Raw genomic sequence first — 72,089 nt, 5'->3', positions numbered from 1 at the left:
GGTGCCTAATACCTTCCAACCCCGTAACGTGATCCTCAGACTCTTTTTCTCTTTCGTAGATTAGTTTGCCTTTTTTAGAGTCAGTTTGGTTCCTAGACCTTAACAACTAGTTGGCGACTCCCAAACCTTAAGAGTCAAAAGCGGATCCGCGCACCCCTGCGGATCGAGGGCGTTTTCAGTGGCGACTCCACTGGGGACTATTGAGGATCAAACTTGAAAAACCCCAAGTATAGGAGCATTGCCAAGATGACCTAGTTTTTTTTTAGTTGGATTTATTTTTTCTGTTTATTTATTTTTTTATCTTGATTGTAGATGATGTTGGGTATTGTATTTTTTTTTTCAATTAAGGATCACTTTTTGATGACCCCTAAATAATGAAAGATTCAAATTGACATATGAAAATGATGGAATGATGAAGGTTGGGACAGTAATGTTCAAACGTTTTTACAAAATATTTTAGTGAGAATTAAGTCTGGGAACCTGTTAATAAAACGTAGATCTCATCGAGTAGATTAATTTAGAACTTGAGTTCACTTAATTTCGTTATCGGAAGCCTTAGATATCATCGATGCAAGTTCAATCTGTAAATCTGGAATTGTTGTTGAATGAAAGTTGGGACAGCAATGTTAAAACTTTTTTACAGAATATTCTAGTGAGAATTAAGTCTGGGAACCTGTTAATAAAACGTAGATCTCATCGAGTAGATTAATTTAGAACCTGAGTTCACTCAATTTCATAATCGGAAGCCTTAGATATCATCGATGCAAGTTCAATCTGTAAATCTGGAATTGTTGCTGAATGAAGGTTGGGACAGCAATGTTAAAACGTTTTCACAGAATATTCTAGTGAGAATTAAGTCTGGGAACCTCTTAATAAAATGTAGATCTCATCGAGTAGATTAATTTAGAACCTGATTTCACTCAATTTCATAATCGGAAGCCTTAGATATCATCGATGCAAGTTCAATCTGTAAATCTGGAATTGTTGCTGAATGAAGGTTGGGACAACAACATTAAAACGTTTTTACAGAACATTCTGGTGAGAATTAAGTCTAGGCACCTCTAATAAAATGTAGATCTCATCGGGTAGATTAATTTAGAACTTGAGTTCACTCGATTTCGTTATCGGGAGCCTTAGATATCATCGATGTAAGTTCGGATTGTATTTTCCAAATTCACAAAAAATCCAAATTTATCTAATGTTAGCACAATTAATGTTCCTGAGAGTGAGCTCATCTCAACCATTGTCATTCTATCATCAATGTAACATCTATTGGAATTTTAATTTATTTTGGATCATCCAAAAGTAACCCTTGATTGGACCATAGACAACAAATTTGTGGGCCTTTTTAATGTTGGATCAGATTAATTATTATTTGTGGTCCTTCAGCCCAAGTACGTTCAGCCTCAAGAACGTTCAGCCTAAGGACGTTGAGGAAGAAAATCAAGCCCCCAAGAGAGAAAACGTTCTCTCTTTTAAATAGAAAGCAACTTTCTATTTTTGATTTTTGATTTTTTTCTAAATTTTTTTCTTCTTTCTTTTTTTCGCTTTACGCGTCCTTTCCTTTGGGAAAATGGTGGTGGGGTGATCCCTCGCTACTCGTAGCACGATAACCTCGAGTTGTGATTGGTCAATTCTAGCCTTGATTACAAATTTTGTTTAAATTTTATTGATTTGAATTTAATTTTAATTTTATTGGTTTAATTGTTTAACTTTTGATTGGATTTTAATTGTTTAATTTTGAATTGGATTTAAATTTTTTTAATTTTAAGTTTTAATTTCAAATTGGATGTTAATTGTTTAATTTTAAGTTTTAATTGTTTGATTTTGAATTAGATGTTAAATTTTAATTGTTTAGCTTTGAATTGGATTTTAATTGTTTAATTGTAAATTAGATTTTAAAATTTTTTATTTTGAATTAAATTTTATTTGTTTAATTTTAAGTTTTAATTGTTTAATTTTGAATTAGATGTTAATTGTTTTTACTTTTAAGTTTTAATTGTTTAATTTTGAATTAGATGTTAATTGTTTAATTTTTTATTTGATTTTAATTTTTAATTTTAAGTTTTAATTGTTTAATTTTTTATTTGATTTTAATTTTTATTATATTTTCCTAAGGATCGAGATCTCTAAGTTGAGTTTGGAGATCGAGGGGTATTTCGGTCATTTTTATGATTTTTCTTAAATTTTTCTGTTTTCATCGGTTTGGGTCCCGTTAGACTTGAAATCATGTTATGAGTGCAATGAAAGTACTTTTGAGGTCTTTCAGAGGTCCAAAATTTATGAGGGGTATTTTTATCATTTTATCGATTTTTGTGGATTTTTACGAATTCTGGCGTGAGGTTTCTTTTAGTCCCAACGTGATTATTTCTATGTTTCAAAGTCATATTTTCTTAGCGTGGCAAGGTCTCTAGGTTATCGAACTGTGTGGCGAGCCTAAGCGTACGTACTTGCTAAATCGGGTGTGACGTATGGCGATCCTAAGCGTGCGTAAATTTCTATGTCGAGTCGTAACGAGTAGGGGAGATGAAATGAGTGAAAACGAAGGGAATCAAAGATAGTACTCACAAGCCTTCGAGTTCTTTGTGATCATCATTAGAAATTTACGATAACCGGGTGACAATTGTCGAATCGGGCAGATGCAAAAATGGGGTGTCTACAATCAGTCACCAAAAATAGAGGAGGATGTGTGTTTGATGAATTCAAGGATGTGTAAAAGTGGTGTTTTGTGTTTGAATCCAAGAGATGTGCTTACCTAAGTGTAGACACCCCATTTTTGCATCCGCCTGATTAATCAACTCGTCAACCCGATCGCAATGATTCTCAATGATGGATGTGTATTCCATTGCTTTATTTTGTTACCCGATATGTTTCAGAAATCCGGATGAGGTATCTCGAATTGACAAAACCTTAGAAACCACGCTACGTTAGGAAAATACGACCCCAGAAATATAGAAATCATCATCTTGCAGACCAAAAAGAAGTTTCACGATAAAAATCACTAAAAATTGACCAAATTATCAAAATACCCCTAACCTCAAAACAACCCTAGAGCCTACGTTACGCTTAGGAAAACTCTCTCGAACACATAAAATAATAAATCGGAACCAAATAAATCATTTCGCCAATTTTAACAGAATTCGACAAAATTACGAAAATGCCCCTCATAAAGTTCATGACCATTTCACACAAAAAATTTCATAAATGACACAAACTAATACTTCCATTAAATTCCTTATGAAAAATCGATTCTAAAACATCCTAGAACATTAAAAACCGACTTAAAACGTGAAAAGTCCTCTCCGGGGGCAAAACGGTAATTTCACAATTTTCATAATTAAAAAATTCGAAATTAATAAATAAAACATTAAATAATTAAAGTGAAACATTAATGAAATTAATTTAAAATTTTGAACCGAAGAAATCGATCAATCGGGTTTTCAAGTAAAATTGTTGAGGGTTCGTGAGATATTTCTTTAAGGACCCCTCCATTTGGGGGTCCAAAGAATTAAAGATATTTTAAAGGGGGGTTCTCCAAAAATTAAAAGTCAATCAAGCAAGACTAAGGTCAAGGTCAATCAAGTGAGACTAAAGTCAAAATTAAAGTCAATTAAGCAAGACTGAAGTCAAGATATTAAAAGTCAATCAATTAAGACTAAAGTCAAAACATTAAAAGTTAATCAAATAAGACCAAAAGTCATAATAGAGTTCTAATTAAATAATAACTCAATCTAATAGAGTTCTAACTTAAAAACAATTCTACCTAAAACAATTATAATTAAAACACAATTCTACCTAAAATAAGTCTAACTAAAACACAACTCTAATTAAATACTAACTCTATCCAAATCAACCCCTAAAAACATCTATAAATAGAGGTGCTCACACCCTATTTTCGTATCAAATCAAAAACCCTAAGAGAAGTAGGTCTAAAAGCCACCCTAGCCTCCCATAAACCCCAATTTTGGAGCCCCAACTCCTTACCTAACATCCCTCCTTCGATTTTAGCCTAAAGAACACCCAAAAGCCTTCCAAAAACATCCCAAAATCCGCAATAAACTTGAAGAGTTTAGATCCAAAAATAAGGAGATACCTTGCCTCGGAGATCCGAAATCAAATCCGGAGACAGAACGAAGCAAGGGAGTACGGTACAATGAGCTATTTTTTGTCAGATCTGAGGAAACAAAATACTTACTATCGGAAAGGTATGAAATTTTTTATTTTTATTTTTATCTAGGTGTTTAGCAATGTGATTTATTTGGAAAGTTAGTAGAGACCGGCTTTGGCCGGGCGGGGTTGGTGCCTAATACCTTCCAACCCCGTAACGTGATCCTCAGACTCTTTTTCTCTTTCGTAGATTAGTTTGCCTTTTTTAGAGTCAGTTTGGTTCCTAGACCTTAACAACTAGTTGGCGACTCCCAAACCTTAAGAGTCAAAAGCGGATCCGCGCACCCCTGCGGATCGAGGGCGTTTTCAGTGGCGACTCCACTGGGGACTATTGAGGATCAAACTTGAAAAACCCCAAGTATAGGAGCATTGCCAAGATGACCTAGTTTTTTTTTAGTTGGATTTATTTTTTCTGTTTATTTATTTTTTTATCTTGATTGTAGATGATGTTGGGTATTGTATTTTTTTTTTCAATTAAGGATCACTTTTTGATGACCCCTAAATAATGAAAGATTCAAATTGACATATGAAAATGATGGAATGATGAAGGTTGGGACAGTAATGTTCAAACGTTTTTACAAAATATTTTAGTGAGAATTAAGTCTGGGAACCTGTTAATAAAACGTAGATCTCATCGAGTAGATTAATTTAGAACTTGAGTTCACTTAATTTCGTTATCGGAAGCCTTAGATATCATCGATGCAAGTTCAATCTGTAAATCTGGAATTGTTGTTGAATGAAAGTTGGGACAGCAATGTTAAAACTTTTTTACAGAATATTCTAGTGAGAATTAAGTCTGGGAACCTGTTAATAAAACGTAGATCTCATCGAGTAGATTAATTTAGAACCTGAGTTCACTCAATTTCATAATCGGAAGCCTTAGATATCATCGATGCAAGTTCAATCTGTAAATCTGGAATTGTTGCTGAATGAAGGTTGGGACAGCAATGTTAAAACGTTTTCACAGAATATTCTAGTGAGAATTAAGTCTGGGAACCTCTTAATAAAATGTAGATCTCATCGAGTAGATTAATTTAGAACCTGATTTCACTCAATTTCATAATCGGAAGCCTTAGATATCATCGATGCAAGTTCAATCTGTAAATCTGGAATTGTTGCTGAATGAAGGTTGGGACAACAACATTAAAACGTTTTTACAGAACATTCTGGTGAGAATTAAGTCTAGGCACCTCTAATAAAATGTAGATCTCATCGGGTAGATTAATTTAGAACTTGAGTTCACTCGATTTCGTTATCGGGAGCCTTAGATATCATCGATGTAAGTTCGGATTGTATTTTCCAAATTCACAAAAAATCCAAATTTATCTAATGTTAGCACAATTAATGTTCCTGAGAGTGAGCTCATCTCAACCATTGTCATTCTATCATCAATGTAACATCTATTGGAATTTTAATTTATTTTGGATCATCCAAAAGTAACCCTTGATTGGACCATAGACAACAAATTTGTGGGCCTTTTTAATGTTGGATCAGATTAATTATTATTTGTGGTCCTTCAGCCCAAGTACGTTCAGCCTCAAGAACGTTCAGCCTAAGGACGTTGAGGAAGAAAATCAAGCCCCCAAGAGAGAAAACGTTCTCTCTTTTAAATAGAAAGCAACTTTCTATTTTTGATTTTTGATTTTTTTCTAAATTTTTTTCTTCTTTCTTTTTTTCGCTTTACGCGTCCTTTCCTTTGGGAAAATGGTGGTGGGGTGATCCCTCGCTACTCGTAGCACGATAACCTCGAGTTGTGATTGGTCAATTCTAGCCTTGATTACAAATTTTGTTTAAATTTTATTGATTTGAATTTAATTTTAATTTTATTGGTTTAATTGTTTAACTTTTGATTGGATTTTAATTGTTTAATTTTGAATTGGATTTAAATTTTTTTAATTTTAAGTTTTAATTTCAAATTGGATGTTAATTGTTTAATTTTAAGTTTTAATTGTTTGATTTTGAATTAGATGTTAAATTTTAATTGTTTAGCTTTGAATTGGATTTTAATTGTTTAATTGTAAATTAGATTTTAAAATTTTTTATTTTGAATTAAATTTTATTTGTTTAATTTTAAGTTTTAATTGTTTAATTTTGAATTAGATGTTAATTGTTTTTACTTTTAAGTTTTAATTGTTTAATTTTGAATTAGATGTTAATTGTTTAATTTTTTATTTGATTTTAATTTTTAATTTTAAGTTTTAATTGTTTAATTTTTTATTTGATTTTAATTTTTATTATATTTTCCTAAGGATCGAGATCTCTAAGTTGAGTTTGGAGATCGAGGGGTATTTCGGTCATTTTTATGATTTTTCTTAAATTTTTCTGTTTTCATCGGTTTGGGTCCCGTTAGACTTGAAATCATGTTATGAGTGCAATGAAAGTACTTTTGAGGTCTTTCAGAGGTCCAAAATTTATGAGGGGTATTTTTATCATTTTATCGATTTTTGTGGATTTTTACGAATTCTGGCGTGAGGTTTCTTTTAGTCCCAACGTGATTATTTCTATGTTTCAAAGTCATATTTTCTTAGCGTGGCAAGGTCTCTAGGTTATCGAACTGTGTGGCGAGCCTAAGCGTACGTACTTGCTAAATCGGGTGTGACGTATGGCGATCCTAAGCGTGCGTAAATTTCTATGTCGAGTCGTAACGAGTAGGGGAGATGAAATGAGTGAAAACGAAGGGAATCAAAGATAGTACTCACAAGCCTTCGAGTTCTTTGTGATCATCATTAGAAATTTACGATAACCGGGTGACAATTGTCGAATCGGGCAGATGCAAAAATGGGGTGTCTACAATCAGTCACCAAAAATAGAGGAGGATGTGTGTTTGATGAATTCAAGGATGTGTAAAAGTGGTGTTTTGTGTTTGAATCCAAGAGATGTGCTTACCTAAGTGTAGACACCCCATTTTTGCATCCGCCTGATTAATCAACTCGTCAACCCGATCGCAATGATTCTCAATGATGGATGTGTATTCCATTGCTTTATTTTGTTACCCGATATGTTTCAGAAATCCGGATGAGGTATCTCGAATTGACAAAACCTTAGAAACCACGCTACGTTAGGAAAATACGACCCCAGAAATATAGAAATCATCATCTTGCAGACCAAAAAGAAGTTTCACGATAAAAATCACTAAAAATTGACCAAATTATCAAAATACCCCTAACCTCAAAACAACCCTAGAGCCTACGTTACGCTTAGGAAAACTCTCTCGAACACATAAAATAATAAATCGGAACCAAATAAATCATTTCGCCAATTTTAACAGAATTCGACAAAATTACGAAAATGCCCCTCATAAAGTTCATGACCATTTCACACAAAAAATTTCATAAATGACACAAACTAATACTTCCATTAAATTCCTTATGAAAAATCGATTCTAAAACATCCTAGAACATTAAAAACCGACTTAAAACGTGAAAAGTCCTCTCCGGGGGCAAAACGGTAATTTCACAATTTTCATAATTAAAAAATTCGAAATTAATAAATAAAACATTAAATAATTAAAGTGAAACATTAATGAAATTAATTTAAAATTTTGAACCGAAGAAATCGATCAATCGGGTTTTCAAGTAAAATTGTTGAGGGTTCGTGAGATATTTCTTTAAGGACCCCTCCATTTGGGGGTCCAAAGAATTAAAGATATTTTAAAGGGGGGTTCTCCAAAAATTAAAAGTCAATCAAGCAAGACTAAGGTCAAGGTCAATCAAGTGAGACTAAAGTCAAAATTAAAGTCAATTAAGCAAGACTGAAGTCAAGATATTAAAAGTCAATCAATTAAGACTAAAGTCAAAACATTAAAAGTTAATCAAATAAGACCAAAAGTCATAATAGAGTTCTAATTAAATAATAACTCAATCTAATAGAGTTCTAACTTAAAAACAATTCTACCTAAAACAATTATAATTAAAACACAATTCTACCTAAAATAAGTCTAACTAAAACACAACTCTAATTAAATACTAACTCTATCCAAATCAACCCCTAAAAACATCTATAAATAGAGGTGCTCACACCCTATTTTCGTATCAAATCAAAAACCCTAAGAGAAGTAGGTCTAAAAGCCACCCTAGCCTCCCATAAACCCCAATTTTGGAGCCCCAACTCCTTACCTAACATCCCTCCTTCGATTTTAGCCTAAAGAACACCCAAAAGCCTTCCAAAAACATCCCAAAATCCGCAATAAACTTGAAGAGTTTAGATCCAAAAATAAGGAGATACCTTGCCTCGGAGATCCGAAATCAAATCCGGAGACAGAACGAAGCAAGGGAGTACGGTACAATGAGCTATTTTTTGTCAGATCTGAGGAAACAAAATACTTACTATCGGAAAGGTATGAAATTTTTTATTTTTATTTTTATCTAGGTGTTTAGCAATGTGATTTATTTGGAAAGTTAGTAGAGACCGGCTTTGGCCGGGCGGGGTTGGTGCCTAATACCTTCCAACCCCGTAACGTGATCCTCAGACTCTTTTTCTCTTTCGTAGATTAGTTTGCCTTTTTTAGAGTCAGTTTGGTTCCTAGACCTTAACAACTAGTTGGCGACTCCCAAACCTTAAGAGTCAAAAGCGGATCCGCGCACCCCTGCGGATCGAGGGCGTTTTCAGTGGCGACTCCACTGGGGACTATTGAGGATCAAACTTGAAAAACCCCAAGTATAGGAGCATTGCCAAGATGACCTAGTTTTTTTTTAGTTGGATTTATTTTTTCTGTTTATTTATTTTTTTATCTTGATTGTAGATGATGTTGGGTATTGTATTTTTTTTTTCAATTAAGGATCACTTTTTGATGACCCCTAAATAATGAAAGATTCAAATTGACATATGAAAATGATGGAATGATGAAGGTTGGGACAGTAATGTTCAAACGTTTTTACAAAATATTTTAGTGAGAATTAAGTCTGGGAACCTGTTAATAAAACGTAGATCTCATCGAGTAGATTAATTTAGAACTTGAGTTCACTTAATTTCGTTATCGGAAGCCTTAGATATCATCGATGCAAGTTCAATCTGTAAATCTGGAATTGTTGTTGAATGAAAGTTGGGACAGCAATGTTAAAACTTTTTTACAGAATATTCTAGTGAGAATTAAGTCTGGGAACCTGTTAATAAAACGTAGATCTCATCGAGTAGATTAATTTAGAACCTGAGTTCACTCAATTTCATAATCGGAAGCCTTAGATATCATCGATGCAAGTTCAATCTGTAAATCTGGAATTGTTGCTGAATGAAGGTTGGGACAGCAATGTTAAAACGTTTTCACAGAATATTCTAGTGAGAATTAAGTCTGGGAACCTCTTAATAAAATGTAGATCTCATCGAGTAGATTAATTTAGAACCTGATTTCACTCAATTTCATAATCGGAAGCCTTAGATATCATCGATGCAAGTTCAATCTGTAAATCTGGAATTGTTGCTGAATGAAGGTTGGGACAACAACATTAAAACGTTTTTACAGAACATTCTGGTGAGAATTAAGTCTAGGCACCTCTAATAAAATGTAGATCTCATCGGGTAGATTAATTTAGAACTTGAGTTCACTCGATTTCGTTATCGGGAGCCTTAGATATCATCGATGTAAGTTCGGATTGTATTTTCCAAATTCACAAAAAATCCAAATTTATCTAATGTTAGCACAATTAATGTTCCTGAGAGTGAGCTCATCTCAACCATTGTCATTCTATCATCAATGTAACATCTATTGGAATTTTAATTTATTTTGGATCATCCAAAAGTAACCCTTGATTGGACCATAGACAACAAATTTGTGGGCCTTTTTAATGTTGGATCAGATTAATTATTATTTGTGGTCCTTCAGCCCAAGTACGTTCAGCCTCAAGAACGTTCAGCCTAAGGACGTTGAGGAAGAAAATCAAGCCCCCAAGAGAGAAAACGTTCTCTCTTTTAAATAGAAAGCAACTTTCTATTTTTGATTTTTGATTTTTTTCTAAATTTTTTTCTTCTTTCTTTTTTTCGCTTTACGCGTCCTTTCCTTTGGGAAAATGGTGGTGGGGTGATCCCTCGCTACTCGTAGCACGATAACCTCGAGTTGTGATTGGTCAATTCTAGCCTTGATTACAAATTTTGTTTAAATTTTATTGATTTGAATTTAATTTTAATTTTATTGGTTTAATTGTTTAACTTTTGATTGGATTTTAATTGTTTAATTTTGAATTGGATTTAAATTTTTTTAATTTTAAGTTTTAATTTCAAATTGGATGTTAATTGTTTAATTTTAAGTTTTAATTGTTTGATTTTGAATTAGATGTTAAATTTTAATTGTTTAGCTTTGAATTGGATTTTAATTGTTTAATTGTAAATTAGATTTTAAAATTTTTTATTTTGAATTAAATTTTATTTGTTTAATTTTAAGTTTTAATTGTTTAATTTTGAATTAGATGTTAATTGTTTTTACTTTTAAGTTTTAATTGTTTAATTTTGAATTAGATGTTAATTGTTTAATTTTTTATTTGATTTTAATTTTTAATTTTAAGTTTTAATTGTTTAATTTTTTATTTGATTTTAATTTTTATTATATTTTCCTAAGGATCGAGATCTCTAAGTTGAGTTTGGAGATCGAGGGGTATTTCGGTCATTTTTATGATTTTTCTTAAATTTTTCTGTTTTCATCGGTTTGGGTCCCGTTAGACTTGAAATCATGTTATGAGTGCAATGAAAGTACTTTTGAGGTCTTTCAGAGGTCCAAAATTTATGAGGGGTATTTTTATCATTTTATCGATTTTTGTGGATTTTTACGAATTCTGGCGTGAGGTTTCTTTTAGTCCCAACGTGATTATTTCTATGTTTCAAAGTCATATTTTCTTAGCGTGGCAAGGTCTCTAGGTTATCGAACTGTGTGGCGAGCCTAAGCGTACGTACTTGCTAAATCGGGTGTGACGTATGGCGATCCTAAGCGTGCGTAAATTTCTATGTCGAGTCGTAACGAGTAGGGGAGATGAAATGAGTGAAAACGAAGGGAATCAAAGATAGTACTCACAAGCCTTCGAGTTCTTTGTGATCATCATTAGAAATTTACGATAACCGGGTGACAATTGTCGAATCGGGCAGATGCAAAAATGGGGTGTCTACAATCAGTCACCAAAAATAGAGGAGGATGTGTGTTTGATGAATTCAAGGATGTGTAAAAGTGGTGTTTTGTGTTTGAATCCAAGAGATGTGCTTACCTAAGTGTAGACACCCCATTTTTGCATCCGCCTGATTAATCAACTCGTCAACCCGATCGCAATGATTCTCAATGATGGATGTGTATTCCATTGCTTTATTTTGTTACCCGATATGTTTCAGAAATCCGGATGAGGTATCTCGAATTGACAAAACCTTAGAAACCACGCTACGTTAGGAAAATACGACCCCAGAAATATAGAAATCATCATCTTGCAGACCAAAAAGAAGTTTCACGATAAAAATCACTAAAAATTGACCAAATTATCAAAATACCCCTAACCTCAAAACAACCCTAGAGCCTACGTTACGCTTAGGAAAACTCTCTCGAACACATAAAATAATAAATCGGAACCAAATAAATCATTTCGCCAATTTTAACAGAATTCGACAAAATTACGAAAATGCCCCTCATAAAGTTCATGACCATTTCACACAAAAAATTTCATAAATGACACAAACTAATACTTCCATTAAATTCCTTATGAAAAATCGATTCTAAAACATCCTAGAACATTAAAAACCGACTTAAAACGTGAAAAGTCCTCTCCGGGGGCAAAACGGTAATTTCACAATTTTCATAATTAAAAAATTCGAAATTAATAAATAAAACATTAAATAATTAAAGTGAAACATTAATGAAATTAATTTAAAATTTTGAACCGAAGAAATCGATCAATCGGGTTTTCAAGTAAAATTGTTGAGGGTTCGTGAGATATTTCTTTAAGGACCCCTCCATTTGGGGGTCCAAAGAATTAAAGATATTTTAAAGGGGGGTTCTCCAAAAATTAAAAGTCAATCAAGCAAGACTAAGGTCAAGGTCAATCAAGTGAGACTAAAGTCAAAATTAAAGTCAATTAAGCAAGACTGAAGTCAAGATATTAAAAGTCAATCAATTAAGACTAAAGTCAAAACATTAAAAGTTAATCAAATAAGACCAAAAGTCATAATAGAGTTCTAATTAAATAATAACTCAATCTAATAGAGTTCTAACTTAAAAACAATTCTACCTAAAACAATTATAATTAAAACACAATTCTACCTAAAATAAGTCTAACTAAAACACAACTCTAATTAAATACTAACTCTATCCAAATCAACCCCTAAAAACATCTATAAATAGAGGTGCTCACACCCTATTTTCGTATCAAATCAAAAACCCTAAGAGAAGTAGGTCTAAAAGCCACCCTAGCCTCCCATAAACCCCAATTTTGGAGCCCCAACTCCTTACCTAACATCCCTCCTTCGATTTTAGCCTAAAGAACACCCAAAAGCCTTCCAAAAACATCCCAAAATCCGCAATAAACTTGAAGAGTTTAGATCCAAAAATAAGGAGATACCTTGCCTCGGAGATCCGAAATCAAATCCGGAGACAGAACGAAGCAAGGGAGTACGGTACAATGAGCTATTTTTTGTCAGATCTGAGGAAACAAAATACTTACTATCGGAAAGGTATGAAATTTTTTATTTTTATTTTTATCTAGGTGTTTAGCAATGTGATTTATTTGGAAAGTTAGTAGAGACCGGCTTTGGCCGGGCGGGGTTGGTGCCTAATACCTTCCAACCCCGTAACGTGATCCTCAGACTCTTTTTCTCTTTCGTAGATTAGTTTGCCTTTTTTAGAGTCAGTTTGGTTCCTAGACCTTAACAACTAGTTGGCGACTCCCAAACCTTAAGAGTCAAAAGCGGATCCGCGCACCCCTGCGGATCGAGGGCGTTTTCAGTGGCGACTCCACTGGGGACTATTGAGGATCAAACTTGAAAAACCCCAAGTATAGGAGCATTGCCAAGATGACCTAGTTTTTTTTTAGTTGGATTTATTTTTTCTGTTTATTTATTTTTTTATCTTGATTGTAGATGATGTTGGGTATTGTATTTTTTTTTTCAATTAAGGATCACTTTTTGATGACCCCTAAATAATGAAAGATTCAAATTGACATATGAAAATGATGGAATGATGAAGGTTGGGACAGTAATGTTCAAACGTTTTTACAAAATATTTTAGTGAGAATTAAGTCTGGGAACCTGTTAATAAAACGTAGATCTCATCGAGTAGATTAATTTAGAACTTGAGTTCACTTAATTTCGTTATCGGAAGCCTTAGATATCATCGATGCAAGTTCAATCTGTAAATCTGGAATTGTTGTTGAATGAAAGTTGGGACAGCAATGTTAAAACTTTTTTACAGAATATTCTAGTGAGAATTAAGTCTGGGAACCTGTTAATAAAACGTAGATCTCATCGAGTAGATTAATTTAGAACCTGAGTTCACTCAATTTCATAATCGGAAGCCTTAGATATCATCGATGCAAGTTCAATCTGTAAATCTGGAATTGTTGCTGAATGAAGGTTGGGACAGCAATGTTAAAACGTTTTCACAGAATATTCTAGTGAGAATTAAGTCTGGGAACCTCTTAATAAAATGTAGATCTCATCGAGTAGATTAATTTAGAACCTGATTTCACTCAATTTCATAATCGGAAGCCTTAGATATCATCGATGCAAGTTCAATCTGTAAATCTGGAATTGTTGCTGAATGAAGGTTGGGACAACAACATTAAAACGTTTTTACAGAACATTCTGGTGAGAATTAAGTCTAGGCACCTCTAATAAAATGTAGATCTCATCGGGTAGATTAATTTAGAACTTGAGTTCACTCGATTTCGTTATCGGGAGCCTTAGATATCATCGATGTAAGTTCGGATTGTATTTTCCAAATTCACAAAAAATCCAAATTTATCTAATGTTAGCACAATTAATGTTCCTGAGAGTGAGCTCATCTCAACCATTGTCATTCTATCATCAATGTAACATCTATTGGAATTTTAATTTATTTTGGATCATCCAAAAGTAACCCTTGATTGGACCATAGACAACAAATTTGTGGGCCTTTTTAATGTTGGATCAGATTAATTATTATTTGTGGTCCTTCAGCCCAAGTACGTTCAGCCTCAAGAACGTTCAGCCTAAGGACGTTGAGGAAGAAAATCAAGCCCCCAAGAGAGAAAACGTTCTCTCTTTTAAATAGAAAGCAACTTTCTATTTTTGATTTTTGATTTTTTTCTAAATTTTTTTCTTCTTTCTTTTTTTCGCTTTACGCGTCCTTTCCTTTGGGAAAATGGTGGTGGGGTGATCCCTCGCTACTCGTAGCACGATAACCTCGAGTTGTGATTGGTCAATTCTAGCCTTGATTACAAATTTTGTTTAAATTTTATTGATTTGAATTTAATTTTAATTTTATTGGTTTAATTGTTTAACTTTTGATTGGATTTTAATTGTTTAATTTTGAATTGGATTTAAATTTTTTTAATTTTAAGTTTTAATTTCAAATTGGATGTTAATTGTTTAATTTTAAGTTTTAATTGTTTGATTTTGAATTAGATGTTAAATTTTAATTGTTTAGCTTTGAATTGGATTTTAATTGTTTAATTGTAAATTAGATTTTAAAATTTTTTATTTTGAATTAAATTTTATTTGTTTAATTTTAAGTTTTAATTGTTTAATTTTGAATTAGATGTTAATTGTTTTTACTTTTAAGTTTTAATTGTTTAATTTTGAATTAGATGTTAATTGTTTAATTTTTTATTTGATTTTAATTTTTAATTTTAAGTTTTAATTGTTTAATTTTTTATTTGATTTTAATTTTTATTATATTTTCCTAAGGATCGAGATCTCTAAGTTGAGTTTGGAGATCGAGGGGTATTTCGGTCATTTTTATGATTTTTCTTAAATTTTTCTGTTTTCATCGGTTTGGGTCCCGTTAGACTTGAAATCATGTTATGAGTGCAATGAAAGTACTTTTGAGGTCTTTCAGAGGTCCAAAATTTATGAGGGGTATTTTTATCATTTTATCGATTTTTGTGGATTTTTACGAATTCTGGCGTGAGGTTTCTTTTAGTCCCAACGTGATTATTTCTATGTTTCAAAGTCATATTTTCTTAGCGTGGCAAGGTCTCTAGGTTATCGAACTGTGTGGCGAGCCTAAGCGTACGTACTTGCTAAATCGGGTGTGACGTATGGCGATCCTAAGCGTGCGTAAATTTCTATGTCGAGTCGTAACGAGTAGGGGAGATGAAATGAGTGAAAACGAAGGGAATCAAAGATAGTACTCACAAGCCTTCGAGTTCTTTGTGATCATCATTAGAAATTTACGATAACCGGGTGACAATTGTCGAATCGGGCAGATGCAAAAATGGGGTGTCTACAATCAGTCACCAAAAATAGAGGAGGATGTGTGTTTGATGAATTCAAGGATGTGTAAAAGTGGTGTTTTGTGTTTGAATCCAAGAGATGTGCTTACCTAAGTGTAGACACCCCATTTTTGCATCCGCCTGATTAATCAACTCGTCAACCCGATCGCAATGATTCTCAATGATGGATGTGTATTCCATTGCTTTATTTTGTTACCCGATATGTTTCAGAAATCCGGATGAGGTATCTCGAATTGACAAAACCTTAGAAACCACGCTACGTTAGGAAAATACGACCCCAGAAATATAGAAATCATCATCTTGCAGACCAAAAAGAAGTTTCACGATAAAAATCACTAAAAATTGACCAAATTATCAAAATACCCCTAACCTCAAAACAACCCTAGAGCCTACGTTACGCTTAGGAAAACTCTCTCGAACACATAAAATAATAAATCGGAACCAAATAAATCATTTCGCCAATTTTAACAGAATTCGACAAAATTACGAAAATGCCCCTCATAAAGTTCATGACCATTTCACACAAAAAATTTCATAAATGACACAAACTAATACTTCCATTAAATTCCTTATGAAAAATCGATTCTAAAACATCCTAGAACATTAAAAACCGACTTAAAACGTGAAAAGTCCTCTCCGGGGGCAAAACGGTAATTTCACAATTTTCATAATTAAAAAATTCGAAATTAATAAATAAAACATTAAATAATTAAAGTGAAACATTAATGAAATTAATTTAAAATTTTGAACCGAAGAAATCGATCAATCGGGTTTTCAAGTAAAATTGTTGAGGGTTCGTGAGATATTTCTTTAAGGACCCCTCCATTTGGGGGTCCAAAGAATTAAAGATATTTTAAAGGGGGGTTCTCCAAAAATTAAAAGTCAATCAAGCAAGACTAAGGTCAAGGTCAATCAAGTGAGACTAAAGTCAAAATTAAAGTCAATTAAGCAAGACTGAAGTCAAGATATTAAAAGTCAATCAATTAAGACTAAAGTCAAAACATTAAAAGTTAATCAAATAAGACCAAAAGTCATAATAGAGTTCTAATTAAATAATAACTCAATCTAATAGAGTTCTAACTTAAAAACAATTCTACCTAAAACAATTATAATTAAAACACAATTCTACCTAAAATAAGTCTAACTAAAACACAACTCTAATTAAATACTAACTCTATCCAAATCAACCCCTAAAAACATCTATAAATAGAGGTGCTCACACCCTATTTTCGTATCAAATCAAAAACCCTAAGAGAAGTAGGTCTAAAAGCCACCCTAGCCTCCCATAAACCCCAATTTTGGAGCCCCAACTCCTTACCTAACATCCCTCCTTCGATTTTAGCCTAAAGAACACCCAAAAGCCTTCCAAAAACATCCCAAAATCCGCAATAAACTTGAAGAGTTTAGATCCAAAAATAAGGAGATACCTTGCCTCGGAGATCCGAAATCAAATCCGGAGACAGAACGAAGCAAGGGAGTACGGTACAATGAGCTATTTTTTGTCAGATCTGAGGAAACAAAATACTTACTATCGGAAAGGTATGAAATTTTTTATTTTTATTTTTATCTAGGTGTTTAGCAATGTGATTTATTTGGAAAGTTAGTAGAGACCGGCTTTGGCCGGGCGGGGTTGGTGCCTAATACCTTCCAACCCCGTAACGTGATCCTCAGACTCTTTTTCTCTTTCGTAGATTAGTTTGCCTTTTTTAGAGTCAGTTTGGTTCCTAGACCTTAACAACTAGTTGGCGACTCCCAAACCTTAAGAGTCAAAAGCGGATCCGCGCACCCCTGCGGATCGAGGGCGTTTTCAGTGGCGACTCCACTGGGGACTATTGAGGATCAAACTTGAAAAACCCCAAGTATAGGAGCATTGCCAAGATGACCTAGTTTTTTTTTAGTTGGATTTATTTTTTCTGTTTATTTATTTTTTTATCTTGATTGTAGATGATGTTGGGTATTGTATTTTTTTTTTCAATTAAGGATCACTTTTTGATGACCCCTAAATAATGAAAGATTCAAATTGACATATGAAAATGATGGAATGATGAAGGTTGGGACAGTAATGTTCAAACGTTTTTACAAAATATTTTAGTGAGAATTAAGTCTGGGAACCTGTTAATAAAACGTAGATCTCATCGAGTAGATTAATTTAGAACTTGAGTTCACTTAATTTCGTTATCGGAAGCCTTAGATATCATCGATGCAAGTTCAATCTGTAAATCTGGAATTGTTGTTGAATGAAAGTTGGGACAGCAATGTTAAAACTTTTTTACAGAATATTCTAGTGAGAATTAAGTCTGGGAACCTGTTAATAAAACGTAGATCTCATCGAGTAGATTAATTTAGAACCTGAGTTCACTCAATTTCATAATCGGAAGCCTTAGATATCATCGATGCAAGTTCAATCTGTAAATCTGGAATTGTTGCTGAATGAAGGTTGGGACAGCAATGTTAAAACGTTTTCACAGAATATTCTAGTGAGAATTAAGTCTGGGAACCTCTTAATAAAATGTAGATCTCATCGAGTAGATTAATTTAGAACCTGATTTCACTCAATTTCATAATCGGAAGCCTTAGATATCATCGATGCAAGTTCAATCTGTAAATCTGGAATTGTTGCTGAATGAAGGTTGGGACAACAACATTAAAACGTTTTTACAGAACATTCTGGTGAGAATTAAGTCTAGGCACCTCTAATAAAATGTAGATCTCATCGGGTAGATTAATTTAGAACTTGAGTTCACTCGATTTCGTTATCGGGAGCCTTAGATATCATCGATGTAAGTTCGGATTGTATTTTCCAAATTCACAAAAAATCCAAATTTATCTAATGTTAGCACAATTAATGTTCCTGAGAGTGAGCTCATCTCAACCATTGTCATTCTATCATCAATGTAACATCTATTGGAATTTTAATTTATTTTGGATCATCCAAAAGTAACCCTTGATTGGACCATAGACAACAAATTTGTGGGCCTTTTTAATGTTGGATCAGATTAATTATTATTTGTGTTATATGCCCATATAATGTGCCATGATCTCTATAAATATATTTGTGATGTGTTTGCTTTCATCTTAATTTCGATGTGATGGGTTTTGTATTATTTTCTTGATCAATATTCATTTGATATCCATATATGATGACATAATCTGACCCATGAGCCCATGTGTTTGAAAAAGGCCCCGGGCACACCCCACCCTGTTTTGCACACACCACATGCACGTTTACTATTTTGCACACTTACACGTCCTATATAGCCAACGTGGCACTAGTGCGTGGTCCGGTCTCTTCGGAGATGCGACGTCATTCATGAAAACCACAACTCCAGTCACGTACCTTAGGGTATATCAAACTGGGGCATCAATACTGTATGATCAGGTGATTCTGAGAAATATATTGGTGCACCTAGGTTGGAGCGACCTGAGCTTTTGACCTATTGTGAGCCACACAATCACATGTCCCGATTGCCAACGTAGTACTAATACGTGGTCGGTCCCCTTGTGGGATGCCAAACCATTTATGAAAGCTACAACTCTTGACTCGTACCCATAGATATGTAAAAGATAATCTAAGTATATCAATTGCACTTCTTGGTCAAAACCGGTGCCTAAGCAAGATCTTGCCCCGCTGTACCCTACTGCACGAGGGGGATAGACTACGTCTATTCTAGACGAGAGGTATTTAAGTGGGCCCTTGCTCAGCATCGTGCGCCACCTCTCAACTGGAGATCAAACTGGCTGTTTTTGACTTCAGAGAAGTGAGTTGAGGTTTTAGATTATCACCTATACGGTATATCAAACCAAGTCACCACGTACCGAGAGGTATATAGGTGTATTTGAGCAAGAGTGGCCAGATAAAATGCATTGCAAATAGTAAGCTTAGAGTCTAGAAACCTTCCTTGTAGGTCACGACCCGAACTGACTATGAGTGTTCCCAGGTTGCTTTATTCAATTCAACCAACAGGTAAGTGGGCAGACCGATCCAGAATAATCAAACACACCCGCAATATCGGTCCGACCCAATCGGTGAAATGTACCGATTAATTTGAACTGCTTAAACTAGTTGGCCCAATTAACAAATGGATCAAACTGATCAATACCAAATCAGTTGGACTAATTGGTTTCACTTTTAAAGATCCAGACCACTTTGTATAGAAAGATTCGATCTTAGGATCAAATTAGTTTGTCTGATAAAAGGTTCAATCCCAATTAGGGGTAGACCCACGTTTAATCTTTCTCACTTTCTTGGTCACTATAAACTTATAGTGTATTTGGATTCAATATTTTCCACCGGACTTGGGCTATTCTATATCAAAACTTTAATCATGTGGTTAAGAGTCAAACTTTTAGAGTCAATGGTTAACCTTGATTTACTTCCAATCAGGTGATAATTGGTCCCTAAACGTTCTAAACCCTCATTTGTGTCATTTTGGGTCCTTTAAAAGAGTCATTTAGTCAAAGTACCAATGTTAAGTTCAAGTAGTCCATCCACCCAGAAGAACCTTCTCTCTTTGTAGATAATTGTTCCTGAGTTTTCTTTGAGTTTCAATCCAGTTTTTGTCAATCTTTAAATCCAGTTAGTTGTTTCAATTACGTTAGTTTTTATTCAACTTTCAAGTTTTAGTTGAGTTTGTCAGTCTATGTTTTTCAATTCCAATAAAATATAGAAGCTTTTGATTATCATGCGTGTAATAATGATTTGAGCATAATATCTAACATGAGGATTGACTTAAAGCTCACTAATCAAGCTCGATAAATATTTGAATTAAAGAGTACACTCAAGAAGTGCAAATTGGTGATACATTATCCTCAGGAGAACATGAGAGAATAGTAAACTTACTTGAGAAATTCAACAACGTTCTTACATGGTCTCAGGATAGATTGTACCAAAATAAATCAAGGCATAAAGTCGAGAGTGATTTCAAAGTAAAAAATTATTGGTCAAAAATGATATAGCTGAAAGCATCGACAAAGACGCTAAGACCTACAAGTGGATCTACCATGTTTTTCACTCAAAAGAGGAGAGTTTTCATTCATAAGAGAATAAAATATTATCTCGAAGTTTTAGCAGAGTTGAATAGTTAGAAAACTCGATCATACTCGATTTCACAAAAGAAGACTGAAGAATATTCATTCTCAAAAGAAGACTTAAGAATATTCATTCTAAAAGAAGACCTTACTCGACAGAGCAATCCAGATATCGAATTCCTGAAACTTTGACCAAGTTAAGCTGCATTCATCAAAGGAGGCCTTCTTTGGTCGAACAATTATCCTATCTTACCAAAAAAGAAAAAAAAAATAACCTTCTTTAACCCCTTGAAGCCTTTAAAAAATAAAAGCAATAGCCTCTTCTTTCTAAACCATACCGACCAACCTTGGGAGGGAATTTTAGTATGAACTACGTTTTAACCTGATCCCAAAAGGAAAAAAGAAATATTTGGGGTACGTAGGCAACCTGAGAAGTTACTTCAGGCCCGGTCACGCAAAGAATAAGTGTATTCTCTTAAGAAAAGTGTCATTCAAAAGAAAAATCCCCTATTGAAATGTTCAAAAGAAAAGAATGCCAAAATAGGGGCATTAAAAAAATCAAAAGAATTGATAAAAAAAAATGTCAAACTAGGGGCATTTAGAAAAAATCAAAATAATTGACAGAAAAAAGAGAATATCAAACTAGGGACATTTTGGGAAGTTGAGCCTTATATATTTTCTTTCTAAACCATATCCTAAGCCCACCTATTAAGTCCTCCTGAATGCTAATTGACTCGATTAAGGTGCAGAGAACCAAGAAGTTGTCGAGTTAGTTATTCAAGATCATCAAGAAAAAAAAGAGAAGCCCGCTAAGTCGAAAACCCGAAAAGGCGACTTAGGCAAAATTTAGGGCATAACCATAAAAAAGAAAGCCTACTAGGTTGAAAACCTGAAAAGGCAACCTAGACAAAAATCAAGGCATCATCAAAAAAAGAAAAACAAAGTCCGCTAGATTGAAAATCTGAAGAGGCGATCTAGGCAAAAATTAGGACATCATCAAATGGGAGGAAAGGTCCCATCAAGAAGAAAAATTCAAAAGGAAGCTTGTGCAGAAACTAGAATCATTCAAGCCACAATATTCATTTTTCAATCAAGAGCTCATATCCGACGAAGACAATATTAAAGTCAAAAAAATCAGAAGTCATCTTGAACATTTTAGGATTTTCAAAAGTATGTTTACTTGTTCAAGTGTTCGTTAATGGAAGATGTAGAATCATTAACCGCTTTGAAGAGAAAGATCTTCTATTCTAATATTTATCAAGATTTTTTAAGTCCAACTCAAGCATTTCTCAAAAATAATGATCAATCTCTTATTGCACATATGATAATCTTAAGAGTCTTAAATTTAAGAGAATGTCAGTTCTTCTATCTGTCATACATCAGAGTCCATATTTTTCAAGCGTAATCCATTCCATCAGTCTCGTAGTCAAGTCCCAGTTAAAGCCAACCTTGAAACCAGGGGCATTTTTTATGGTCATTTAATTCCAAAGTTTTTGTTCTTAATCACATGATAAAAAGAAAATCATACAAAAGCTTAAAAGTCCGGCGAAACCCAATGATAATTACGAATCCAGATGCATGATAAGCCAATAAAGGCCTGATCTTTCAAACTTTGAACTCGATTTTGAATCATAGAATGAATAGGCTTTTTGAAGTGCCTACAAACCTAAGTTCGAGTCCAAGAAACGAGACTCCAACTTTTTGAATCATAGAATGAATAGGCTTTTTGAAGTGCCTATAAACCAAAGTTCGAGTCCGAGAAACGAGGCTCCAACTTTTTGAATCATAGAATGAGTGGACTTTTAAAAGTGCCTACAAACCTAAGTTCGAGTCCGAGAAACGAGATTCCAACTTTTTGAATCATAGAATGAGTGAGCTTTTTGAAGTGCCTACAAACCTAAGTTCGAGTTCACGAAACGAGACTCCAACTTTTTGAATCATAGAATGAATAGGCTTTTTGAAGTGCCCATAAACCTAAGTTCGAGTCCGAGAAACGAGACTCCAACTTTTTGAATCATATAATGAATAGGCTTTTTGAAGTGCCCATAAACCTAGGTTCGAGTCCGAGAAGGTAGATTCCAACTTTTTGAATCATAGAATGAATAGGCTTTTTGAAGTGCCTACAAACCTTAGCTCGAGCCCGAGAAACGAGACTCCATGTTTAATAGGATTGTTTAAGTTCTTGTAAACCTTAGCCAGAGTCCGAGAAACGAGACTCCAGCTTTGTTTGAATCATATTGAATTAACAGGGTTGTTTAAGTTCTTTAGCCCGAGAAGCTTGGCTATAATAGGCTCAAGTCTGATAAACAGACTCATACTTTTTCGAACTCTAAAAAAGAATTTCAAATAGGATTTAACGAAGTTCCTACATTGTTATGACTCCAATCACTTTATTGTTCAACCTTGCCATGATTGCTTTCGTTGCATAAGCACATTTCAATTTTGAATCATTATTGTCAGTGAGAGATGATCTCTAGGACCTGACACATTTTTACTCAGTTTCACATAGTACACACACTCACACTTACACTCTTTAGTCAAGGAGAATTCTTTAAAATTCAAGGATCTGACACTGTCAGTGAAAGCTCGCGCTTGAGGACCTGATAACATTTTTGTTCGGGGAGAGTTTTACGCTCAAGGATTCGAACACCCCGACAAATTGCTAAATCAGGCTGCAAAATGAACTGTCACTAGCTTTGGCATTCGGATATCGCACAATCTACCGAAATAGATTTGCTATCTAGTTTGCTTCAACCCTCTGCCAAAGAGGGGCATCTGTAGACACCCCATTTTTGCATCCGCCTCATTAATTAACTCGTCAACCCGATCGCAATGATTCCCAATGATGGATGTGTATTCCATTGCTTTATTTTGTTACCCGATATGTTTCAGAAATCCGGATGAGGTATCTCGAATTGACAAAACCTTAGAAATCACACTACGTTAGGAAAATACGACCCCAGAAATATAGAAATCATCATCTTGCAGACCAAAAAGAAGTTTCACGATAAAAATCACTAAAAATTGACCAAATTATCAAAATACCCCTAACCTCAAAACAACCCTAGAGCCTACGTTATGCTTAGGAAAACTCTCTCGAACACATAAAATAATAAATCGGAACTAAATAAATCATTTCGCCAATTTTAACAAAATTCGACAAAATTACGAAAATGCCCCTCATAAAGTTCATGACCATTTCACACAAAAAATTTCATAAATGACACAAACTAATACTTCCATTAAATTCCTTATGAAAAATCGATTCTAAAACATCCTAGAACATTAAAAACCGACTTAAAACGTGAAAAGTCCTCTCCGGGGGCAAAACGGTAATTTCACAATTTTCATAATTAAAAAATTCGAAATTAATAAATAAAACATTAAATAATTAAAGTGAAACATTAATGAAATTAATTTAAAATTTTGAACCGAAGAAATCGATCAATCGGGTTTTCAAGTAAAATTGTTGAGGGTTCGTGAGATATTTCTTTAAGGACCCCTCCATTTGGGGGTCCAAAGAATTAAAGATATTTTAAAGGGGGGTTCTCCAAAAATTAAAAGTCAATCAAGCAAGACTAAGGTCAAGGTCAATCAAGTGAGACTAAAGTCAAAATTAAAGTCAATTAAGCAAGACTGAAGTCAAGATATTAAAAGTCAATCAATTAAGACTAAAGTCAAAACATTAAAAGTTAATCAAATAAGACCAAAAGTCATAATAGAGTTCTAATTAAATAATAACTCAATCTAATAGAGTTCTAACTTAAAAACAATTCTACCTAAAACAATTATAATTAAAACACAATTCTACCTAAAATAAGTCTAACTAAAACACAACTCTAATTAAATACTAACTCTATCCAAATCAACCCCTAAAAACATCTATAAATAGAGGTGCTCACACCCTATTTTCGTATCAAATCAAAAACCCTAAGAGAAGTAGGTCTAAAAGCCACCCTAGCCTCCCATAAACCCCAATTTTGGAGCCCCAACTCCTTACCTAACATCCCTCCTTCGATTTTAGCCTAAAGAACACCCAAAAGCCTTCCAAAAACATCCCAAAATCCGCAACAAACTTGAAGAGTTTAGATCCAAAAATAAGGAGATACCTTGTCTCGGAGATCCGAAATCAAATCCGGAGACAGAACGAAGCAAGGGAGTACGGTACAATGAGCTATTTTTGGTCAGATCTGAGGGAACAAAATACTTGCTATCGGAAAGGTATGAAATTTTTTATTTTTATTTTTATCTAGGTTTTTAGCAATGTGATTTATTTGGGAAGTTAGTAAAGACTGGCTTTGGCCAGACAGGGTTGGTGCCTAACACCTTCCAACCCCGTAACGTGATCCCCGGACTTTTTTTCTCTTTCGTAGATTAGTTTGCCTTTTTTAGAGTCAGTTTTGTTCCTAGACCTTAACAACTAGGTGGTGACTCCCAAACCTCAAGGGTCAAAAGCGGATCCGCGCATCCTCACAGATCGAGGGCGCTTTCACTAAGGCATCTGAATATAGCTGCAGTTGTAGATGCTTCTTTCTAAGCTTGCATTACTACCAAAGAAGATAAATTTCTTCTTTTAAGCATCACCTAGTGAACATAATAAGAAGATACATTAGAAAATGTGAGAGTAGATTTCTTTCTCTTTCTATGTGATTTCTTATTATTTCTTTCATTTTGAAAATGTTACATTTCATAATATCACTTGATACCAAAACACTATGGACTTAAACCATTAGAGAATCAATTTATTTAATCAGTCATACCTACTATCAAAACATGAATATTTTAAAAAATCTCACCTTCACAAATTAGAGTCATTGTTGTGACACCTTCAAGCTGATATGCTGGCAAAATTGAGAATAGCTACGAGGACAAGAGTGGATATGAATGTGACTATGCCATGGGAAGTGTGAGTATAAGTATGGCTGAATTTGGGAATTGGAGGTTAGGACATAAACACCATATAGTAAATGAATTATACCATGACACGTGTAATTTCACCAAATAACATAATCTTTTATAGGCAAAGTTTAAAAATTAATCCACCACTTTGTTAATTTTTTTTTTATACAAAATCTTTGATGAGAAACTCGATTTTGGTTAATCTAGCCAAGTCAACTGATAATCACCTTTAGATTGTTGGAATGAAGTATATGAATTCGGATTAAACAAAAAATAAACTTAAAACTCATAGCAAACATCATCAGGGATCCCCAGCAGATTGCAACAAGAAAACCAAACATGCTTAAGAAACGATAAAATAATAGTCATTGCAAATATTAGATGATAAAGAAATTATTAGTTGTTGTAGATCGAGATTTGTGGTCGACACAATATTTTAAGGTGTTTAGCCATTTTAACTCGATGATGAGTATGGTTCTATTAGCCTACACCTCCCAAGATTCAACGATCTACCTCTTAGTACCTGTAGATACGTGGTTCTCACGATTACGATGGCCACATCTACTAAGGGTTGGAGTTGTCATCATTCATATTGTAAGTGGGTGTGAATGGTCATCCGATGTACATTTTTGAAAATTGTCATTTTTGGCATTTAGTGACTCTCGATGGATAAGGTATCGATCCAACCTTGAGATTGGGATAAGTGGCTCGGTTGGAGAAAAGGGAAGGTGTTAGCACCCTTTTCTCTCCGCTAAGAGGCGGTAACCTCAAAGAACTCGATCATTTTTAAGGAAAAAAGTAAGCAAAATGAAATGCTACATGTCGGTGACTTGTTCCCTAAGTAGGATTTAATGTCAGCTTAGACTATAGGGAATATCTCATCGAAGGAGATGACCCATATAGAAGTTTAGCCTTTACATGACATATTTTTTAAAAGTATTGGCTAATGGATAGGGGTCCATTCTCATGAATAGAGAATGATCCGAATTCCAACCCGATCATAATAACCACGATAAAAAAACCCTATAATCCTACCAACATGCGAAAATAACAAAATAAAATAAAAATAAAAATAAAAAGATAAAAATCCTAGAAACCTACAAAAAAAAAACTAAAGAATAAAAGATTCTCCTAACCTATTGACATGCAAAAAACCTATCAATACGTAAAAGAACAAATAAAACACAAGAATTATGCATAAAAGAATAAAATAAAAAAATAAAAAATAAAAAATAAAAAAAATCATACATTCTCCCAGTCTAATCAATGTGCAAAGCAAATATAAAAAAAGCCTCTAATCCCGCCCGACAAACGCCGGTCTCTACTAATTTTCAAATAAAACTACATTGCTAAAAAGACCTAATCAATAAAAAAACAAAAATACTTACCTTTTCCGAACGCAATGATTTTTTTTCCTCAAATCTGATAGAACAACTTCTTGTACAGTATTCTTCGCTTCGTTCTATCTCTGGATCTGATTTCTGATCTCCAAGTTGAGGTATCTCTTTCTTAGATCTGAATTATTTGGATTTATTTATGGGTTTTTGAGTGTTTTTGAAGGGCTTCTAGGTGTTTTTTTGAGCTAAAATTGAGGTATGGGTATTAGGTAAGGAGTTGGGGCTTCAAAATTGAGGTTTATGGGAGGTCAGGGAGGCTTTTTGACCTACTTCTCTTAGGGTTTATGACTTGATACGAAAATAGGATGTGAGGACCCCTATTTATAGATTTTTTTAAGAGTTGATTTAGATAGAATTAGTGTTTAATTAGAATTCTTTTAGTTAGAGTTGTATTTTAGTTAGAATTGTTTTAGGTAGAGTTGTATTTTAATTAGAATTATTTTAGGTAGAGTTATACTTTAGTTAGAACTCTATTAAATAGAGTTATTATTTAATTGGAACTCTATTAGGATTTTAACTTTTGGTCTTATTTGATTGACTTTAAGATTTTGACTTTAGTCTTAATTGATTGACTTTAGGATTTTGACTTTTGTCTTGCTTAATTGACTTTAATTTTGAATTTAGTCTTACTTGATTGACTTTAATACCTTGAATTTAGTCTTACTTGATTGACTTTAATTTTTTGGAGAACCCCCCTCTATTATCTTTAATTATTTGGACCCCCAAATGGAGGGGTCCTTAAAGAAATATCTTGCGAACCCTCAACAATTTTGCCTGAGAGCCTGATTGATCGATTTTTTTAGTTCAAAATTTGAAATTAATTTCATTAATGTTTCACTTTAAATATTTAATGTTTTATTTATTAATTTCAAAATTTTTAATTATGAAAATTGTGAAATTATCATTTTACCCCCGGAGAGGACTTTTCGCGTTTTAAATCGATTTTTTATGTTCTAGGATATTTTAGAATCGATTTTTCGTAAGAAATTCAATGGAAATATTGGTTTGTATCATTTATGAAATTTTTTGTGTAAAATGGTTGTGAATTTTATGAGGGGCATTTTCATAATTTTATCAAATTCTATGAAAATTGGCGAAATGATTATTTAGTTTCGATTTGTTGTTTTATGTGTTCGAAAGAATTTTCCAAAGCGTAACGTAGGCTCTAGGGTCGTTTTCATGTTAAGGGTATTTTGATAATTTGATCATTTTTAGTGATTTTTATCGTAAAGTTTCTTTTTGTCTGAAAAATGATGATTTCTAAGCTTCTGGGGTTATATTTTCCTAGCGTAGCGTGGTTTCTACAGTTTTGTCACCTCGAGATTCCTCATCTGAATTTCTGAAATATTTCTGATAACAAAATAAAGTAATGGAATAAACATCCATTATTGGGAACCTTGCGATCGGGTTGACGAGTTGATTAATCAGGCGAGTGCAAAAATAAGGTGTTTACAGATGCTCCTCTTTGGCAGAGGGTTGAAGCAAACTAGATAGCAAATCTATTTTGGTAGATTGTGCGATATCCGAATGCCAAAGCTAGTGACAGTTCATTTTGCAGCCTAATTTAACAATTCGTCGGGGCGTTCGGATCCTTGAGCGTAAAACTCTCCCCTAACTAAAAGGTTGTCAGGTCCTTGAGCGAGAACTCTCACTAACAGTGTCAGATCCTTGAATTTTAAAAAATTCTCCTTGACTGATGAACAAATGTGCAAGTGTGTCCATTGTGTGAAACTAAGTAAAATCTGAGTAAAATAAAACTCGAAAAAATTTGAATGATATTTGAGACAAATCTGAGCAAAAGTTGAGAGAAAGTTAAATGTCCTACTTTACCTACTCTAGGTGAAAGAGTAATGAATTTTTTTTTGAGAGTCTTACTCTACCTACTCAGAGTAAAAGAGTAATGCACTAATTTTTTTTTTTTTTGAAATTCTACTCTACCTACCTGGAGTGAAAGAGTAATGAACTATTTTTTTTTTTTGGAAAGTTCTACTTTACTTACTCGAGTGAAATAATAATGAACTAAACTTTTTGAGAGTCTTACTCTACCTGCCCAGGGTGAAAGAGTAATGAACTAATTTGTTTTGAGAAGTTTTACACTACCTACTTAGAGTGAAAGAGTAATGAACTAATTTTTTGGGAAGTTCTACTCTACCTAACTCGGGGTGAAAGAGTAATGAGCTAAATTTTTTTTTTTTTGGGTTCTACTCTACCTACTCGGAATGAAAGAGTAATTAACTAATCTTTTTGAGAGTCCTACTCTACCTGCCCAGGGTGAAAGAGTAATGAACTAATTTTTTATTTTGTTTTTGAAAGTTCTACTCTACCTACTCGGAGTGAAAGAGTAATGAATTAATTTTTTTGAGAGTCCTACTCTACCTACCCAGGGTGAAAGAGTAATGAACTAATTTTTTTTTTTGGAAGTTCTACTCTACCTACTGGAGTGAAAGAGTAATCTTTTTGAGAGTCCTACTCTACCTGCCCAGGGTGAAAGAGTAATGAACTACTTTTTTTGGAAAAGTTCTACTCTACCTACTCGGAGTGAAAGAGTAATGAACCAATCTTTGAGGGAACAAACAGGGGATTAACCTCGCATTTGAATTATTTTATTTTATTTTTTTAAAATAAAAAGTTAGATTTTATGAAGGTTCGGTAAACATTTTTACTCTCTTTGAATCTAAGGAGTTTCAAAATTGCTATCAAGAGGTAACCTTTAATTCAAAATTAACCTTATCCTTTGGGGTTGAAATTGACCAGGCATAAGAATAAAAATGCCCCTAGTTTGACAAGGAACATTGCACTGGGATAATTGAGTATAATTTGAAAATAAATGCCCCTAGTGTAAGGGGGGAAACTGTACTCTTTAGAAAAAGGAAGTGCCCTTGTTATGAAAGTTTGAAATCCTTGATTACCGCAAGCGCAATAAAGGTTTAACTTTTAATTTTGACTTTTTATATTGAAGATTTTGAGTCAGGCTCAAAGAAATTGGAACAAAATATTTCTTTATGAAATTCATCATAGAATTTGTTCTTTTTCCCCATCGATTCGCTTAGGGACATGAAACTCTTCAGATCATTCATAGACTAGATACTTGTATCCACTAAGTCTATATTTGGTTCAAACTGGGTATTGAAACTTGATCATTCGGACTTCTGATATTTCAGCTCGGGCTACCTTTTTAACTTCTCAACTCAGCGGAGATTTTCTTTTATTTTTTGATAGCTCTAAGTTTTGCCTAGATTCCCTATTCAAGTTTTCAATCTAGCGAGCATGCTCTAGCTTTTGCCTAGATCGCCTTTTTAGGTTTTCAATCTAGCGAGTTTACAATTTTTTCTTTTTTCCTTGCTTTGATTGTTGCCAAGGTCATCCTTTCAGATTTTTAACCTCGCGAGCTTGCCTTAATTTTTGCCTAAGTTGCCCTTTTGGGTTTTCAACCTAACAGGCTCTTTTTTTTTTCTTCCTGTCTGAACTTCTGGAGTTGCTGTCTGATCATGCTTTGTTATCTTCCTTGACTTTTCGTACGGTACTTAGGAGGACTTTCATGGGTAAGCTTAGGACTGGGTATAAAAAGAAAGGAATCTTGAGGCTCAAAAATACAAATGCCCCTTGTGTGGCAATTCCTTTTAAATTATTTTCTTTTTCCTTAAATTTTCTTCCCCACTTTGACAATTTTTTTCTTTTTAGATTTTTTCTTTGTCGGGGAATCTATTTTTATTTTATTTTTTTTATTTTGATGTGGTCGAGTCTGAAGTAATTTCTCAAGTTGCCTACGTACCCCAGAATTTTGGGATCAGACCAAAACGTAGTTCGAATTTTTCCCTCCCCTGGGTTAGGTAATCAGGCTAAGAAATAAAAAGGCATAATTTTTCTCTTTCTGAATAGGCTACAAAGGGGTTGAGAAAGGAGATAATAAAGTAGGTAGTAGGAAAAATTGATTCGTTCAAAGATGACCTCCTTAAATGTAGTACCGTTTGATTTGGTCAAGGTTGGTTGGTTCTGGTAACTGGATTCCATCATGATCTTAAAACCTGACAGCTTTTCCTGGTAACATTTCCTTAATGATTGAATCTCTTCAATTGGATTCAAACTTTCTCCTATGATCGAGGAAGAGTGCTCAAATTTTTTTTTTGGTAGTTTGATGGTTAGATGCCTGACTTATAAGTGATGAACTTTGACTTTCTTGTCAAACATGTGAATGACTCCTCTCCATTGACAGACCCAATCTGTTTCTAACAATTGACTTCTAGGATTTTCCCTTTTAATCGATAAGATTGCTTTTATATCATACACTAGAATGACTCTAGTGGAAAACTGTATTGAAGTGTAATATGTCTATAACGTGAATGGCAATTTCTCTGGCCAATCTCGGTGTGATGTATGATTGACACATTTTCATGATGATTGTCTTGAGATTTTTACTGGCTGCTTCAACTATTCCATTGATTTTAAAAGTTCAACACTGATACATTTTGTAATCTCTCCTCTGACTATGTGCGTCTATTCTGGTTTGCATATGTGGTATTTTCACAGGATGGGTATATATTTTATGTTGAACAACATTCCAAATTTAACCGACATATCCTCATAGGACCATGTAAGCAAGTCTTTTGAATTTTCTGAATAAATTAATCATCTCTTTGTGCTCCTCTGGGGATAAGTGAGTTCCAATCTGAATTTCTTGAGAATTATTTTTGTTCCGAGGTCAATGACCTTTGCTTCCTCGAGCAAGACATTTATCTTCTCATTCAAGAGGGGGTTCTTTATTAGAGGAATTTCTTCCTGAAACCAGTTATTAGTTAATTCGTTAATGCGCTCGAGGTATTCAGAAATTTCATTATCCAATCAAATTCAGAAGGGACGACAGACACCTCTATAAACTCAATAAACTAACTCGACTCAACAGGAAAAGAGTAGACTCGAAAAGTAGAAAATATGACATTGAAAGATTGGACTCGAGCTAACTCAAATAACCCATGAAAACTCAATACAACTACCCACAAGGGGCTTGATTAAGATTGAGGATTGAGACATTGCTTGCAACCAACAGGATTGAGGCACGGTGATCTTCAGGGAACAACTGGGCGATATTGAGAAATTCTGAGATTATTTCTAACTGTTGACTTGGTACTGACGTTTGTTCTAACTGATCGGACTTACAACCCTAGTTAGATGATGGATGATTGAGCTTAAGTATAATGATAACCCTTAAACCTCTTTGAAGGTGAATTTAACCAATTTCAGTGTCACCCCCTTGATAACATTTTAAATGAACCCTAAGATTTTATTGAATTTTGCGTACAAATCCATTAAACAATTCATCCATTCAATGATTATACAGAAGGAAAATAATTTTATTGCACTCTTGAAAATAATGTTTTTATTGAATAACAATTTTCACAATTTTGATTATTTTTTGCAAACATTTTCTTTTTAGAAATATATATTTTGATAATTTTACAAGGTCCATGCAAAAAATAGATTTTTGGTAAAAAACATATTTCAAAAATTTTTCATGCAAAAATAGATCTTTTGTAAATCATTTTTCCTTCCTTTTTTTTTTTTGGAAAACATTTTCTTTTATAAAACTTTTTTGGGAAAGCATTTCCTTTTGAAAAATCTTATTCTTCTAGAAAACATTTTACTTTTGTAAAGTATTTCTTTTTTGGAAAACATTTTTCTTCTTTTAAAATAGGTTAAAAATCAAAATTAGAAAAAAAGTTTGAATTTCATTTTGATTCAAATGGCTCGGTCCATAATGATCGTTGGATCGAGATGGACTGGGTCAAGTTTAAAATGGATTTTTTGTTGGGTTGGTGTACCTAGTGATACTGTAATTTCAAATCAGGTTAAACAACAAAAAATTTATCCTTGAGGACAAACCCGCACATTCCTGATCTCATCATTCATATACATTCATCTCATCATTCACATGCATTCTGATCTCATCATTCACATACGTTCATCATTCACAATGTCTAATTCAATGAACAATCTGGGAACACCCACGATAAGTTCGAGTCGTGACCTATAGGAAAGGTTTCTAGACTCTAAGCTTACTACGTGCAATGCATTTTTATCTGGCTACCCTTGCCCAAATACACCTATATACCTCTCGATACGTGGTGACTTGGTTTGATATATCGTATAGGTGATAATCTAAAACCTCAACTCACTTCTCTGAAGTCAAAAACAACCAGTTTGATCTCCAGTTGAGAGGTGGCGCACAATGCTGAGCAAGGGCACACTTAAATACCTCTCGTCTAGAATAGACGTAGTCTATCCCCCTCGTACAGTAGGGTATAACGGGGCAAGATCTCGCTTAGGCACTGATTTTGACTAAGAAGTGCAATTGATATACTTAGATAATCTTTTATATACCTATGGGTACGAGTCAAGAGTTGTAGCTTTTATAAATGGATTGGCATCCCACGAGGGGACCGACCACGTACTAGTACTACGTTGACAATCAGGACATGTGACTGTGTGGCTCACAATAGGTAAAAGACTCAGGTCGCTCCAGCCTGGGTGCATCAATATACCTCTCAGAATCACCTGATCAGACGGTATTGATGCTCCAGTTTGATATATCCTAAGGTACGTGACTGGAGTTGTGATTTTCATGAATGACGTCGCATCTCTGAAGAGACCGGGTCACGCACTAGTGCCACGTTGGCTATATGGGACGTGTAAGTGAATAAAACAGTAAACGTGCATGTGGTGTGTGCAAAACAGGGTGCGGTATGCCCGGGGCCTTTTCAAATAAATGGGTCCATAGGCCTAATCAAACCATTACAACATGAATATCATATGAATATTACCCACATAATTCATCACATCAAGATTAAGATCAAAGCATGCACATCAAAATATATCTATCAAGATCATGGCAAATCAATTAATGAGTATGGCCTATAACAATTGATCAAACAAGCATTGCAATAGGCATAATTTTTATAATGTTTAAGGTCCAATCAATGATCACTTTTGGGTGATCCAAAATAAATTGAGATTCCAATAGATGTTACATTGATGATAGAATGAAAATTGTTGAGATGAGCTCACTCCCAGGAACATTAATTGTACTAACATTAGATAAATTCGGATTTTCTGTGAATTAGGAAAATACAATATGAACTTGCATCGATGATATCTAATGCTCCTGATAATGAAATTGAGTGAATTCAAATTCTAAATTAATCTACTCGATTGGATCTACGTTTTATTAATAGGTTCCCAGACCTAATTCTAACTAGAATGTTTTGTAAAAATGTTTTAACATTGCTGTCCCAACCTTTATTCAGCAACAATTTCAGATTTACATATTGAACTTGCATCGATGATATCCAAGGCTCCCGATAACGAAATTGAGTGAATTCAAGTTCTAAATTAAACTACTCAATAAGATCTACGTTTTATTAAAGGTTCCCAGACTTAATTCTGACTAGAATATTCTGTAAAAACATTTTACATTGCTATCCCAACCTTCATTCATCAACAATTCCAGATTTACAGATGAACTTGCATCGATGATATTTAAGACTCCTGATAATGAAATTGAGTTAATTCAGATTTTAAATTAATCTACTCGATGGGATCTACGTTTTATTAATAGGTTCCTAGACCTAATTCTGACTAGAATATTCTATAAAAATGTTTTAATATTACTGTCCCAACCTTCATTCAGCAATAATTCCAGATTTACATATTGAACTTGCATCGATGATATCCAAGGCTCCCGATAACGAAATCGAGTGAATTCAGGTTCTAAATTAATCTACCTGATGGGATCTATGTTTTACTAATAGGTGTCTAGACTTAATTCTCAATAGAATATTCTGTAAAAATATTTTAATACTACTGTCCCAACCTTCATCATTCCATCATTCTTATATGTCAATTTGAATATCTCATTATTTTGGGGTCATCAAAAAGTGACCCTTAATTAGATAAAAATACACCCAAAATCATCCACAATCAAATCACAAAAATAAATAAATAAAATAAATAGAACTAAATAAAAAACTAGGTCATCCTGGCAATGCTCCCATACTTGGGATTTTTCAAGTCTGATCCTCAATGGTCCCTAGCAGAGTCGCCACTGAAAGCGCCCTCAACCCGCGGGGTGCGCGGATCCGCTTTTGACCTTTGAGGTTTGGGAGTCGCCACCTAGTTATTATGGTCTAGGAACCGAATATTGACTCTAAAAGACAAAAGAAACTAATCTACGAAAAATAGGAAACTAAGTCCGGGGATCACGTTATGGAGTTGGAAGGTGTTAGGCACCAATCCCACCCGGCAAACGCCGGTCTCTACTAATTTCCAAATAAAACTACATTGCTAAAAAGACCTAATCAATAAAAAAAATAAAAATTGATTTTTTTCCCTTAGATCTGATAGAACAACTTCTTGTACAGTATTCCTCGCTTCGTTCTGTCTCCGGATCTGATTTCTGATCTCCAAGTTGAGGTATCTCTTTCTTAGATCTGAATTATTTGGATTTTTTATAGGTTTCTAAGTGTTTTTGAAGGGCTTCTAGGTGTTTTTTTGAGCTAAAATTGAGGTATGGGTATTAGGTAAGGAGTTGGGGCTTCAAAATTGAGGTTTATGGGAGGTCAGGGAGGCTTTTTGACCTACTTCTCTTAGGATTTATGACTTGATACGAAAATAGGATGTGAGGACCCCTATTTATAGATTTTTTTAAGGGTTGATTTAGATAGAATTAGTGTTTAATTAGAATTCTTTTAGTTAGAGTTGTATTTTAGTTAGAAGTGTTTTAGGTAGAGTTGTATTTTAATTAAAATTATTTTAGGTAGAGTTATACTTTAGTTAGAACTCTATTAAATAGAGTTATTATTTAATTGGAACTCTATTAGGATTTTGACTTTTGGTCTTATTTGATTGACTTTAAGATTTTGACTTTAGTCTTAATTGATTGACTTTAGTCTTGCTTAATTGACTTTAATTTTGAATTTAGTTTTACTTGATTGACTTTAATACCTTGAATTTTAGTCTTGCTTGATTGACTTTAATTTTTTGGAGAACCCCCCTCTATTATATCTTTAATTATTTGGACCCCCAAATGGAGGGGTCCTTAAAGAAATATCTTGCGAACCCTCAACAATTTTGCCTGAGAGCCTGATTGATCGATTTTTTTAGTTCAAAATTTGAAATTAATTTCATTAATGTTTCACTTTAAATATTTAATGTTTTATTTATTAATTTCAAAATTTTTAATTATGAAAATTGTGAAATTATCATTTTGCCCCCGGAGAGGACTTTTCGCGTTTTAAGTCGATTTTTTATGTTCTAGGATGTTTTAGAATCGATTTTTCATAAGGAATTCAATGGAAATATTGGTTTGTATCATTTATGAAATTTTTTGTGTAAAATGGTTGTGAATTTTATGAGGGGCATTTTTATAATTTTGTCAAATTCTGTGAAAATTGACCAAATGATTATTTAGTTCCGATTTGTTGTTTTATGTGTTCGAAAGAGTTTTTCTAAGCATAACGTAGGCTCTAGGGTCGTTTTGATGTTAAGGGTATTTTGGTAATTTGATCATTTTTAGTGATTTTTATCGTAAAATTTCTTTTGGGGTTATATTTTTCTAGCGTAGCGTGATTTTTACAGTTTTGGCAGCTCGAGATACCTCATCTAGATTTTTGAAATATTTCTAGTAACAAAATAAAGCAATGGAATAAACATCCATCATTGGGAACCGTTACGATCGGGTTGACGAGTTGATTAATCAGGCGAGTGTAAAAATGAGGTGTTACAGTTTTAAGGATGGGAGGTATGAAATTTGAAGCTAAAAGAAAGGTAATTGTGTAATGAGGGAAATGGGTTGTATTTTGACCCAAATGGTTTGGATCTTACCCAAATTCATTTGGGTAGAATGTTTGGTGAGATGAGATGAGTGATGATTGATGGAGAGAATGGGGGTGTAAGGTGTTAGGTGTTTGATTGAATGTTGGGTTGATGGAAGAGATAATGTGTTTAGGTTTGGGGGGATGAGTAATGTAAGAGGTTGGTTGGATTTTGGGAGAATTGAGGGGATGATGACATGCGACAAATAGGAAGGTGATGAAATTGGTTGATTGGTGATAGTGGTTGTTTGAGTAGAGAGAAGGGTATGAGTTAGTTTGGTGATAATGGTGGGAGGTATGAGTTGAGGTGATTTTGTTAAAGTATTTTAAGGGAAAGTGATGGGTTGAGGTGTATAAGATATTAGTTGTGATATGGGTAGTTGATGATGTTAGAGAATGGTGATAGGTTAAGGTGTGTAGAATATGGGTTGTGATGTGGGTGGTTGATGGTGTTAGAGAATAGAGATAGGTTAGGTTAGGATAGGGTATGGGTTGAGGTGATTTTGGAGAGAAGTGATGTGGGTAGATGAATTATGAGAGAAAAGTGATAGGGGTAAGTGATTAAATGAGGGAGGTGAAAGGGGATGATGACATCTGTCATCTTTTGATGTTAAGAGGGTGATTGGTTGATGTGGGTAGTAGTTAATAGGTTAGGGTTGTGGGTTGGATAATGAATTGGATATAGATAATGTCTTGTGGCTTTGTAGTGTTGGGCTTGGATTTTAGAGATGGTTTGTAAGTTATTTTGGATTGGGTAGGGTCGATTTTTGATTGGATTTTTGAAGGTGGGTAGGTTTTAGGTTTTAGGTGATATGAGATTAAATTTAGGTTAGGGGTAAGGTGAGAAATTAATTTAGGAAAGAGTTGAGGGCTAGTGGGCTTTGAATAGGCTTAAGGTATTTGTGGATTTGGACGCGGAGCGATGGAAGGTAAATAAGGTGATAAGTGTCCCAAGTCTTATTTTTTCATTTTTTATCCTTTTAGGATTTTTAGAAATTGTTAGATTGATTAAAATGCTATGTGTTGGCAAATCAGGCTTTTTAGGCCAGTTGGAGAATTTTATTGAAAATCGAATATTTTTTGGATGCAAGAGCGGAACGGTGAAGGTTGGGAAAGCGTGGGGTAGGTCCAAATCCTTTGGTGGGTCTTTTAGACCATTGGGAGGTCTTGGGGGCCTTAGTTAAATTAAAATGTCACTTTTTAGTGATTCGGGCTTTCGAGGCCCGTTGGCCCATTTTTTAAAAAAATTGGTATTTTGAGTGGAGCAGGGTAGATGGGAGCATGCCGAGTCTTTTAATGTGGGCCCATTAGACCCCTAGCGACCTTGATTTTGATAAAAGTGCCCCATTTTAATGATTCAGGCCTTTGAGGCTCGTTGGACAAGTTTATTGGAAAACTATTATTTTTGAACTTTTTCGAATGAGGACCCGTTCAAAGTGGGATGTCTACAGTACCAATACATCTAAAAAATGAATTTCGGTAAACTAAGATATCATTAGAGAGCTCAACCTAATGATAAATCATATATTTAGCAAAATATAATTTATATTTTCTCACATATCTCAGATTGGATCCCTATTAGACTATGACACTGTTGATCCAAGAGAATCTGCAAAGGATTTAGTGATGGAAGAGTTTACCGATCATCATATATTTAATGGAAGATAATTCAAGGGGAGGTTTTGCCCTTGGAAATCAGTGAAGTTAAAAACTTTACAGTTAGTTATGTAAATAACTACCATAAACTAGAAATTATAATTTTTTAAGGGATGAGAGAGGTCAATTGCTCGTCTCATCTTTCGATATTAAAAAAAATATAGGACTAAGCTTTTCCATTTTTTAAGCAAAAGTGCAACTCAAACTTGGGTATGGCTCACATGACATTTTTTTGTCTATGCCAACAAATTGTCTTAATGAAAAAGAAATTATGTGGCATGTGTTGAGTTGTGGAAGGAGGGTTTCAATCCTCCGCCTTGGGTGCACATGATCAGACTATTTTTTGGATAAAGATCGTATCCACCTAAGGTGGAGGATTGAAATCATCCTCCCACTACTCAACACATGCCACATAAGTCACAATCCAACGAATTAATGACTTAAAAAAGTTTCTCTTTTTAAAAATTCCCTTGGGTTGTTATTTACATGGCATTATTTTTTTTATGCTAGCAGATTGTATTAAAGAAAGAGAAATACAAGGGAAATCCTGTAGTGTACACATTTGATTACGTGGCATGTGTTGAGGCATGGGAGGAGGATTTCAATCCTATGCTCTGAGGGCACTTGGTCCAAACTCTTTTCAACTAAAGATTGTGTGCCCCCAGGGTGAAGGGTTGAAACCCTCTTCCCAATACACAACACATGCCATGTAAGTCTCAATCTAAGGAATTAACGAATAATTTTATTTTTTTTTCAAAAATTTCTTTGCATTGTGATTAACATGGCAATTTTTTTCTATGCCAGCAAATTGTATTAAAGAAAGAGAAATTCTAAGGAGAATCCCCTAGTCTACCCGTTTGCTTACATGGCATGGGAGGAGTGTTGAATCCTTCACCCTGGGTGCACATGATCCGGACTTTTCTAGAAAAATATTATACCTGAATTTCTTCTACATTGTATGTACCTATTAAGGTTGCAAGGTGGACTTTGACTTTTCTATTTACCAATCACATCAGCCCAAACCACTATGCCACTCTTTTGAAGCTTTTTTCCGATCCCATACCTTTCATGAGGCCTGAAGTAGTTCTACGAAATTTGACATAATATGTGAATAAAAACAAGGGAACAATAAAGAAGATTAGATTTGAAAGAGAAAAGAACGAAAAGAGACGTCGACAAGGAGTAATTTATTGGCTGCCATCCTGCACTTTCATACATTTCTTTATTGATGCAATTATAATAATATATTTCAAAGGAAAAATTACTAAAGTTCTCTGGCCAAGGGATTTCTTTCTAAATAATTCTTGAATTTTGGGCAATAGTTTGATTGTCTATTTAGTAAATTTTTTATTTTTTAAAGGTCCCTCATTATTGTGGAGGTCAACATTTTTATTGTTGAGCTCATTACTTTATTGTTGAGTTCGACTTTTTTTTATAATTGAATTCGACAAATTTTAAAAAATGTTGAACTCACAATAAAATTGGAAAGCTCCATATTGGTAAAACCCACCCATTTTCATTTTACGAGTTTTTCCGACTAAAATTCAAGGAAACATCATTTACAAACTTGACATAACAATTTGTCTAGATGATTCAAATTAATTAAAAGAAATATTCTTGATGGATTTTCATCCAAAAACGAAGCAAATTATAAAGAAAGTTGAAAAAAACCTTAATTTTTTTGCATATGTTACAAAATATTTGAAAAAATCCCTTGAAAGTGACTTTTTCTTCCTTAAATCTTTTACGTGGGAATGGAGCCTCTAAAAATCAATTGAGATGCCGAAAATCTATTTTTTTAATGAAAATACTGAGTTCGAACGTTTACTTCGACATTTCACTTGTGAGAAATGTGGGGAGTGATATTCAGGGAGTGATTAGAAAGAAAAACTATACTAAATGGACTATTAAGAAAAGTCCTAAAACTTAGGGACTAATTGAAAAAAAAAAAATCCCTTCACCATGGTCTTTTAAGTAATTTTCCCCATTTAAAAACTTCTTAGCAATTCAAAATTTCTACCAATAATAGTCTTTATCAATAAAAGAAATGATTCGAATCAAGCAAACAAAAATGCTAATTAATTAATTTTACTTATGACTTGAGATAAGTTAATCTCATCATCCCACCACCCATCTTAATGCTATTGTCCTCAAGGTATAAAATATTTAAACGGGGAAGAAAAACTCGCCGAACTAGTGAGTCGCGATCCATAATGGTGTTTCATACCCCTAGCAACAAATCGTGCCAACGTGGGACATTTTGATTGAAGACTAAGCACTTTGGATAGGAATGGCACTATGTGAAAAAGGCCCATATTTGACGGTCTTAGCCCCTCAAATTTTGAGAAATTTGACGGACCCTCCCATCAAATATGCCCATCAAATATTCTCTTGTAGAATTTTTTTTTTTTTGACAGTCCTGGACTATCAAATTATTGGAGAATGGACTTTAAAAAAAATAAAAAAAAATCCATAAAGTATGACCGTCAAATTTGGAGGTTTAACAAACAATAGCACAGTCCTCTAATTCACCAATCACAATGAACGAAATAATATAATAAAAAAATCAGAACATATTGTTATCCAACATATGTTTTCTTATCCAACATATTGTTTGCTATCTATGCTTCTTTGCCGTCTTTTTTTATTTTTTATTTTATGGCTAGGCAACAAAGTTGAAGGCAGGCTCTATTGGTTTGGTTTTGAACCACCCGATCGTGGTATCCACACACCACAAGCCTTATCACTGACAACATTCTTTTGTTTTTTATTTGATGAGTTGTGAGCCCATACATATCTTGTTTATAATTGAAAGATTAAGGCCATTATTCTGAAAATCATGAAGAACAGTGAACCAAAAATTACTGTGTGGTCAACAGGGCCAAATTGGACAACAATGCTAAACTGTTGGATTTCACTAAGAAACTGGAAGCAGCTTGCGTTGGAACTGTGAAATCTGGAAAGATGACTAAGGATCTTGCACTTCTCATCCATGGACCCAAGTAAGTTCTCTCATGGGTATCCTCTGTATATTTTTGTGTGTTGTTCACAATGCGTGTTTTTTGTTGGATTTTTCTTTTCTTCCGTGCAGGGTTACCAGGGGCCAGTATCTGAGTACTGAAGAGTTCATTGATGTTGTTGCAGAGGAGCTGAGAGCAAGACTGTTAGCCAAGGCAAAGTTGTAAAACCTTATCTGATTTACTAATACACTCAGAAAAATAATGTTTAGAAAGCAATCATTCAAAATGATTGTGGTATCGGCTCTAGAATTAGATATTCCTCTACATCTTTTTTGTTGAATGTTTATGACTGAACACCCTAACCCTCTTCTAAATAATGCCATATCCATGTTAGATACTTCTTTCTTTTGGTGTAAATGGCGTATCCTTAATGCATCTTGATTAGGTCTTCCATACTTGGGATAAAATAGTCACCATAGATTGTAGAAACTAAAGAGTGGACAAAAATTAGTAAATTGATGGGCCTGTCAAATAGAAAAGAGTGGGCAAACTTCAAGGCTTTAATTTAGTCAAGTGTTAAAGCAGGAAGTTGATCAATGATGGAACTTGAGATGTGGCCTTTTAGAGGAATAAATATCAGGTGCTTGTACATGACTGTTCTTTTTCAATAATCTCATATGATCAAAAACTAACAATAATGTTTAGGATTTCAATATGCAGTCCTTTATTGCAACACACTGGAATGAACATGGGAAATATGTGTTGGATGTCACAATGCAAAAGGTACTCTAGTTTAATAATATGAGAGTACTTCAATAATTAATTATGCGGTCAGATTAATCTAGTCTTCCAAGCTCAGAAGTGGGCTGAACCCCATGTGGAAACAGTTAAATCTGTGAGTTTTGCCAATTCTCCTATACTGTGTTGACAGCCTTTGTAGTACATTTTCTTTAAATTACTTTGTATGCATAATCTCTAATTATTGGGTGATGTTGGATGCCAATATAACAGTTTGGTTCTCTTTATTTTTAGCATATTGTTTAATAGAGAGGGATTTGAGAGAGAGTTGTAGTCTTACTTTCTAAACCTTTTCCTCCTCTTCAATTACTAAAACTGTTGAGGTTTCCAAGTCATCCAAGAGCACCATAAAACCAAACATCATCAAAGCCCAAGAATTGGCAGATCCTTACTTTCAGGTATTTTCATCATGCTTGCCCTTGTTTATTCGTTGTGCTGCACATCAAACCTCTCATGCGGCTGGCTCATGTTGTGACAGGAAGCCAACAAGTTCACCAAACCATACATTGATCATGTTGCAACTGTTGCAAAACCTCATGTCAATAAAGCACGAGTTGCATTGAAGCCCTATAACAACAAAGGAGTTCATTCTTACAGAGAGTTTCTTCTTTACTTGTATGATGAATGTTGGAACATAACAGGGGTTTGAGTTCACTAATCAATGAGACTTAACTAAGTGATCACTTTGATTGAATACTAATAGTAAATTTTATGGTTCTCTTTGTTTTTTTAATTGTTTGAATAAACCCATTGTGTTCATGAACTAATTCTTGTTGGGATCGCTGCAGGGTTTCCTACAACCAAGTGAATTTCACATTTTGGTTATGCAAGAACCAAGATTTCAGATGATGAGTTAAGGGATCATATACGTGGGTGAGATATCTTACTCAAGGTTTTATCTTCATGTGGTTCACCTAAAGTTATTTTCTTATATCATAATTTAGGAATAAAAAAATGTGTATACCATGACTCATCTTATTCTAGTTTATGATATATTAGTTATCCTTACAGTATTCGTGCTTGTTCATTTGCTAGGCAGAAACTTGATTCATGGTATTAATCATTGCTAGTTTATGTATTTATGCTTGATCCGTTATCCCCACGGATTTGTTTGCTCGGTTTCAATGATTAATTATTTTACTGAGAGTAGGACAGTTTCAATGACTTATGCACCTGAACATGTCTCATTTTCAGTCTCTAATCTCTCTGCTTGCATATTTATGTGGATTATAATTTGTGTTTTTCTTACATAACATTTGAATTTATGACATTGTTTTCTTGGTTTTTTTGTGTGGCAATTTTCACCTTGCATTATTTTCTTATTGCAAGAGATTTAGATTCAATTGATAATTTTCTTATTTATTGATTGTTGTAGATTGTGTTCAGGGAGGATTTCGGAACTGAAGGCCGGGGTGGATGTTTTGATGAATATGGGTATAAACTCTGACTTCTAACACTTTGTATGTAACAGTTTCAGATATCTTAGTTTGTCTTCTAGAACCAAATCATCATGCCTCACCTCATTATTAAGATTGCAAAGTTTATCCTATACAATACCATCTTATGTCCCACTAACTTGGTAGATTCATGATTTTTCTTTCTTGGATTCCCAGAGACTTTGATCCTTTCTTCCAATGGATCAGGGACGTTTTCTAAATTTTGGAGTATATATGCTTATCTGCCTAAATTATTCATTTTTTCTCCATTAGATGATAGGTATGCTTTGATCATTTTGCAGAATCATTCGTGATATCATTCAGAACCATCTGTTACAGGCAACACTTTGTGTTGCGACCTGGTGGTCACTTTGTGTGGTTAGCTACTCCAGTTTACAGGAAAGGCGAAGAGGATTCTATGATCTGGAAAGGTATATACATCCTTACCTAGTCACTTTGTGTTTAAGAGAGGGATTTCTTTGGACCGTTCTGAATATATGCATCTCTTCATACACACCACCCATACACCCATCCATCCAAGTTGCCTAGAACAAATCTCTTGATCTTGGGTTCAATGTCCATCATGACGAAACTAGACAAAAATGTCCATAATACTTAAGTTAGAATTTTTAGGTTATCGATCAAGATGTCCAAAAAAAAAAAAAATTCTCAGCAAACATTCCACAACTTCTATAATTGCTTCTAGACCAAAAAAAAAAAAAAAAACACTTTCCTGAACACTATTGCCTAACAAGCACTCTTCCACTTGTAATTCTTATAGGAGTGATTCAAATAGAAATAATTCCATAGAAGCACTTATACTGAAATCTGAGATGGGTGATTCTTTTTGGTCTCAACTCTCAACAAACAAACAGGAGGATACTTCCAAACGTGCCATGGAAAATGTTATCACCAAGAAAACAGCCCAAAATAGAGGAAAAAAAAATGAGAGATAAATGAGTGAGTACTGAGTACTCACTATTCAGTGATTTGTATGATACTGCCATCAAAACAAGAAGAAGATAAGGACTGAGAATATCACATCAGCTTTTACCGAACCCATAAAGCAGACTTCATTGAATTCTTGATTACAAGAAAGAAAGTAACAATGGAAGTTACAGTCCCAAACATATCAAGTGGGGGGGACCTTATGGTTCCAGTTAGGACTCTTTATAATTCCCCTTTGAATGTTTTTTACTTATTGATGGATGCAATATAGGGAAAATGATTAATGAAATGCTGCATGCAGGAGGATGTGCTGGAAAGGACGAAAAAGGCCAAGGAAAAAGCGGCACGTGAAGCACAAGGGTTCATTCCCCAATCTACAACGATAACAACACCGACCTCCACCAAAGATGTTTCCGATCCAGTAATTTCAATATCATTTGGTCTTATTTAGTTTAATTATTGTCAGTTATTTGTAGCTTCGACAGAATTTTCGATCTTAACAAAGAGGTTTACATGTATATTAATTTTGGGTTATTTAATTTAATTTGGAGCTTGTTTTATGATTTTTCCTCTTTACACAGCTGTTCATGGTGTGCACAGCTAGACATGTATAGAACTTAAGATATGAAGCATTTGGTCTTTAAATGAAAATTTATTGAGTTGTAAATGGACTGGGCCTAATATGCCCCACCCACATCAATAGTACACACCTGGGTTTGTTCTCCACACACACAACAAAATGGTTAGCTTTAGTGTTGTGTGGCTCCTGCCTTGAGTACATAAATGCCCAACACATTGGCTTTATGCCACCTTGCAACTACTTTCTGTGCCAATGGGGATGGTTTAGTTGCCAAAAGCTGAAAAACTAAATCGTATGTGACATATTGCTCATAAGACTCACTACTTACCAAGCAACAATAAGAACTGCCAAGAAAGAGTCGAGAATGAGATGGAGCTCAAATCTAGCATCACATAGAAGTGAATCAGTAAAAAAAGAAGTTGGTGTAACAATATAAAGCTCTCAAAGAAAAAAAACAAAAAAAAAAAAAACAAAGAAAACAGATGGTTTTGCTACAGCTCAGTGAACTCATCCTTGTTAAACCAAGTTGATGGACTCAGTCATTCACCACCACTATCACCCATCAACAATTCCAAATATTGTTCACAAATAAATTTAACTCCAATACACATGATTACCTGCTCTGTAACTAGGAATTAGCATACATTAAGAGACTAAAAAAACCGCAGATTATCTGACTCAAACATTCGTAGCAAAGATCTAATGGTTTCATACGTAGCTTCATTGTAGATTATTTGTAACATTCCAAATGATCTTCAAGGGCAAAGACTTTATTGGAAACTGACTCAAACAAAGATCTGGTGGCTACATTTGAGTATTTAACAAAGTACGTAATTAACATTGGTCCTTCATTGACTATACTTCCCCACATTCACGTAGTGTGATGCATGTTTTACTCTCTTCGTAATTATTCTATTAAATTAAAGTGTGGGTTACAGTAATTAAGTCATGGAATCATCACAGAAAGCACTGAAAAGAACAAGTAAAAGACTCATTGGAATACATGACACAGTTGTTATAAATGTGGAGCTCAAGTGAGTAAAGATCTCCACTTGACTTGGTTCACCATTAAGAAGAGGTACCTCCCATCTTCTACATTCATATAGCAAAACCATAAATTTTGCATGATCGAGGAGGAGTTCATATATAGGATGATAAATATGGCATGGAAGTACTTCTAAGCAAGGACTATAGCTTCAACAGCTGTGGATTGAACAACTTGCTGCTCCAACTGATGATCACCTTCCCATATCTCAGGCAGAGAAACTAACTTTTTTTTCTGTTCTTTTTTCCAATAAATGATTAAGAAGATAAAGGAAAGATTGATTTAGAAACAAAAAGGACAAAAATTTACTCTAAATATTGACAACAACTAGCATGGAAACCTTCATAAGACAATGAAGAATGAAAAGAAGAGGAAATCAATACGTGTAGCTTTTTGAGTAGTTTATTTTTCTTATATATTTGCTTTTCAATCTCTCCAATCTAGCAAGAAAACAGAGGCAAGAAAACCACTCAACAATTTCAAATAATAAAACATAAAATTAAATTCTCATATATACATAAAAATATGGCAAACGAACTTGGTGACTACTGCTACTCTTCATGTTCAGCATAAAAATGAATTAGTAAGTAAAATAATCCATTGCCACCTGTTTGAAGAATGAACTAACTAAGTAAAATGAACTTGGTGACTAAGCCCAGATCTCTGGAATTCATTGGAGCATTCATTCCTAATTCTCATATATACACATCTAACTAAGGACTAGGAACACCAAAATTTGACTGAGAATCAGTCCCAATATTGGAATATTTATTGTTAATTTTACCACTAATCCATCCCACTTAAACCCTATTGGAAACAAAGAAGATCTTTCATTCAACAAAGCTTTGAAGGAAAAAAGGAAAACATAATTTCTCTTCCATAGCTGCTCCACAGAACAATATTAAGAGATTAATCAAAAGGCACAAAAGAATAAAATACAAGTAAATATTTAGATAAAACAGAAGCTAACATATGAGAAAATAAAAAGTACTCAAATAAAACCTTCGAAGTCTCATGACGTCATTTCCACAGTCTCATACCAAATTCATCAAAATCTCCAAACAATTACTTTTGCCCCACAAAATCGAGCCTCCTTGATGCCTTCTCAAACAAATCTCTGAAATCAAAACCTTCAGATCGAATGTAACCGAAGGAGAACTACCATATTTCAACCATAACTCAATCATAACCACTATTTACCTAAGATTTTGTGCTTTAATGGTAAGTTTCAACAAAAAGAGAAGATTTAATGGAGGATTCTAGGGTTTCTTCTATTCTTTTTTATTCAGAGATCGAAGAAGAACATTTTTTGGTAGAATTAAGGTATGAGAGAGAGATAAAACCTCACTGATTTCTGGGCAAGATCCTTTAACTCACGATCCATCGATTTCTTTGCAAAACAACCGAAACAGACTAATGGAGCTTTGAGTTTGTTCTTCGGGGAGAGAGAGAGATTTAGAAGGAAATACCTCATCTTCACTCCATCATTTTCAGTGTTGAGAGATCGAGATCTCGATTGGATATAGAGAGAAAGAGAGAGATGTGGTCGAGGGAGCCAAATAGAGAAAGAGATTCTTACAATCGGGAGAACTTCTCCCGAACCAGAGAGAGAGAGAGACAGAGATGGAAAAAACACAGAGAGAGTAAGAGAGAAGGAACAAAACATAGATGACAGAGAGAGGGAAATAGTTTTTCGCAATTTTTCTCTAAAATTCGTGGGTCTGTGGCCGTCAAATATGAGTTTCCAAAATTCGCCGGGGCCAAGCCCAACAAATTTTTCATTCAATTTACATGGTTTTCACGTAGTGTGGGGTACCATTCCAGATCCAAGTTCCCAATTAGCCCATGTAGTGTCATTCAAGATGAGTTTGTGGCCTAATTGTAAGACCTGATAAAATTAGTAATTTATTTTATTATTATTTTCTCTTGAACTTATTTATCATGTACCTCCTTAAATAGCAAAAAGCCATTTTTATTTTTCTTATGTATAATGTAAAAAAAATAAAATAAATAAGAATAAAATAAATTTGTTTTTACAAAAATATTAAGAAAAGAATTAATACTTTTTAAGGTAACAATTGGATTTGGGGGTTTATTTATTTATTTTATTTTATTTTTGTGTGCTTCTTTGTGTGTGTGTGTGACTTTTACATGATTTGATGATTTACTTAGGTTTCATTTTTTTTTTTTATACCAAGATATAGACTTTTGGTCAGTTCTTGCAAATAATTTTTGGATTTGTAATGAATTTGTGGATTGCAATTTTTGGAATTAATTTGGGAGAGAAGGGAAGAATGATTAAGGATTGTTAGTTTGGATTTCTATGATTTTGAGTTTTATTGATTTGATAATTAGGATTTAATTTATTAGGTGAGAAAGTGGATAAAAGAGAACTTTTTACCATCGCTCAGGCCGAATCTCTTCGGTACAAGCTTCTTGGAGGTTTTACTCACAATGTGAAAAAAACCCAAATTTGACGGACAAAGGGGTCGAATTGGCATCAAAATTTTCATTGTCAAATTTTTTTTTTGATGGGCCAAAACTGTCAAATTAATGAAGGATGGGAGAAATTCGATAGTTCTAAGCCATTAAAGCTGGGAATATCTAGAATTTCGACGGTCCTATACCGTCAAAATTCAGTTTCTAAAATTCGTGGGCCTTGGCTCGTCAATTTTTTCTGTCAAATTTTCTAATTTTCACGTAGTGACTATTAGGAGGTACATGTTGATGGTCAAGATATTTAATTTGATGTTTTTTATAATGATTATGCATTTGTTTATTTGTAGTTCTTTATGCGTTCTTGCCATTTTTTTTTTGTTAATTTCAGATTTATGTGATTTGTGAATTTATTTGTTCAGTGTTTTTATAATGGATGATTTGATTTGGAAATTGGTTGATTTTATATATATATATATGATTTCAGCATATGAATGAGCTCTAGAGTTTGGATTTTGTTTATTTAGTCATCTAAGATCAGGATTTCAGATTATGAATATCTCAAGTCAAATACATACACAAACACACACCAACCATTGTCATGCATTATATTGATCAGATGCCATGAATAAAATGGAACCATGCTTTAGCTCTTGATCAAATTATTTAATTTATATATCACAAATAGGTGATTTAATTTTACTTTATGAATCAGTATCCTTGAATGACAATGGCCTACCTGTTCACATTTAGAAATCTAGGGGAGCCATCATCATCTTGACACATGCATAAGGTGTATCATGTTCACACTTAATTCTTTAATAAATCCAGATAGGGAAATAGTGATTCAATCGTTTGTTTATTTTGATTTGATAATGATGCAAGAAATTTGAAATTATGTTTAAGTGAAAGTCGACTTAAATGTGCTTGGCTCAAGATTGAGAAATTTTGTATGAATACTTCTAGAATCTCTTAATCATATCTGAGAAGATACTCAACATGCATCGTTAAAAGGTAGTGGGTGCATTGCACAACTCAAAGGGCACGCAACGATAGGCAAAAGTTTCAAAGGGAAAGGTAAAAATTGTTTTCTCCTGATCCTTAGGAGTGATAGGAACTTAGTTATATCCTGAATAATTGTCTAAGAAGTAATAGTATACATGACCTGCTAAACATTCTAACATTTGATCAATGAAGGAAACTGAAAAATGATTCTTTCTAGTCATGGAATTGAGTTTTCTATAGTTGGTACACATTCTCCATCTCGTTTGGACTTGAGTAGGAATTAACTCGTTATCTTGGTTTACAGCCATAATGACACCAGACTTCTTAAGAACTACTTGAACATGACTAACCCAATGACTGTTAAAGATGGGGTGTATATATAATACCCATATCTAGAAATTTCATTACTCCATTCTTTATTACATCCTTCGTGATTGGGTTCAGTTGTCTTTGTGTTCACGAAATGGTTTAGCTCAATTTTCCAAATGGATTTGGAGTATAACCATAGATAGACTAATACTATTGATATCAGCTATGATCTATCCAATAGCTTCTTAATGTTTTCTTAATACACTTAACAACTTCTCAATTTTGGAATTTATCAAGTTTTGACGAAATAATGATTAGCAAAGTTTCACTCATACCAAAAAATGTATATTTTAGAGTCTTGGGTTTATCAATATAATTTGGTGTAGAAAATTGTGAAGGCATAAAACGGAGAATCAAATTTCATTAGCCTATTCCAACATTAATTAAGCAAGGTTCTCATGACACATCCATTTATATATACATAATAAATAAAAATTAAGTATATAGTAAGGTTATGTGTTTCTTATGTGTCTATCGATGAATAATATGAGATATTATATTTTGATAATAAATCTTTGGTTGTCGTAATAATATTTATGTTGAAACTGAATGGAATGTTCTTTTAAAAAATGAATGTAAAATTGTATAATCATGGACACGTTTTGGAATAATGAATTGAACAAATCAGGACTTAGTCCTTGAGTAAAAGACCTTAAAAGACCTCAAGGAAGGTTTTGCATTTTGGAACAAAAAGTTTAACTAGATTGTTGAAAAAATTGATGATGATAGTGATTATGACCAAGTCGGTAGGAAAATTGGTCATCATTACATGCATTGATTGTTTTGGAATAGAGAGTTTGACTGAACTGTTGGAAAAATTAATGACAATGATTATGGCCAGGCCAGTGAGAAAAGTGATTATCATTACATGTATTGATTATTTTGGAACAGAGAGTTTGACTGAGTAGTTAGGAAAATTAGTGATGATGGTAATGACTAAGTCGATGAGAAAATTGGTCATCATTGTATGTATTAATTATTTTGGAATGACTTGATTACTTGATGATAACATGATAATATATTTCTTTTTATTTGTATGTATGTATGCATAGATGTTAACTTAGTCTTGACTTTCCTGCAAGCTTTAGCTTACCGATTCTATCAAATTTTTTTTTGATAATGAGCATTGAGATTGGAGTTGGGTGATGGAAAATCATTAGTGGAGATAGTTTATTTATATATGTTTTTTAGTTATTTAATCTCTTTAGGATTCAAATTTAGAATATATTTTTTTTATTTTGTTATATTTGGTTTGAATGTAATAAGTTCCTAAAGAGTATTACTACACTTGAAATTTTAATTGAGTTCTAAGATGATGCTCTTTATTTTGATAAACATTAATTTCTATTTTTTTTTAGATACTTAGTTGATATGATTCAATGATTCTTGTTTCTTCTCACACCCTTAAATTAGGATCTTGAACCGAATCATGGATAGGATCAAGGTTCGAAAGTTTTAGCATGTAACAAATTTATAATCACAAAAGCATTGATGATTTTAGTTCAGGGTTTGGAAACTAAATTTGATACCAGAATGGCTACAATGACACGTGTTCCTTCCAAAACATTGGGAAGTGTTGGTGATCAATCAGAGTAAGCGACCTTATGAACTTATGATCAATTCTTATTGTATACTTGAGTGGAGGTTCTAAAGTTTGTTATTGGTCTCTAAAAATCTTATATGATTTATGATGTAGAATGTTTGTATTTTTCTTCTAGAAAATTTTAGAATTTTGTTATTTCTTTATTGACTTTTGTAAATAATGAAAATGTGACTTTTGGGGTTTACTTGCTCTCAATGCACCAATTGTCCCACTCACAATTACTCTCTACATCCATACTTAACTAAAATACAGAGAAGATTTCAAGGACCTCCTAACTCTTTAGCCATGGAAGATTTCGGACAGTGTACTACAAATCTCGGTATTATTGATGTTAGATTTTCAGGAAGCAAATACACATGGTGCAATAACAAAAGTCGATGTAAAAGAATTGATTGAATGTTCTTTAGTCCGGGGTGGATTTCTAGCTTTGGTAATCCAATTGTCTTTTATTTTCCCAAACTCACCTCAGACCATTGGCCACTAATTCTTTCTGTAGATAAAAAAATTTTGGGGCCTCGTGAATTCCTATATTTAGATTTATGGGTGGAAAGAGGTGATTTTTTGGAGATAGTGAAGAAGAGTTGGAAACTGAGGGCCGCAGGTTCTCCCATATATAGTTTTTTTTCAAAATTGAAGAGAGTTAAGGGTATGTTTGATTGCATGAAAAGTGACTTTCCATGGAATTTGAAATCCATGAAAAAAAAATTGGTGGAAAATAGGTAGGGTTGGAAAATCAAATTCCATTGTTTGATTTTACTTGGATAAAATCATGGAAAAAATATGAGAAAAAAGAAGAAGAGAAGATGAGGAGGAAGAGGGAGGGGGAGGATGTGGTGGCGGCGGTGGGGACAGAGATGGAGATGGTGGTGGTGACGACGGAGGTGACGGCGACGACGGCAGCAACGATGGTGGTGGTGGAGGTAAGTGAGGAAGAAAAAGGGAGAACATAATGGTGATGGTGACGGAGGTAAGTGAGGAAGAAGATGATGAGGAAAACGTGGTGGTGGTGGTGGCGGAAGAGGTGAGGGATGGAGAAGGAGAAGAAGAGAGAGAAGGTGGCTGGAGATGGTGATGATAGAGACGGAGACGACGACGACAACGAAAGTGAAGATGATGATGATGAGGTTATTGTAATGGTGGTGGTGGTGATAGGAAAGAAGAAGATATGAGTAGGGAAGAATTGGGGATGGAAAATATGGGTGGATGTCACTTTCCCACCCAATATGGGTGGGAAAGTGAAATCCATGTTTTAGAGGACTTTTTGATTGGGGTGGAAAATGAATTTCCATTTACATGTGCAATCAAACACTTGAAAAATGTCATTTTCCATTAAAATTGATTTTCCATGTGCAATCAAACATACCCTTAGGTACTCCAAGGGAATGGAACAAAAATGTTGTAGGTAATGTAAATGTTTCTCTAAAGATTCTTACGGATAAAGTGGAATCCTTTGAGGTCTCTCTTGCTGGGGGGGAGGGGATTGGAATCAAAAAATTTATGAGGAGTATAAAAAAACCAAGGCTAAAGATTGGGAATCCATTTGGAGGAAAAAATCGAGAGTTATGTGGTTTAAAGAGGGAGATCAAAATACCCATTTTTTCTACACAACTGCAAAAATCAGAGCGTTGAGAAATTCCATATGGAAGATTAAATCTGTTTCTGGAGAGATTCTCGAAAAACAAGGAGATATTGATGGATGTGCTGCAAATGAATTTGAGGAATTACTAACTTCATCGAAACCAGATCATTGGAGTTCTCTCTGGGATATGCCACTCCTTACGGGGTCTAGGGAGGAAATTGTTAATTTGTTAAAAATGCTTGATGAGGAGGAAGTTTGGAAAGTGATTGTTGGTATAAATGGTAGGGGAACGACGGGTCCAAATGGATTTTCTGGCATTTTCTACCAAAAAGCTTGGCCTATTATCAAGTTTGATCTCCAAGAAGTTGTGAGAAATTTCTTTAAGGAAGGGATTATTCCTAAAGTCGTAAGCTCTACAGCGATTGTTCTTATTCCAAAAACTGAGGTACCAAATTCGTTTGCCCAATTTCGTCATATTAGTTTGTGTAATGTTTTCTACAAAATTTTATCTAAAATTGTGACAAATAGAATTGGGAATTGCTTTCGAAATCTAATTTCTAGGGAGCAAAGGGCCTTTGTTAAAGGTCGAAACATTTATGATAATGTTATTCTTGCTCATGAGGTTACGAGGGATCTCAATAAGAAATATCGCGGTGGAAATGTGACTCTTAAAATCGATATGTCAAAAGCATATGATTGAATGGAATGTGGTTTTATCCTTGAGATTCTTAAAAGATTTGGGTTTGCTAATGACTTCATTAGTATTGTTAAAGGCTGCATCACTAACCCACATTTGTTTATTTTGAGTAATGGTAGTGCTTTTGATTATTTCAAAGCTTCTCGGGGTTTGAGATAAGGTGATCCTCTTTCTCCAGCTCTTTTCATTTTGGCAAAAGAAATTCTCAGCAGAGGTATTAATAAAGCCATGGAGCTAGGCTTTGTAGAGAGATTTGCTAGTTCTAGACGCATGGTTGTTCCTTCTCATCTATTGTTTGCCGATGATCTATTTATTTTCACCAAACCAGCCCATAAATCTCTCTCTGATTTGAAGATTCTCTTGAATGAATATGAAAGAATTTATGTACGGGTTATTAATGAAGAGAAGAGTCTATTTTTCCTATCTAATGGTGCCCTACCATCTCGCAAGCGTGCGATCAAGGATATTATGAATTTCGGTGAAGGTGACTTACCCACAAATTATTTGGGTGTCCCTTTAACTAAGTTTCGGATTTCTAGAGAAAGTAGTAGATCCTTTGTAGATAAAATTTTAAAGAAAACCAAAGGCTGGAAATCTAAGTATTTTTTAGGATGGCAATAGATAACTTACCTATCCAAAATCTATTACCAGGATGATTGAGAGTTACTTTGCCAATTTTCTTTGGGGGGACAGTGAAGGTAAAAATAAATTGCATCTTCTACGATGGCCAAAAGTTGCTAAACCTAAGAATGACGGAGGTTTGGGTTTTCCACGGCTAGAAGAGGATCATAAGTCAAGCATGATTAATCTTTGTTGGAAATTACTAACAGAGAGTGAGCTTTGGTCGAAATTCATTGAAGGCAAATACGTGAAGGAAAAAAGCTTCTACAATCTAAGGGCTGATAAAAAATCACCTCCTATTTGGAAATCAACGGTTAAGGTTATGCCCACATTATTGTAGAATTCCAGATTCATAGTGGGGACAGGAACTAAAATATCATTTGGTATCACAACTAGAGGGGTCAGGGCACTTTGGTGGAGATGTTCTTGAACGCTAAAAAATTATCAATGTTGAGTGATGTGTGGAATAATGGAATCTGGAATTTTGAAAAAATTGAAGCTCTTCACAGTTTGGTGGTTGCTCAATTTTGTAGGAATATAGAGGTGGATCGGGGGAGAGAAGAGAAAGCGATTTGGATTTCAAACACATATGACAGATTCACTAAACATTCAGCATGGAATTGCATTAGATCTAAAGGTATTAACCATTCTAAATGGCGACTTGTTTGGAATTCTAAATGCCCAACAAAAATTTAGGTTTTTAGTTGGAAAGTGATGCATTTAGCTTTACCAGTTGATTCACTCAGGAGAAAACTAGGAGTCAGTGGTCCTTCTCAATGCGTTTTTTGTAAAGCTCATGAAGAAGAAATACACCATTTATTCTTCAATTGCGTTTTTGCCATAAGATTTATGGACTAAAATCTGTAGAGTTTATGGATTGCCAATCCCTTGAGGAGGGCTGATTTCTTTTGTGATCGAGGCTTGTAAGAGCTCTTCTAGTTGGATCTCTAAAATGGTTCCTTGGCTGTTATTATGGGAACTATGGTTGGCTCGTAACGCTGTGTAATTTGAAGGAAAAAATTACTCCAAGGATGTTATTATAAAGAGAGTTCAGAAGTGGATTACCGATATATGTTTTCTTCATAATCACAAATCATTTCCATCTTCTTTTGCGATAGTGAATGAGATTAAACTACCGTTGGGTTGGTTTAAATTGAACATAGACAGTTCAAGCTTAGGGAATCCTGAAAAGGCTGGGGTAGGATGTATCTTACGGAACCATGAAAGAGAGTTAGTTAAGGCTGGTTATTGTTTTCTCGGAGAAGGAACAAATAATTTAGTGGAGTTTAACGCTCTATTTTTTGGGTTGGAATTATCTTTCATGCTGGGGTCAAAAATCATTATCGAGTCCAATTCGAAGTTGTTAGTTGATGCAGCCAAGGGTGGAATATCCCATGGATCAAATAGAGTAGGACATTAGACACGTTTACAGGGAAGTTAATAGTACAACTGACGTTCTAGCCTATTATGCATCTTTAATGTCTTCTACGCTTATTTTTCATAATGTTTTTTATTTTTCTTTCTTCGCTCGTAAGGCGTTTGTGGGTGATCAATTGAATCTCCCAAACCCTAGGCCACTACGTGAAAATATCATAAATTCGACGGTCCAAATCCGTCGAATTATGTGACAATTCGTCAGCCTCGACCGTCGAATTATGGCTTGTCGAAAAAAAATTCGGCGGTTTAAAACCATAGAAATTTCATCAATTCGACGGCTTAAAACCGTCGAATTACACAATTTCGACGGCTGAAAGGCTGTCGAATTACAAAAGTAGGGATATAGCGACGGTCTCTATTGCCTTTAGCTACGGTCATCGACCGTCTCTATAAGTTATTTTTTTATAAAAAAAAATATTAGAGCTTTAACTGCGGTCACGGCTATCACTATAAGAAAAAAAAAAAAATAATAATTTTACACCTACCCCCCCTCCCCCTCCCATGTTGCTGAATATTGGAGATACCCCTATATTTTAAAATTAATGACCTTGACCCCAACTAGCAACATGAAAAGACCCAAATGCCCCTCGTCTTCAACTAGAATATGCCAAGAGCACGCCCATTAACCAAACATCTCCATAGACAGCAACGAAAAACACAATATGCATGTGAAATTTAAACAATTTAAGTGAAAATCAATTTGAAAATAAAAAATGCACCCAAAATACAATCAATCGAACAATCCCACATTCATTCTGAAACCCCAAGAAGAAAAAGGGAACTCATACAATAAATAAGCTTTGAATAAAACACTGAACAATACCTCAAAAACACATTGATTGTCAACAACACCGATGGGACTCCACTCTGCAAGGTAAGAATCTAAAAACATCCATTGATACTTCCCAGTAAAAGCAGCTTGTCCAATGATTCCAATGACAAAAAGTGAAGCAAAATTATCCTAATCAAGTGCTGCTTTGGTATATATCTAAAACAATCATGATTACAAAGAAATGATTCAGTTTACCTATGTAAATATGAAATTTATGGTTTCATAAACGAAAAGGAAATTTTCCAAAACCAAAGCTAATAAGCCAAAATCACTAAAATATAAAATAAAATACGAAGTCAAGCATACCCTTCTCTGAGCATGTGGACATGCTGAAGCATCTTGTCAATAATCATCTCGACTTGGCCATCACAGTAGGCATCTTCCAAAGTCAACAACCTGGTACACATAGCATCACCCGAGGCTAATAAGCCAAAGTTTCAAAACAAATAACCTAACCCCATATATATATTTGGTGGGTAAGCTGGACTTGAACCCACAGATATTCTTCAGATCATTGGATCACAGTCAACAATTACTTATATACAAACTTCAATTGGTTTAAAAACAAATCAGGACTCATTTTATACAACAAAGACGATTTCTTTTCACAATTAACCAAAACAAGCAGGCAATGATCCAATACAAATAGAGAAAGATTAGTTAGAAACCAATAAATTCCAAAATAACAGACAAAACAACCATTCAGTTAACCCCCATTTTTTGTGAAATTGCAGAAAGAAAAGATTCTACTTGAATTACAATCCAATTGAAATAAAAACAAACAAAACAAAAAGAAAAATTGAAATTTTTTTTTCCTTTAAACCCATGTTAGGCCAAAACATCTTTAAAATAAACCAACCAGAAGAAGCCATGGTAACTAAGAACAAATTACAGAAGCAACAAACAAAAGAAGAGACATGATTTTGCAGAAGAAAACAAAACACCCAAAAAAAGTTAAAAACCAAATATTGGGAGCAACATGAGAGCAAAACAATCCAAAAACAGATGAACAAACAATGAAAAAAAAAATCTGAAACGTAAAGATCACATTAAGCATTAAAGAACATAAATATATAAGAATAAAAATGCAGCTAAAATAGAATTGAGATTTATGAAAATTACCTCATGCCCATCAAAATACACGACAGTGGCTCCTAGGCCATCTAATCACCTCATCACAAAGAATATCAAGTAAAGTCCCTTAGGGTCCAGCTCTATCCATTATTGCTCTAAATGGTTACTAAATTACAGAGTAAAAAATTAAAATTAAAATAAGATGCAAAATTGGGGTTTATGGGCATGATTACTTGTTGGAAGATACCACCACACCCATGACCCTACAGGGTACCAAAAAGAAGATGCAAGGTTCTAACATCTGAAAGAGAACATTTGTTGACCAATTCTACAAAAAGAACATACATTATCATTGTATGGACTGAGCTGGCTAGCAAGAGTCCTTGAAAGGTTGTTATCAGAACAAAGTAACAAAACTCCAAAAAGACCCCATGTCTTAGAATTCACAAAACAAAAACAGAACAAAAAAGCCCATCTCCAAAACAATGTCAACTTGGATACAACACAAACAAAGTCTTTGTGAGTAGTATTAATAGGCATGTCAACAGAACAAAGGTAAGATTTGAACCCGCATAACTGAGCCAACCAAAGATCAATAACCAAAGCCATTTAGACTCGAATGAGTGTTTTAACCTTGCTCCATCTTATTGTCATAAATGAATCCATGCAAGTAGTGTCAGGGAAGGCTCATATGTTTTTGAAGAGTATAAGGGAATAGTGTTAGTTTATTTATGTCTAATGAACCTTCCACCGCCAGTAATTAGTCAAATAAGAAATGAATGATCCTTATGGGAAAAAGTGAAGAATATGCATGGAAAGTTTGTAGTCACAGAGAGAGAGAGAGAGAGAGAGAGAGAGAGAGAGAGAGAGTTACTTGCTAGGAGGTAACCGGGCTCTGCTGCATCTACATTCACAGACAGAACCTTCGTCTTCAACTTGAAACCAGTGCATGTGTTTCACCTGAAAATAAAAGTGAACCATAAATGTCAATGGAAGGACCATTTTGTCACAAATAAACATTAATAAATAGAAGTCTAAGATGACACTACTGCAGATCATTTTTTAGTGAATATGGAACGACGAATAGGCCACATAAATATGAGGTTGACAGCTGTCAAATATTCTTTACTCCATGTTAGGGTTCAAATATTTATTGACTTCCAATTTAACCTACTCATCCATCCACATAAATGAACAGGAGAAGATTACGTAGAGAAATACCAATCAAAAAGAAGGGAAAAAAATTACGTACAGAAATTGTAGTAAAATTCACCATACATGCTGTTGAAGTTTGGGTCTTATCAAAATAGATATACCAAAACTTATCAAGAAAAATAAAATTGGGTCCTCTTGAAAAATTGTCAACTGATTTTAAACCTCCAAGAGCACCAAGAAGGGGGAAAAAGCAAATCTCAGTGAGAACAAGATGTTCAAACTTCTTTAGAATTAACATCTTCAAAGACCCAACCGAGTTGTACCAATAAGTATTTACACTGCATGAGATTGGTTTCAATATTATCTACATAAAATAAGGAAAGAACCATTAACGGCTATTCAAGGACAATCCATCATAGAAGACAATGGAAAAAAAATATTAATAACAGTCAAGAAAACAAACATAACTGGAAAGGCCCATATATCAAGCAGGGATCAAAGATGAAAAGCGTAGATATTGAGGAGAGCAATTATACAAACCAGCAACGTTCTATGTTTCAGAACCACATGAGTTTTTGTACCGATGTCATCATAGACAAAGCAGGACCCTTCTTCTGCGTTGGTCCCTAATCCAGTTATTGTTCCCAATAGACTCCTTGATCCAACAGTACTGCCCGAAATCGAGTTCATTGGACATTCAGGTGAACTAAGAAAAACATGTATGTGATCTTGAGAATCTTCGTTTTGAATTCCATTACAACAGCTTTTAGGAGGGATTCTACTAGCCACAGCAACCACTCTTCCAGAAATATTCAATTCTAAATCTTTATAAACATCTGATGCACAATCCAAATGATGTTTGACGTTCATCTGTGGCATTCCTGCATTATTCAATGATCCAGAACTCATGTTGCTGCTTACATTCTTAACATATTGACAAAGGCCGGAGCCCACAGATGTAAAAGACGTTAATTTTCCACAGCATGCATTTGATAATTCAGGACGCTTATTGACAAGGCATACAATCCCAAAAAGATAGCGACCTGAAACTAAGTGAAGCACCTCAGGTGTTCCATTTACAGACCTCTCCTCAGCTTCAAAAGAGTCTGGAAGAAGATCCATGGACTCGATGACAGGACCGTAATATGCCGCATGTATAGCTGAATAAAATTCTCCCTCAAGTTCATCAAAATAACCTGAACCAACCAACACCTTCTTCTGTGACAAAATGTCGTTGATAGCAAATCTATACCATTTTAGCCATTCGACGACTTCCATCTGCTTTGACATAGTTATATGAGATTCATAAGTGTACAGAGATGAACCTTGTCTGGAATGCTTCAGCACGACCTTTCTTTGAGAGAATAGATGCCTATCATAATGGACTCTCTTCTCAGAATCTGAAAGAATCTGCAGCCCGATGGATGAAACAACTTGAAGTACTTCTGCTTTTTGTATCATTGTGTGCCATGAAATTATATATGAAGTTTACACCCGTGCAACCATGCATTAATTAACAACCCCACCCCTCTCACACACACACAAAATTAAAGCTAGAATTGAAGAAGAAACCTCAATTGCTAACAATTCTACTTCAACAAGAGAAGCAGAACTCTACCTACCCACACCGTGGGTACTCGGAAAGACATCCTGGTCAGTTTCCCATTCAGTGCAGGGAGTACTTTCCTGACAGCCTACACATGCACAAAGTTCATAAGAACATAAGCCAAGTTCTCACAAAGCAGAGAGTCATTGTGTAATACCACAATCATGTACATCATGTATTTCAAGAAATGTGTCATTGTGTCCTGTAAAAATGTATCTATGCTACCAGTGCAATTAGGAAAATGCTGCATCAACACATTCATAGCAATATTGTCCACCATACATCTCCCTTGAGAGATTGTTCATCTTAAAGCTCCAAAGCTAACTACTTGGTTCATAGATGCATTAACAAAATCCTTTATCCTACTTAAGTTGCTACAATTAAACTTGTCAACTAACCCATAATAGGGTTCTAGATTCTCTAGTTAAAGTCTCAAACCACAATGTTGATTATTTAAATCTTTGGCCGACTAGAATAGTTGGAGCCGCAACCTACCAAGTCCAGTCAAGAGACATGTGATGAGTAAATTGATGCATTTTTAGGTGTTTTAAAATGGTCTTATAATCTTAAAACGAGAGCGTTGGGTATCGATTAATTGCCAAAAAAGTAGTACTTATAATCTTATCTCTAATACTCAATTACTCTCTCTCTCTCTCTCTCTATTATGATTTTAATTACTACTAAGCTTTACCCTTTTATTTATTTATTTTTTGAATAACTATAAGTGTCATGGGTTTCGTTGTGACATCCGCTTCGTGGTTGCTAGTACAATTCGAGGAACAATTGGGCTATAGATTCAACGACAAATAATGTGATCATTATAATGGCTGAAGAAGATAAAACATGCCTAAGCAAATCATCATCTTTATCATCAGTTCTGTCCAAAGTCATATCTAAATGTCTTCAAATTTTTTAGATAGAAAGAAAAGGATACTAGTAAAGGCAAACAAATGTAAGTAGGCCTTAGATGTCGAGAAGACCAACCAAATCTACAAAATGAGAAAAACTTAACTAAAATCAATGCTTACAACTATGTCCTGTTCAAAAACAAGATCAAGATGGAAAATTCCTTTGCATTCATTGAAAGCGGCAACCTCTGTGGTTGTACCATTAGCATTATGGTGTCATGTGACTGTAGGGAAAAGGTCACATGCCTTGGAGATCAAAGGAATAGATTATTTTTACCACATGAACGAATATTTCAGAATGAGTTTGGAGTCTGCAAGGCGAGATTTTGCTCTCAAAGACGACCAATACACCTCAAGAGGAAGGTGCCCTCCCATAGATTGCCTTAAAAGCAAGTATTGACATGATGTCAAAGTCATATGGAGGCCGTAATGCTAATCAAATAACCAATAATCTTTGACAAATGTTTGTTCTAGTCTTCTAGAATGTCAATGAGGTGAGCTAACTAAAATGCTTATATGGGTTAAATTGTTCTGACTTTTGGATGATGTTGTTAAGTTCTGCATCCCAATTTCTGTTTCCATAATTGAGTGTTGTATGTGAAGTATCTATAAGAATTTCTAAATGTAGTTTTATCTCTTCTTCTTTTTTTATAATTAAAGCATTGATGCCTACAAAAGGAATAACAAGGAGAAACCTTCCACTAGATCTGTGAGAAAGTTTTTTTTTTTTTTTTTTTCTTAAAAAGAAAAATTATACTTGTAATTTGCAAGTCACTAAAGTAGTAAAAATATATATTTGAAATTTATAAGGCATTAAAGCAGTTTTACAATTTATGATACAAATTAACATACAACACTCAATTATGGAAAGACTTTAACAATTTCTTTTACAGTAATGCTGCTAGTAGAGTACCTTTGAGGCTAGCCAACGATACCTTAAAATATAAATACAAAGAGAATATACTCCACAAAAAAGAAAAGCCTTAGAATGAAGGGGCAGGAATAAGGTAATTAATAGCCACACAAACCTCATAAGTTACTGTTCCACCAGACGTTGCTGGTTGACGGAGTGTTACATTGGATATAGCGCCATTTGCCGAAAGAATGCAAACAACCCATGGACCATGATGAGAAAATGACATTATTATTGAGGATACATGCTGAAATGTAAGCACCCAAAAATAAAAAATAAGTTAGTGACTTAATCAAAATCAACCCAAATTTTTTTTGCAGGGGAAAGCTACAGCATACATAACTATAAAAAACAAGTTGGCATGATAAATGCAAATCAAATTGCAGTAGAAAGGATCAACAAAATGACAAATACAAGGAGCTAGGGAAAGCAGCATCACCAAATCGATTTTATTATAGTTTTCGGCTCCAATTGGATTGTTCACATAATTATCAAAAATTAAGAAATTAAAAAAAATGCAGCATTTTGATCATCATGAGATCACTACAATCTTAATGAGAGAGAGAGAGAGAGAGAGAGGATAAACCTTGGAATAGGAACCAAGGTCGTACATCTTGCCCAATTAGAAGTCACAGATGTTTTGTACAAGGTAAATCTGAAAACAAGTTAAAAAATACCAAGTCATGCACATTCTACATCAAAGGCAAGGAAACTATAGAGCGCAAAAAGAATGTCAAAGCTAATAAAAAGTGAGAAATAAATCATATCATGTAGCAATAGAGGTTATTTTTTTATGGTGAAGTGCAGTCATGTATCTTGAGACTTACAAATCTATGGTTCCCGAAACTCAGACTTAGAGCCTGTTGTGTGTTTTGTGTACAAAGAGCTTATAGCTGGAACAGATGGTCTAGGATAAATAAATAAATAAAAGAAGAAAGAATACCAATGAGGGAAAATGTGTTTATTTGATAAAGACCAAACAGATGGTCTAGGATTTGCTTAGTGGCAAATATGAAGCATAACAAGTCATTGAACTTCAATTGGCACCAAAATTGTTTTAAATATCTGAAGCATGGACACAAAACTCATCTCCACAAATGATGAGTTTGAACCATGATCTTAACAAACCCCATATAACTTTATTAATAAAAAATAAATAATTCAACTTCAAAAAGGCTTACTATTACAATTTAAACAAGCTTTGATAAGCATGCTTCTAATTGTTTTGGTTGAATTTAAGGGCCATGAGCTCCTACCATATTATCCATTGGTTACTACCCTTGATAGCGCAATCTATATCGTGATGTAGACCATCAGAACATAGAAAAGATTTCCTTATCAAATATGTGGACATTTTTTCAACTATTTATCCTAAATTTTTATTGTTTTAAACATCTTAATTCTTCTTAGTATTGAATTAGACTGCACTCCAAAGTTTTTGGTTGCCAAACCCTTAAATTGTTGTCTACTAAAAGCAGCCCTTTATGTTTTTATCCAAATTCTGGAAATGTTCATACTTCATTGTTCCTTCTTATGTAGACTCAGACAAATTAAATTAACAGTAACATACTAAGTTTAAAAATTCATACTTCATCACAAATCTAATTGAGTTCAATGTCAAAGCTTAGTCATCTAAAAACCTGTAGGTTCTATAATGGATTTGTTTTCAACAAAAAGAGACATTACTTAGCCAAATTCTATGAATTTTCATGATTCATGCATGAACCTTTCAAGCAAGCATGGTAAGAAACAACACATGAACAGAGGAACAAACATGAACAGAGGAACAAATGAATAGCATGATCATTAAAGTTCAATTTAGCATTCTAGAGTGATTTTTTAGGAGTTTTTTTTAGGGCTTTTGAGAGAAATAGACTTACAGATGAGATTTGGAGTGATTTGATCGGTGGCACTGATAAGTGAGCATCAGTTCTTAGGGTTTTCGACTTGAACTCTGATTTCTTCTTCGATTTGAGCTTTGAGAGATTACAAATCCATTGTCGAATGAGTTATCGATCCGAAATGTGCGATTGAGAGATCGTTCGGTGTTGAAATGGGAGATCGAGAGATCGTGATTGAAATCGCAAATCCTGATTGTGAAAGTGATCGAATCAAATCAAGAATCAAATCAAGAGGGATATTTTATTTCGATTGAAATGGAAGAAACTTCTTCAAACTCAAAAATCGATAAAAATGGCTGAGAAGAAAACTTCTTCAATTGAATGTGAGGTTTCGTTTCTTCCCAAAGGCGACATAAACAAAAAGCTTCTTCGATGAGAGATTTTGATCTGCTGGTTTCATCTTCACTGAGATGGCTGAGAAGGCTAAGAATGAAAATGGTGAAGAAGGTCGACTGGTTTGTCTGTTTATTTTTTTTTTTTAATAAAAATTTCGGTGATTCGTTGGGCTTGGGCTGTCGAATTTTTTTCTTAAGTATATTGGGCCGGCCCAAATAAACGTGAGACTTGGGCTGCCGAGTTTAATGCTGTAAAAATAACGAATTTTACCTTTTTTGAGGTAGTGGGCGAATGTAATTCCTCTTATATTTAATATATATACTTGCTTGCTTAGTAAAAAATAAAAAAATTGAAAGTGTGAGTGATTGGGTGGTTAACAAACTGGTAAGAGAGAGAGAGAGAGAGAGAGAGAGAGAGAGAGATGATGGAGAAGGAGAGAGTGTTAGGCTGTCCCTCTTATGTGGGACCCATGTGAGTTAGGTTTTGTTTTGTTAAAAGAAAAACAAAACAAAAACCTAGCCCCGCACACACACACATATATATAAATATAAAAGAGAGAGAGAGAGACAACCGCCATTTTTGAGAAGAGAGAATTTGGGTTTTTGTTTTGATCCTTCCGTCAAAGATTAGAAGATCGTCTGTGGTCTGATCTTGATCAAATTCCAGCATATTTTTCCTGACGACAAGTGCTACACATCGATTGGTGTTGATAATAGATTTTCTTCTTCAATTAGTTGGTGATATCTTTCTTATTCTTGTTGGAATTCACTTTATATAGTGATGAATTTATTTTTAATCCAAGAATAGATATATTCTTGATGAACTGGTAGCCTCTAGATATTTTTCTAGAGAAGACTGTGTATCTTATTATTATTCATAGTAGAAGTTTTGACAGGACTAGGTCCCATGGTTTTTCCCTTCTCCTTGGAGGGTTTTCCACGTAAAAATTGTGGTGTCGTACTTGATTATATTTTCTGCACTGTGATTGAGTTATTTTATTGCTATTGACTATTTAGTTTACACAAAGTGGGTATATAAATTTCGTTGTGCTTTGTGTTTAGTGTTCACCTCTTATCAAAGTAGTATTAGAGCGTTGGTTGTGGATTTATTGTGTAAATTGAATGGAAGAGTCATATAATAGCATGGTTAAACTCACAGCTTCCAATTATTCAATTTGAAAGACTAGGATGGATGATATTTTATATTACAAAGAATTGTTTGAACCTATTGAGTTGAAGGGTGTCAAACCTGTTGCGAAAACCGATGATGATTGGAAAAAATTGAATAGGAAAGCCGTAGGACATATTAGGCAGTGGGTTGATCAAAGTGTCTTCCATCATGTCGCCAAAGAAGTTGATGCTTACAGTCTTTGGCCGAAATTAGAGAGTCTTTATGAACCAAAGACTGCTCAAAATAAAAATTTTATAATAAGAAGGCTTGTGAATATGAATTACAAAGATGGGTAGAGTGTTACGGAGCATTTGAGTAATTTTCAAGGATTGCTGAATGAGCTGTCTACCATGAAGCTTATGCTAGATGATGAGTTGCAAGCATTACTTGTGTTGAGTTCTTTGCCAAACAGTTGGGAAACCTTGGTGGTGTCACTTAGTAATTCTACTCCCAACGGTGTGATGACTATGGGTATGGTAAAAGACAACATGTTTAATGAAGAAGCAAGAAGAAAAGAGCAAGGTATTGCTTTTCATTCAGAGGCACTTGTTATAGAAAGACGGGGGAGAAGCGAAGTAGAAAACCTCGCGGTTATGACAGTCGTGACAAGTCAAGGGGAAAATCTAAGTCAAGAACAAACATAAAATGCTTTTATTATGACAAGCCTGGGCATATCAAAAGGGAGTGCAGAAAATTTAAAAGGAAACAGTTGAAAGAAAAAGGCGAAGAATAGAAAAATGAAAAAAACACTGCAGTAGTTGCATCTGATGGTGATGTGGTACTTGTCTACGATGTGCTTGTGTTAATCTCGCATGCCAGGATTCTACGTGGATAATTGATACAATAGCTTCTTTTCATATTACTCCACATAGAGATTTCTTCTCTTTTTACGCCAGTGATAGCTATGGTTGGTTCAGGATGGGAAATGAAGCAAAATGTGAAATTATGGGCATTGGAGATGTACAGTTGGAAACAAACATTGGGTGCAAATTGCTTCTCAAAGATGTCAGATATGTTCCTGATATTCAGCTTGTTTTCTATTGGGAAACTTAATGATGAAGGCTACCATAATTACCTTGGAGGTGGACAATGGAAACTTAGTAAGTGTTTTCTTATTTTAGCCAGGGGGAAGAAAATAACACTCTCTACAAGACATAAGTAAGATTAGTCAAGGGAGATATCAATGTTGTTGAGAATGAAACCTCCACTAAGCTATGGCATAAGAGGCTTGGTCTCATGAGTGAGAAAGGACTTCAGGCTCTTGCCAAAAAGCAGCTCCTACCTAATAGCAAAGGTACGCTACTAACGCGCTGTACTCATTGTCTTGTTGGAAAACAAAGAAGAGTTTCATTTCAAAAATCCCCACCATCAAGAAAGACTAATATTCTTGATTTAGTACACACTGATGTTTGCACTATGAATAGTAAAACTCTTGGTGGTGCACTTTATTATATTATCTTTATTGATGACCACTCTAGAAAAGTATGGGTTTTTGCTTTAAAAACTAAAGACTAGGTACTGGATATGTTTAAAGTCTTTCACATGATAGTTGAAAGGGAAACTAGACGGCAGCTAAAATGTGTTAGAGCTGATAATGGTGGAGAGTATAGAGGGTCGTTTGAACAGTATTGCAGAAGCCATGGTATCAGGCTTGAGAAAACTGTACCTAAGACTCCCCAGCATAATGGTGTAGCAGAGAGAATGAACAAAACCATTTGTGAAAGAATCAAGTGTATGCTCTCTCATGCAGAATTGCCTAAATCCTTTTGGGGTGAGGCAATGAGGACTGCAGTTGACTTGATCAATCTTTCCCCGTCAGTTCCTTTGGATTGTGACATACCTCAAAGGGTCTTGACAGGTAAAGATGTTTCTTTTGAGTACTTGAGAGTGTTTGGCTGCAGGGCATTTGTCCATATTCCCAAGGATGAGAGATCCAAGCTTGATAGCAAAGCCAAGCAGTGTATCTTCATGGGTTATGGGCATGAGGAGTTTGGTTACAGATTGTGGGATCTAGTCAGTAAGAAAATCATACGGAATAGAGACGTCGTCTCCTTTGAAGATCAAACCATTGAAGACATATTTCAGAAAAAGTCAGAGTTTCTCAAGGAAGATCATGTTGATTTGGATCCAGTTGTTCCTCCAAATGTGATGCTTGATGAACATAGAAGAGATGTACTAGAAGAACAGATTGATACAGTTGGTGGAAATACTGAGCCTACATTTGATAATGTGGAGTCAGAAGAACAACTTGAGCAAACTTTTTCAGAACCATCTGCTAAGATTCAATTGAGAAGATCTACTAGAGAGCACCAACCTTTCAGAAGATATTCAGTTAATGAGTATGTGTTACTTTCTGATGGGGGAGAACCAGAAAGTTATCAAGAAATTATGCTACATGACCAGAAAAATCTGTGGTTAGAAGCCATGCAAGAAGAGATGAAATCCTTACATGAGAACAATACATATGAATTGGTTGAACTGCCTAAGGGCAAGAAAACACTCAAGAATAGATGGATATTCAGGTGCAAAATTGAGCCAAACAAATCATAACCAAGGTACAAGGCGCGATTGGTTGTAAAAAGATTCGGTCAAAAGAAGGGCATTGATTTCGAAGAAAATTTTTCACCCGTGGTAAAGATGTCTTTTATCCATGGTGAATTTGGATGCTAATATGAATTTAGAGATCAAACAACTTGATGTAAATACTGCTTTCCTCCATGGTGACTTGGAGGAGGAAATCTATATGGAGCAACCAGAGGGGTTCACAGCTAAAGACAAGGAACATCTAGTGTGTCGGTTGAAAAAATTTTTGTATGGACTCAAGCAAGCACCAAGACAGTGGTATAAGAAATTCGATTTCTTTATGGTTGAGCACAGGTATGATAGAACTACTTCTGATTACTGTGTATTTGTGAAGAAGTTTTCTGATGGCGAATTTATTATCCTTTTACTATATGTGGATGACATGTTGATAGTTGGTCGTGATACTGGCAAAATTGACAAACTGGAGAGGGAATTGAGTAAGTCTTTTGCTATGAAAGACTTGGGACCCGCAAAACAAATTCTTGGTATGCATATTTCTCGTGACAGGAAAAATGCAATATTGTGGCTATCACAAGAGATTTATATCGAGAAGGTATTGGAAAGATTCAACATGAGCAAGGCAAAACCAGTGAGCTCTCTACTTGTAGGCCATTTGAAGCTGAGTTCAAAAGAAAGTCCTACAAGTGAGAAAGAAGAAGAAGAAATGAAGAAAGTGCCTTACGCATCAAAGGGTAGAGAGGAAGTTTACTTGGATCTCTAACGGTTCCATGAATCGTGTAATCTTTGGAGAGGAGGAACTTCACCAGCCGTAAGAACATGAAGGAACTTCACCATTTGAAGCTTAGTTATTTGATGAAATCATATAGACAAGTTTTATCTGGATGCTTTTAAAATGATTGAATTATTGGAGTCTTGTTGTTGTGGCTATCCCTTCTCTTTCACAGAGTTGTTGATGATGAAATCATGGATGATTTTCATCTGGTGTCCCTAAGGTTCTTAAATTATTGGAATCTTGTAAAGATGTTAACCACTTATTTCTTTTAATGCTGGTATTATTGCTTGTTCTTTTTAACTATTTATGGCACTGAGTTTTATTTTCCTTCAGTTGAGTCGTGTCAATTTCAATTGTGTGTGGATCTTCTCTTAATTTTAATCTGAGTATTACTTTTGGAGATTTCCTTGTTTTATCATTGCTGACTTTACTTCAATTCATCAATAATTCATGAAACGTCTTGCTTTTGTCATCTTTAGAGCTTTCAGTAATGGGTTGTCGAAATCATGGGTACTCTAGACTCTAGCACCGTGTATTTATAGTCTGTCTTACCTTTTTTTAGTCCTTTCTTCAATTTCTGATTGCTCTTCGTGTTTTTGGCTTGGTTCAAGTGCAAGCCTAAATGATAGGACCTCTTAACATATGTCCGCTCTTTATCATTGAATATTGGCACTCTTTTTGGATCTCATTTTGTTAAGGTAGTCTACGACATGTTTGTTAACTTGTCATAGATTTTATTATGCTGTGGATATTAATTGTATAGAGTGCTGATTTTGTAACTCAACCAGAAAGGGTAACTCAAAAACTAACTGACATAGAACCGTAGATTTTTTCCCCTCGAGATACACAATTGCATATGTTTTTGGGGATGTACAATTGTGTATCCCGGTTCTTGCAGAGTACACATCAATTGGGTTTTTCAGTAACCTCGTCAAGTTGAGTTACAAAGTCATTACACTATTCTATATGACATTTATGATTTTGTTGTGAATATCATAGATTGTGGGTTATTTCTTTAGGTTTAGTTGGGTCTATTTAGCATGTAGATGACAGGTGCGTAGAAAAAAAAATCTAAACTAATTTTTTTTAAAAATAAATTAAACTTTTGACATTGGTTTTAACATAACCGATACCCCACGTTTATCGTCTAAAACCTTACAATAAACATCGGTTTTGCGACACAAGCATCTAGTAAAACTCCGATGGCAAAAGTAAGACTTTAGACATTGGATTTTAACTGATGCCTAAAGCTTAAAATGACGGGTTTATATAAACCTCAACTTTGAACAATGGTTTATAGAAAACCGATGGATATTGTCAAATTTTAAATATCGGTTTGTTAAAATTGGTGCCAAAATACCGAAAAAAATTTCGTAACCACACAACCCTGAAAAGGTAGACTTTAGATATCACGTTTACACAGACTAATGTCTATTTATACAACAAGGTTCCTATTTATAGATTTTTTATAAAATTTTTTGTAATAGTAATAAAAATTCCATCAAGTGGAACACTTCCTTTTTAGCTTACTCATTACACGTGCATGCATACCTATTAATCTTCGAACTCGAAAAATTCCAAAAAATAATAGTTTTATATTTCACCTTTTGCTTGCAAATATATGGTAACCACCAACTTAATGGGGGGTGAGATACGGTGCCTAAAACCTTTCTTAATGTCTCACAATCAAACCTCTTTACCCTTAATCTCTAAGGTTAAGACCAGTTTGAGTCTCCAACTCCTTGAAAACTAAGTTTTTAATACTTTTTTCATAATGTCCATCCACACCTTAAACTTCTTGAATGGTGGAGACTCCCAAATCCAAGTAGATGAGGTAAAAACCCATTGAACCTCACATATTTACGAGGGCATACGGATATGAGACGGCTCAAGGAGTCACTATAGAGTGCCATTTGGATTCTCTGCAAAAATGGAATGAAAGATCACCCAACGAATGGGTCTTTGCCACTTGGCCAATGACACATGTCTCAAAAAAAGAGTAGGTAAAGTTCCTATAAAAGAGGTCTTTGCCACTTGGCCAATGACACATGTCACAAAAAGAATAGGTAAAGTTCCTATAAAAGAGGGAGGTACTCCATGAGAGATGACCTTTTTTCATTTTCCAAAAGGGCATTGCTCAAGACCTTATCCACCATCAACAATTATTATGACGGTACAATGAACACTATTTCAATCTCATTGGGATGTAGTATAATAGTCCCTCCACAACGACAATAATTTTTTGATCTCGCAATGGGTGTAACATAATATTCCCTCTCGAAAGTATGGAACATAATGACCCTATATGTCACGCCCAGTCAATCCAACACAAGTCCAAAATATTTTTATGTTAGATTTCAAAATATGATTAACTGTACCAACCAACGAAAACATAAAATAATAGACAATAATTTTCTCATCAATTATAACGCAACGAAAAAATTTAAACAACCAATTGATTTATAAAAAGAGAAAGCTAACTAGTAATAATATCCAAAATCCAACATTAAACCTCAAGACATAAACGACAAAATGAACAAGTAGTATTGAACAAAATGGCACATAATGCCTTGACTTAAATTTCTTGAATGAGAAAAAGAATCTCCTAGACTCTAATTCATCTCAGCCTAAAAGAGGTTAATGCTCATCGATATGCTCTTCCTCAGGCACTTCCTCATAAAACTCTTCCTCATAAATTGACTCTTCCATAGTCAAGTAATTTGAAATGTTGAATGATAGGGTGAGCAACGGGGAGTTATCCAACAAGAAATATACTGTTATAACATCTAGTCACAACATGCAACATAAAATCATGTTGAACATTTAAATAAGTGCAGGTTTTATCATAACATAACATTAAAAAAAATTAAATGAAAAACAGTAAATATATCTAGTAGTCATCTATCTATCAGTTCTATCATCAAAATACTGTATCATACTCCAGAATTTTTAAGGTAAAAC

The 72,089-nt window shown here is 34.3% G+C and overlaps 1 protein-coding gene and 2 long non-coding RNA genes across 3 annotated transcripts; 1 reads left to right on the top strand and 2 right to left on the bottom strand.

Annotated features, from left to right (window-relative positions):
• The first annotated feature begins 41,002 nt into the window (after positions 1 to 41,002).
• LOC147410609 (uncharacterized) lies at positions 41,003 to 45,105 on the top strand. Its single transcript, XR_015177106.1, has 6 exons — positions 41,003 to 41,405; positions 41,495 to 42,559; positions 42,640 to 43,034; positions 43,537 to 43,595; positions 43,900 to 44,028; positions 44,847 to 45,105. It is a non-coding gene; the product is annotated as an uncharacterized LOC147410609 (long non-coding RNA).
• Positions 45,106 to 56,609: 11,504 nt separating this feature from the next.
• On the bottom strand, positions 56,610 to 60,439 carry LOC147410608 (uncharacterized). The gene is made up of 4 exons (XM_086459967.1): positions 59,519 to 60,439; positions 58,698 to 58,783; positions 57,056 to 57,145; positions 56,610 to 56,905 (listed from the first exon to the last, which is right to left on the bottom strand). The coding sequence occupies exons 1-4, from the start codon at positions 60,437 to 60,439 to the stop codon at positions 56,800 to 56,802; spliced, it is 1,203 nt and encodes a 400-aa protein (XP_086316093.1). The 3' UTR covers positions 56,610 to 56,799.
• Positions 60,440 to 62,475: 2,036 nt separating this feature from the next.
• On the bottom strand, positions 62,476 to 64,615 carry LOC147410607 (uncharacterized). Its single transcript, XR_015178857.1, has 3 exons — positions 64,286 to 64,615; positions 62,992 to 63,060; positions 62,476 to 62,652 (listed from the first exon to the last, which is right to left on the bottom strand). It is a non-coding gene; the product is annotated as an uncharacterized LOC147410607 (long non-coding RNA).
• Between the last annotated feature and the right edge of the window lie 7,474 nt (positions 64,616 to 72,089).

The sequence above is a fragment of the Akebia trifoliata genome, chromosome 1 (assembly GCF_017979445.1).
Source record: "Akebia trifoliata isolate Shusen 1 chromosome 1, ASM1797944v1, whole genome shotgun sequence".
NCBI classification, from domain to species: Eukaryota; Viridiplantae; Streptophyta; class Magnoliopsida; order Ranunculales; family Lardizabalaceae; genus Akebia; species Akebia trifoliata.
This window is presented reverse-complemented; position numbering and strand designations above follow the sequence as displayed.

Coding starts and splice junctions, on each gene's coding strand:
- LOC147410608 (XM_086459967.1), bottom strand. CDS start 60,439: ATGATACAAAAAGCAGAAGTACTTCAAGTTGTTTCATCCATCGGGCTG. Junction 57,146..58,697: donor GCCCGGTTACCTCCTAGCAA/GTAACTCTCTCT, acceptor TATGTGTACCAG/GTTGTTGACTTTGGAAGATG. Junction 56,906..57,055: donor GTCCACATGCTCAGAGAAGG/GTATGCTTGACT, acceptor TGATTGTTTTAG/ATATATACCAAAGCAGCACT.